Raw genomic sequence first — 72,089 nt, 5'->3', positions numbered from 1 at the left:
TTAAGGATGGTAGTTTCTGTTCACTTCAAAAGCCTGATTGAGGACGGATACTCTCACAGCATGCACGTCTTCTTGGTGAAAAGATGCCAAGGATTTCAGAGGAAGTTGTGGTTGTGTGATTCATATCGAATGGTTTTTTATATACAGAGATTCAAGGAGATCTTGATTGAGGATGGTGACATATGGTGGAAGAAAAGGCAAACTCACATGGCTTTGTCTTCCAATCTGTAAGACAGATCCAATATCTAATTCACCTATTAATGATAGGGCCACATATGTTTCAAGAAAACCCCAAAGCCCTTAGCCACAATTTCGTGTTTGCTAGGAGTCATTACCACATTCCTCTTAATATTACATGGGACCATGACACTTCTGCTGTTTTTCATACCCACGTTAATTCAGAATATATACTGGTGATACAAGTTATATTCTTTTTTAATTCTTTTTCTATACACAAGTACATGATTAATACATATTTTTGCCTGTGACTTTGTGGTTGTGCTATTCAAGATCATAATCTATAAAAGTTAGAAGACACAGCACATGATCTTGACTTCCTGTTGCAATATCCCCATCTGACATTTAAATTCCTTTTTCTTAATTATTTTACATTTCATTCTCGAATAAACCTTTATATATAGAATAAGATTGGCAAAGCACCGGCATAATTTCCTCTCAAACTCGTCCTGAAAATCTCTCGGAATATTCTTAAATTGTTTTGTTCCTCTGTGATAACCCTTCAGAAAAATGGTTATTCGAATACGTCGGATCTTTCAAGCTAGACAAATACTCCAACGGTCATTGTTAAATGGGATCCTCACAACAGCAGTGGATCTACCAAAAGGGTATTTTGCAGTTTATGTTGGAGAGCAAGAACAGAAGCGTTTTGTGATTCCAGTGTCATTGTTAAGCCACTATTCATTTCAGGACTTATTTCGTAGACAGGGGAAGAGTTTGGATATGACCATCCAATGGGCGGCCTAACAATTCCATGTAGTGAGCAGAAATTCATTGATCTTGCAAGTTGCCTGGGAGCATTTTGAAGTCATGTTACATCATTCTATTTGTTAACACATTTTTTTAAACCACGGATCCCAGACCGTTTTGCAACATGCGAGACCGAGTCACTTGTACCGATTGTATAAAATGAGAATTTTGACTTGTTTGGAATACCATGTATATTATTTGACCATACAAGCTTGTACTTATAGGAGATAGAGCTACCATCTTTGTTAACTATGTTTGCTTGATGCAGTTTTATAAAAAAGGCCAAGATATAACGTTAAATACAATAATCTCCATTACACTCCCAAAATAATTCAAATTTCTAAAACAGTCGACAATAAAATTTGTTTATCACTTTTACATTGAACACCTTACAGTGAAATACAAATTGTTCCTTGGTCCTATTTTATACAATTAAGAAAATTGTCGATATTTTTGGACTTAATTTCACACATACATTCTCTGATATTAACATTATAAAAAAATAAAAAAATAAAAAATAAAAAGAAAAGCTATGTAGATACACTGTGAGAGGGTAAAAGATCATCTAATGATGCTCAACAAAAAGAGATTGAAATATTTGCTACTTCATACCTAACATCTTATGTCTTTGTTTCTATTCTCTAATATTTAAGGAATTTTTAATTTTTGAGTATGTAATGATTTTGCTTGTTTACGTATTAGTCTGATAGTGTTTTAAGTAAGTTATTGAAATTTGAAGTTTTTATGTTGTTAATTACAAACAGCTTTAAATTCTTAAAACCGCATATTTAAAGAACCAAATCCACATGGCAAAAAACAACACAAAAAAAATAACATAAAGAAAAATGCACCAAATCCAGATAGTCAAATACCAAACTACAAACTGCATTAAAAAAAACCACATAACCACAATATTCGGTTCAAAAAATGAAATAATTGTTGTTGCGGTTTGCGATTTGGATAGGTCCATAATTGCACTGAACCGCACTGTCCTTACCCTTATCTGTAGGTGATACCTTTCTATCTACTAGTGGTAGGTTTGCTCATTTGTAAAACACATTTTTGTTAACTATATTTGTGTGGTTCTTTTTCGTATTCGTGTTTGTAGAGGCAAGCAACAAAGTAGAGTGTGTTTCTCTGTTGGAGGGGTATATTACTCATCGATTTCGTCGTAGCAGTATACGTGGATAATTTGAAGGAGTCCATAGAGGGGTTCCAATTAGCAAGCGTGGAAGTTGAATGGGCTCAGGATCTTGTGAGGTTTTCTAATGAGGATATGATGGATGGGATTCGAGAATTCGAGCTTTAATATGTCATCAAGGAGGAACACTTTACTGATGTAGTTTTAGATGATTAACATAGTCAAGTTTCATTATGTCGAGAAGAAGCAACTTTCTAATCATTTGGCTTCTATTGAAATGGATTTGGATTGGCTTTTTTATATTAGTTTCTAAACCATGTGCTAGATTTCCCTAGATTTTATCAGTTGCTCGACTATTTCCAGGCATCATGTGTTCAGCACAGTATTCGTTTATATAGAGATATTTTTCGTCTGAAGCATGAATTGCATCCCCGTATTGTCGTCGCAACATCTTGTTTGCAACATCAAAATGTGATGATTGTTGGGCTTGATGACCTAGCTTCTACGATATATGTCTTTCATTATGGAGCAATGGTCGTAGGCTTTCACAAGCTTAGGTTGTTGATGCGTGGTATTGTTGAAGAGATCGGGTAACATCCCAAATTTTATAATACACTTCAAGACCTAGCTTCTACGAATTATGTCTGTGAACATGGAGTGAATGCCATAGCTTACACTAACATGGAGTGAATGCCAAAGCTTACACTAACTAAGGTCGCGGACGGGTGGTATTTTTGAAGACACCGGGCAACATCCCAAATTTTATATCATACAACACGCAATCAAGTATATAAGAATTTTAAGGCGTATTGTTGGGCAAAACTAAAAATTAGTGACTCGAAGTTTATTAAATGGAAACTAATTGAAAAATGAAGTAAATTAATTGTTCATTAATTTAAAATGATATGTATGTTGAATAATAAGGTGATAATGTAGAAGGGTATTTTGAAATATTTCTATTTTAAAAATATAGGGAAATATATGTTACTTATTGTTTTTGGGTCATTTTGAAAATAAATACAAGATAAAGGGCTTAATGTAAACATAGGTTAAATGATGGGATCAAAAGTTGGAACTGGGGAGCACCTTATTTCCTTTTCTTGTGAGCGTCGATTGAATGTTAAGAAAAGAAAAGAAAATGTTGGATTCCTTGTATGTACGTGGTTATGTCTAAAATCTGGAAAGATGGGGAGACCTTCAAGATCTCTTTGTTTTCTGCTAAGTGTGAACCGAACCAGAAAAAGGAGAAGAAGAATCGGAGCACATAAATCACATAAGGGGTTCATGATTTTTCTCACATTCGGTAACCCAAAATTCCTATTGTCCTTCAATTTGACAGATTGTTGAGGTAATAACCAAACTGTAGTAAGTTGAACTTTCAAAATTATTGAAATAAATTTTGAATTTGTATTTGGACTCATGATTTTGGATTTGTGATAAGCATAGAAACATGATTGCATGGAAAAAAAAACTTTAATATCTTGAATGGGACAGATTTGAGCTTTCCTAAACTTTATTCAAATTGGAGGAGTTTGTTGGCTAACCTAGTAACAACATATGCTTACACATAAATGAAGAACCAAAATCAAATATCAATGTTTTTTTTCATAGTCCTGTATTCAAAATGCATAATCATGATTAAACATAATACTTCTTCAGATGTTCTATGGTTCTCAGTTAATGTTGTATGTGAGTCAATGTGAAAACTCGATGCCCGCAATGACACCAGTAACTCAATATATATAGGAAAGAATTACATTTACAACCCCTCAACTTAATAAATACTTATATAGTTTTCACAAAGTTTTACATAAGTCTAATATCCCCCCTCAAGCGAAACTGGTGGAGGTCCGAGACGGAGCATGTGGCGAAATTGCTCGAATTTGTGTCGAGGGAGACTCTTCGTGAAGATGTCCGCAACCTGAAGCTTGGTCGGCACAAACATGGTGAGGAGTTTTCCCGATGTAACGAGTTCGCGAACAAAATGATAATCCAGATCAATATGCTTGGCGCACTTATGAGAAACTGGGTTCTGAGTGAGAAACGGAGCACTCTGATTATCACACAGAATGGTTGGACGACCAGTTAGCATGGCATGAAGCTCACGTAGCAAATGAGTGATCCAAATTAGTTCAGCAGCAGTGTTGGCCATGGCTCGATATTCAGACTCACAGCTGGAGCGAGAGACCGTCGGTTGCTTTTTTGGCGCTCCAGGACACAAGATTACCCCCCAGGAAGATCGAGTACCCATACGTGGATCGACGAGTGTCGAGGCCCAATCAGCATCAGAATACCTCACCAGGTTTGTGAGCTTGGGCCTGGAAAACGTGAGTCCAAAGGACAGAGTGCCTTTGACGTATCGAATAAGACGTTTGACGGCCTGGTAGTGAAGAACCGTTGGAGCTTGCAAGAACTGACTGACTTGATTAACTGCATATGAGATATCCGGTCGAGTGATGGTCAAATATTGAAGCGCCCCAACAAGAGACCGGTAATGAGTAGGATCCGCATATAGCGCTCCAGAAGCAACAAATGAGGTGTTGGCCGCAAGGGGCGTTGAAACCGGCTTGGAATCAAGAAGTCCAGCACGGTCAACAATGGAGTGAGCATATTTGGATTGACTGAGAAAAAGCCCAGAGGAGAGATGCTTGGCCTCAAGACCGAGGAAGTAGTTGAGTTGCCCCAAATCCTTGATCTTGAATTCTGCGTGGAGCTTGTGAATAAACGAACGTATGAGCGATGAATCGGAGCCAGTGAGAATGAGATCATCAACGTAAACAAGCAGGTACATGACACAGGCACCCCGTTTGAAAATAAACAATGAGGGATCAGCGCGACCACAAACAAATCCATTCGTCACAAGAAAATAACTTAGCCGATGAAACCACGCCCGAGGGGCCTGTTTGAGACCATAGATGGCCTTATGGAGTTTGCAAACGTGGTCGGGGTAGCGAGGATCAATAAAACCAGGCGGTTGCTTCATATAAACAATGTCTGTAAGATTGCCATGTAGGAAAGCATTATTGACATCTAACTGATGTAGCTTCCATTGATTAATAACCGCAAGAGTCAAGACGACGCGAATGGTGGCCGCTTTCACCACCGGGCTAAATGTATGAGAACAATCCAGCCCGGGAACCTGACTGAATCCCTGAGCAACAAGCCGAGCTTTGTGTCGATCAATAGAGCCATCAGCAAGGTACTTGGTGCGAAATAGCCACCGACACCCAACAACATTAGTGTTGGGGGGACGTGGAACCAAAGACCAAGTGGCATTACGAGAAAGAGCATGCATTTCGGAGCGCATGGCGGCCACCCACTTAGGATCTCGAAGAGCATCATGATGAGTAGATGGATCAGTCGAGGCAAACAATGCAGAGTACAACCTGTGGTCCGATGTATGTGCCAAATCAGCCTGATGACGAGGCTTAAATATCCCTGCTTTTGCCCTAGTAATCATGGGGTGACCGGCGGGAGATGGATCAAGGGGCGTAGGGATCGAAACACTAGGTGCGGGGTTCGGTGATGCGGGTGGATCATCATCACTATCCGATCCAGCGGCCGAGCCAAGGGGCTCGGATGAGGCGTTGGAATCGGAGGGTATAGGGTCATCAGGTTCAGCAACCGGAGTGTCGGTTGCAGGAGTGGCCACCGGAGCGGGGCAAGGGCGGGGGTCAGCACAGACGCCACAGGAGAAGGGACGCGGTTGACAAGGAGATAAAGCAGGAGGCTTTGAACAGGCCCGGGAGACAGGCATAGGTTGTGAGGTATCTTCCAAAAATGAGTGTAAAGGCAAATCATCCAACGAGACCCGCGGAGCGGCACTGTCAAAGGGAAAACACATCTCGTCAAAACGAGCATGACGCGTAATGTAAACGCAAGCTGTGCATGGGTCAAGACAAAGATAGCCCTTGTATTGTGATAAGGAAATTGCATCGCTTTAGCAGCATGATTCATTTGCTTTAATTTACATTATCCTTGCCCGTATAAGTAATCAAAATAATAGTTAATCATTGCTATATAACTTTCTTCGTATATCTAACCATTATGTTTGTTTTTCATGCAATGGAATTGTTTTCAAGTGGGACCCAATTCATCTTATAATGCGTCAATGTTTTGCCAACTTTTATTTTACTTTGGTTAAAGAACAAAATCATGTGAGACTTAATGGTTGATATATAACCATCATATGGTCATGGACCCAAGTGCTACATATTGTTTATTAATTATATTTTGGATGATAGGTCATGAACAAAAGCAACTATCTTCGTTACCTCAATTTCACTCTCAAAATTCACATTTCCAAAATAATCAGCGGTGAAATTAGTTTCTCATTCATACAAACAAATTATAGTGAACTCAAAATTGCTCCTTGATCTGATTTCATACGAGTGGAAAAATTGTCTCGATTTAATTACAAATAATAATAATAAAAAAAACCTAGTGGTTAGTTGGTTGTAAGAATGTTGTATAGAAGTCATAACGCGCCTAACTGAGAAGCAATATCACTGAATGTATATTCACTGCATGGAATTGTGAGGCCGCCCATTTGATGAACATACCCAAATTCTTGCTCTGCCTGATCTAATAGTTCTTGAAATGCAGGTTGGCTTAACAACCATACAGGAACCACAAACCGCTTCTTCTCTTGCTCACCAACATAAATTGCTAAATAGCCTTTTGGGGTTTCCATAGATTTGGTTGTGCTGCTTCCGTTGGATAATGATCTTCTGAGAATTTGTTTTGCTTGAATGATCCGAGGAAAAAGGATGGCCATTTTTAAGGATGGTAGTTTCTGTTCACTTCAAAAGCCTGATTGAGGACGGATACTCTCACAGCATGCACGTCTTCTTGGTGAAAAGATGCCAAGGATTTCAGAGGAAGTTGTGGTTGTGTGATTCATATCGAATGGTTTTTTATATACAGAGATTCAAGGAGATCTTGATTGAGGATGGTGACATATGGTGGAAGAAAAGGCAAACTCACATGGCTTTGTCTTCCAATCTGTAAGACAGATCCAATATCTAATTCACCTATTAATGATAGGGCCACATATGTTTCAAGAAAACCCCAAAGCCCTTAGCCACAATTTCGTGTTTGCTAGGAGTCATTACCACATTCCTCTTAATATTACATGGGACCATGACACTTCTGCTGTTTTTCATACCCACGTTAATTCAGAATATATACTGGTGATACAAGTTATATTCTTTTTTAATTCTTTTTCTATACACAAGTACATGATTAATACATATTTTTGCCTGTGACTTTGTGGTTGTGCTATTCAAGATCATAATCTATAAAAGTTAGAAGACACAGCACATGATCTTGACTTCCTGTTGCAATATCCCCATCTGACATTTAAATTCCTTTTTCTTAATTATTTTACATTTCATTCTCGAATAAACCTTTATATATAGAATAAGATTGGCAAAGCACCGGCATAATTTCCTCTCAAACTCGTCCTGAAAATCTCTCGGAATATTCTTAAATTGTTTTGTTCCTCTGTGATAACCCTTCAGAAAAATGGTTATTCGAATACGTCGGATCTTTCAAGCTAGACAAATACTCCAACGGTCATTGTTAAATGGGATCCTCACAACAGCAGTGGATCTACCAAAAGGGTATTTTGCAGTTTATGTTGGAGAGCAAGAACAGAAGCGTTTTGTGATTCCAGTGTCATTGTTAAGCCACTATTCATTTCAGGACTTATTTCGTAGACAGGGGAAGAGTTTGGATATGACCATCCAATGGGCGGCCTAACAATTCCATGTAGTGAGCAGAAATTCATTGATCTTGCAAGTTGCCTGGGAGCATTTTGAAGTCATGTTACATCATTCTATTTGTTAACACATTTTTTTAAACCACGGATCCCAGACCGTTTTGCAACATGCGAGACCGAGTCACTTGTACCGATTGTATAAAATGAGAATTTTGACTTGTTTGGAATACCATGTATATTATTTGACCATACAAGCTTGTACTTATAGGAGATAGAGCTACCATCTTTGTTAACTATGTTTGCTTGATGCAGTTTTATAAAAAAGGCCAAGATATAACGTTAAATACAATAATCTCCATTACACTCCCAAAATAATTCAAATTTCTAAAACAGTCGACAATAAAATTTGTTTATCACTTTTACATTGAACACCTTACAGTGAAATACAAATTGTTCCTTGGTCCTATTTTATACAATTAAGAAAATTGTCGATATTTTTTGACTTAATTTCACACATACATTCTCTGATATTAACATTATAAAAAAATAAAAAAATAAAAAATAAAAAGAAAAGCTATGTAGATACACTGTGAGAGGGTAAAAGATCATCTAATGATGCTCAACAAAAAGAGATTGAAATATTTGCTACTTCATACCTAACATCTTATGTCTTTGTTTCTATTCTCTAATATTTAAGGAATTTTTAATTTTTGAGTATGTAATGATTTTGCTTGTTTACGTATTAGTCTGATAGTGTTTTAAGTAAGTTATTGAAATTTGAAGTTTTTATGTTGTTAATTACAAACAGCTTTAAATTCTTAAAACCGTATATTTAAAGAACCAAATCCACATGGCAAAAAACAACACAAAAAAAATAACATAAAGAAAAATGCACCAAATCCAGATAGTCAAATACCAAACTACAAACTGCATTAAAAAAAACCACATAACCACAATATTCGGTTCAAAAAATGAAATAATTGTTGTTGCGGTTTGCGATTTGGATAGGTCCATAATTGCACTGAACCGCACTGTCCTTACCCTTATCTGTAGGTGATACCTTTCTATCTACTAGTGGTAGGTTTGCTCATTTGTAAAACACATTTTTGTTAACTATATTTGTGTGGTTCTTTTTCGTATTCGTGTTTGTAGAGGCAAGCAACAAAGTAGAGTGTGTTTCTCTGTTGGAGGGGTATATTACTCATCGATTTCGTCGTAGCAGTATACGTGGATAATTTGAAGGAGTCCATAGAGGGGTTCCAATTAGCAAGCGTGGAAGTTGAATGGGCTCAGGATCTTGTGAGGTTTTCTAATGAGGATATGATGGATGGGATTCGAGAATTCGAGCTTTAATATGTCATCAAGGAGGAACACTTTACTGATGTAGTTTTAGATGATTAACATAGTCAAGTTTCATTATGTCGAGAAGAAGCAACTTTCTAATCATTTGGCTTCTATTGAAATGGATTTGGATTGGCTTTTTTATATTAGTTTCTAAACCATGTGCTAGATTTCCCTAGATTTTATCAGTTGCTCGACTATTTCCAGGCATCATGTGTTCAACACAGTATTCGTTTATATAGAGATATTTTTCGTCTGAAGCATGAATTGCATCCCCGTATTGTCGTCGCAACATCTTGTTTGCAACATCAAAATGTGATGATTGTTGGGCTTGATGACCTAGCTTCTACGATATATGTCTTTCATTATGGAGCAATGGTCGTAGGCTTTCACAAGCTTAGGTTGTTGATGCGTGGTATTGTTGAAGAGATCGGGTAACATCCCAAATTTTATAATACACTTCAAGACCTAGCTTCTACGAATTATGTCTGTGAACATGGAGTGAATGCCATAGCTTACACTAACATGGAGTGAATGCCAAAGCTTACACTAACTAAGGTCGCGGACGGGTGGTATTTTTGAAGACACCGGGCAACATCCCAAATTTTATATCATACAACACGCAATCAAGTATATAAGAATTTTAAGGCGTATTGTTGGGCAAAACTAAAAATTAGTGACTCGAAGTTTATTAAATGGAAACTAATTGAAAAATGAAGTAAATTAATTGTTCATTAATTTAAAATGATATGTATGTTGAATAATAAGGTGATAATGTAGAAGGGTATTTTGAAATATTTCTATTTTAAAAATATAGGGAAATATATGTTACTTATTGTTTTTGGGTCATTTTGAAAATAAATACAAGATAAAGGGCTTAATGTAAACATAGGTTAAATGATGGGATCAAAAGTTGGAACTGGGGAGCACCTTATTTCCTTTTCTTGTGAGCGTCGATTGAATGTTAAGAAAAGAAAAGAAAACGTTGGATTCCTTGTATGTACGTGGTTATGTCTAAAATCTGGAAAGATGGGGAGACCTTCAAGATCTCTTTGTTTTCTGCTAAGTGTGAACCGAACCAGAAAAAGGAGAAGAAGAATCGGAGCACATAAATCACATAAGGGGTTCATGATTTTTCTCACATTCGGTAACCCAAAATTCCTATTGTCCTTCAATTTGACAGATTGTTGAGGTAATAACCAAACTGTAGTAAGTTGAACTTTCAAAATTATTGAAATAAATTTTGAATTTGGATTTGGACTCATGATTTTGGATTTGTGATAAGCATAGAAACATGATTGCATGGAAAAAAAAAAACTTTAATATCTTGAATGGGACAGATTTGAGCTTTCCTAAACTTTATTCAAATTGGAGGAGTTTGTTGGCTAAGCTAGTAACAACATATGCTTACACATAAATGAAGAACCAAAATCAAATATCAATGTTTTTTTTCATAGTCCTGTATTCAAAATGCATAATCATGATTAAACATAATACTTCTTCAGATGTTCTATGGTTCTCAGTTAATGTTGTATGTGAGTCAATGTGAAAACTCGATGCCCGCAATGACACCAGTAACTCAATATATATAGGAAAGAATTACATTTACAACCCCTCAACTTAATAAATACTTATATAGTTTTCACAAAGTTTTACATAAGTCTAATATCCCCCCTCAAGCGAAACTGGTGGAGGTCCGAGACGGAGCATGTGGCGAAATTGCTCGAATTTGTGTCGAGGGAGACTCTTCGTGAAGATGTCCGCAACCTGAAGCTTGGTCGGCACAAACATGGTGAGGAGTTTTCCCGATGTAACGAGTTCGCGAACAAAATGATAATCCAGATCAATATGCTTGGCGCGCTTATGAGAAACTGGGTTCTGAGTGAGAAACGGAGCACTCTGATTATCACACAGAATGGTTGGACGACCAGTTAGCATGGCATGAAGCTCACGTAGCAAATGAGTGATCCAAATTAGTTCAGCAGCAGTGTTGGCCATGGCTCGATATTCAGACTCACAGCTGGAGCGAGAGACCGTCGGTTGCTTTTTTGGCGCTCCAGGACACAAGATTACCCCCCAGGAAGATCGAGTACCCATACGTGGATCGACGAGTGTCGAGGCCCAATCAGCATCAGAATACCTCACCAGGTTTGTGAGCTTGGGCCTGGAAAACGTGAGTCCAAAGGACAGAGTGCCTTTGACGTATCGAATAAGACGTTTGACGGCCTGGTAGTGAAGAACCGTTGGAGCTTGCAAGAACTGACTGACTTGATTAACTGCATATGAGATATCCGGTCGAGTGATGGTCAAATATTGAAGCGCCCCAACAAGAGACCGGTAATGAGTAGGATCCGCATATAGCGCTCCAGAAGCAACAAATGAGGTGTTGGCCGCAAGGGGCGTTGAAACCGGCTTGGAATCAAGAAGTCCAGCACGGTCAACAATGGAGTGAGCATATTTGGATTGACTGAGAAAAAGCCCAGAGGGGAGATGCTTGGCCTCAAGACCGAGGAAGTAGTTGAGTTGCCCCAAATCCTTGATCTTGAATTCTGCGTGGAGCTTGTGAATAAACGAACGTATGAGCGATGAATCGGAGCCAGTGAGAATGAGATCATCAACGTAAACAAGCAGGTACATGACACAGGCACCCCGTTTGAAAATAAACAATGAGGGATCAGCGCGACCACAAACAAATCCATTCGTCACAAGAAAATAACTTAGCCGATGAAACCACGCCCGAGGGGCCTGTTTGAGACCATAGATGGCCTTATGGAGTTTGCAAACGTGGTCGGGGTAGCGAGGATCAATAAAACCAGGCGGTTGCTTCATATAAACAATGTCTGTAAGATTGCCATGTAGGAAAGCATTATTGACATCTAACTGATGTAGCTTCCATTGATTAATAACCGCAAGAGTCAAGACGACGCGAATGGTGGCCGCTTTCACCACCGGGCTAAATGTATGAGAACAATCCAGCCCGGGAACCTGACTGAATCCCTGAGCAACAAGCCGAGCTTTGTGTCGATCAATAGAGCCATCAGCAAGGTACTTGGTGCGAAATAGCCACCGACACCCAACAACATTAGTGTTGGGGGGACGTGGAACCAAAGACCAAGTGGCATTACGAGAAAGAGCATGCATTTCGGAGCGCATGGCGGCCACCCACTTAGGATCTCGAAGAGCATCATGATGAGTAGATGGATCAGTCGAGGCAAACAATGCAGAGTACAACCTGTGGTCCGATGTATGTGCCAAATCAGCCTGATGACGAGGCTTAAATATCCCTGCTTTTGCCCTAGTAATCATGGGGTGACCGGCGGGAGATGGATCAAGGGGCGTAGGGATCGAAACACTAGGTGCGGGGTTCGGTGATGCGGGTGGATCATCATCACTATCCGATCCAGCGGCCGAGCCAAGGGGCTCGGATGAGGCGTTGGAATCGGAGGGTATAGGGTCATCAGGTTCAGCAACCGGAGTGTCGGTTGCAGGAGTGGCCACCGGAGCGGGGCAAGGGCGGGGGTCAGCACAGACGCCACAGGAGAAGGGACGCGGTTGACAAGGAGATAAAGCAGGAGGCTTTGAACAGGCCCGGGAGACAGGCATAGGTTGTGAGGTATCTTCCAAAAATGAGTGTAAAGGCAAATCATCCAACGAGACCCGCGGAGCGGCACTGTCAAAGGGAAAACACATCTCGTCAAAACGAGCATGACGCGTAATGTAAACGCAAGCTGTGCATGGGTCAAGACAAAGATAGCCCTTGTATTGTGATAAGGAAATTGCATCGCTTTAGCAGCATGATTCATTTGCTTTAATTTACATTATCCTTGCCCGTATAAGTAATCAAAATAATAGTTAATCATTGCTATATAACTTTCTTCGTATATCTAACCATTATGTTTGTTTTTCATGCAATGGAATTGTTTTCAAGTGGGACCCAATTCATCTTATAATGCGTCAATGTTTTGCCAACTTTTATTTTACTTTGGTTAAAGAACAAAATCATGTGAGACTTAATGGTTGATATATAACCATCATATGGTCATGGACCCAAGTGCTACATATTGTTTATTAATTATATTTTGGATGATAGGTCATGAACAAAAGCAACTATCTTCGTTACCTCAATTTCACTCTCAAAATTCACATTTCCAAAATAATCAGCGGTGAAATTAGTTTCTCATTCATACAAACAAATTATAGTGAACTCAAAATTGCTCCTTGATCTGATTTCATACGAGTGGAAAAATTGTCTCGATTTAATTACAAATAATAATAATAAAAAAAACCTAGTGGTTAGTTGGTTGTAAGAATGTTGTATAGAAGTCATAACGCGCCTAACTGAGAAGCAATATCACTGAATGTATATTCACTGCATGGAATTGTGAGGCCGCCCATTTGATGAACATACCCAAATTCTTGCTCTGCCTGATCTAATAGTTCTTGAAATGCAGGTTGGCTTAACAACCATACAGGAACCACAAACCGCTTCTTCTCTTGCTCACCAACATAAATTGCTAAATAGCCTTTTGGGGTTTCCATAGATTTGGTTGTGCTGCTTCCGTTGGATAATGATCTTCTGAGAATTTGTTTTGCTTGAATGATCCGAGGAAAAAGGATGGCCATTTTTAAGGATGGTAGTTTCTGTTCACTTCAAAAGCCTGATTGAGGACGGATACTCTCACAGCATGCACGTCTTCTTGGTGAAAAGATGCCAAGGATTTCAGAGGAAGTTGTGGTTGTGTGATTCATATCGAATGGTTTTTTATATACAGAGATTCAAGGAGATCTTGATTGAGGATGGTGACATATGGTGGAAGAAAAGGCAAACTCACATGGCTTTGTCTTCCAATCTGTAAGACAGATCCAATGTCTAATTCACCTATTAATGATAGGGCCACATATGTTTCAAGAAAACCCCAAAGCCCTTAGCCACAATTTCGTGTTTGCTAGGAGTCATTACCACATTCCTCTTAATATTACATGGGACCATGACACTTCTGCTGTTTTTCATACCCACGTTAATTCAGAATATATACTGGTGATACAAGTTATATTCTTTTTTAATTCTTTTTCTATACACAAGTACATGATTAATACATATTTTTGCCTGTGACTTTGTGGTTGTGCTATTCAAGATCATAATCTATAAAAGTTAGAAGACACAGCACATGATCTTGACTTCCTGTTGCAATATCCCCATCTGACATTTAAATTCCTTTTTCTTAATTATTTTACATTTCATTCTCGAATAAACCTTTATATATAGAATAAGATTGGCAAAGCACCGGCATAATTTCCTCTCAAACTCGTCCTGAAAATCTCTCGGAATATTCTTAAATTGTTTTGTTCCTCTGTGATAACCCTTCAGAAAAATGGTTATTCGAATACGTCGGATCTTTCAAGCTAGACAAATACTCCAACGGTCATTGTTAAATGGGATCCTCACAACAGCAGTGGATCTACCAAAAGGGTATTTTGCAGTTTATGTTGGAGAGCAAGAACAGAAGCGTTTTGTGATTCCAGTGTCATTGTTAAGCCACTATTCATTTCAGGACTTATTTCGTAGACGGGGGAAGAGTTTGGATATGACCATCCAATGGGCGGCCTAACAATTCCATGTAGTGAGCAGAAATTCATTGATCTTGCAAGTTGCCTGGGAGCATTTTGAAGTCATGTTACATCATTCTAGTTGTTCACACATTTTTTTAAACCACGGATCCCAGACCGTTTTGCAACATGCGAGACCGAGTCACTTGTACCGATTGTATAAAATGAGAATTTTGACTTGTTTGGAATACCATGTATATTATTTGACCATATAAGCTTGTACTTATAGGAGATAGAGCTACCATCTTTGTTAACTATGTTTGCTTGATGCAGTTTTATAAAAAAGGCCAAGATATAACGTTAAATACAATAATCTCCATTACACTCCCAAAATAATTCAAATTTCTAAAACAGTCGACAATAAAATTTGTTTATCACTTTTACATTGAACAACTTACAGTGAAATAAAAATTGTTCCTTGGTCCTATTTTATACAATTAAGAAAATTGTCGATATTTTTGGACTTAATTTCACACATACATTCTCTGATATTAACATTATAAAAAAATAAAAAAATAAAAAAGAAAAAGAAAAGCTATGTAGATACACTGTGAGAGGGTAAAAGATCATCTAATGATGCTCAACAAAAAGAGATTGAAATATTTGCTACTTCATACCTAACATCTTATGTCTTTGTTTCTATTCTCTAATATTTAAGGAATTTTTAATTTTTGAGTATGTAATGATTTTGCTTGTTTACGTATTAGTCTGATAGTGTTTTAAGTAAGTTATTGAAATTTGAAGTTTTTATGTTGTTAATTACAAACAGCTTTAAATTCTTAAAACCGCATATTTAAAGAACCAAATCCACATGGCAAAAAACAACACAAAAAAAATAACATAAAGAAAAATGCACCAAATCCAGATAGTCAAATACCAAACTACAAACTGCATTAAAAAAACCACATAACCACAATATTCGGTTCAAAAAATGAAATAATTGTTGTTGCGGTTTGCGATTTGGATAGGTCCATAATTGCACTGAACCGCACTGTCCTTACCCTTATCTGTAGGTGATACCTTTCTATCTACTAGTGGTAGGTTTGCTCATTTGTAAAACACATTTTTGTTAACTATATTTGTGTGGTTCTTTTTCGTATTCGTGTTTGTAGAGGCAAGCAACAAAGTAGAGTGTGTTTCTCTGTTGGAGGGGTATATTACTCATCGATTTCGTCGTAGCAGTATACGTGGATAATTTGAAGGAGTCCATAGAGGGGTTCCAATTAGCAAGCGTGGAAGTTGAATGGGCTCAGGATCTTGTGAGGTTTTCTAATGAGGATATCATGGATGGGATTCGAGAATTCGAGCTTTAATATGTCATCAAGGAGGAACACTTTACTGATGTAGTTTTAGATGATTAACATAGTCAAGTTTCATTATGTCGAGAAGAAGCAACTTTCTAATCATTTGGCTTCTATTGAAATGGATTTGGATTGGCTTTTTTATATTAGTTTCTAAACCATGTGCTAGATTTCCCTAGATTTTATCAGTTGCTCGACTATTTCCAGGCATCATGTGTTCAGCACAGTATTCGTTTATATAGAGATATTTTTCGTCTGAAGCATGAATTGCATCCCCGTATTGTCGTCGCAACATCTTGTTTGCAACATCAAAATGTGATGATTGTTGGGCTTGATGACCTAGCTTCTACGATATATGTCTTTCATTATGGAGCAATGGTCGTAGGCTTTCACAAGCTTAGGTTGTTGATGCGTGGTATTGTTGAAGAGATCGGGTAACATCCCAAATTTTATAATACACTTCAAGACCTAGCTTCTACGAATTATGTCTGTGAACATGGAGTGAATGCCATAGCTTACACTAACATGGAGTGAATGCCAAAGCTTACACTAACTAAGGTCGCGGACGGGTGGTATTTTTGAAGACACCGGGCAACATCCCAAATTTTATATCATACAACACGCAATCAAGTATATAAGAATTTTAAGGCGTATTGTTGGGCAAAACTAAAAATTAGTGACTCGAAGTTTATTAAATGGAAACTAATTGAAAAATGAAGTAAATTAATTGTTCATTAATTTAAAATGATATGTATGTTGAATAATAAGGTGATAATGTAGAAGGGTATTTTGAAATATTTCTATTTTAAAAATATAGGGAAATATATGTTACTTATTGTTTTTGGGTCATTTTGAAAATAAATACAAGATAAAGGGCTTAATGTAAACATAGGTTAAATGATGGGATCAAAAGTTGGAACTGGGGAGCACCTTATTTCCTTTTCTTGTGAGCGTCGATTGAATGTTAAGAAAAGAAAAGAAAACGTTGGATTCCTTGTATGTACGTGGTTATGTCTAAAATCTGGAAAGATGGGGAGACCTTCAAGATCTCTTTGTTTTCTGCTAAGTGTGAACCGAACCAGAAAAAGGAGAAGAAGAATCGGAGCACATAAATCACATAAGGGGTTCATGATTTTTCTCACATTCGGTAACCCAAAATTCCTATTGTCCTTCAATTTGACAGATTGTTGAGGTAATAACCAAACTGTAGTAAGTTGAACTTTCAAAATTATTGAAATAAATTTTGAATTTGGATTTGGACTCATGATTTTGGATTTGTGATAAGCATAGAAACATGATTGCATGGAAAAAAAAAAACTTTAATATCTTGAATGGGACAGATTTGAGCTTTCCTAAACTTTATTCAAATTGGAGGAGTTTGTTGGCTAAGCTAGTAACAACATATGCTTACACATAAATGAAGAACCAAAATCAAATATCAATGTTTTTTTTCATAGTCCTGTATTCAAAATGCATAATCATGATTAAACATAATACTTCTTCAGATGTTCTATGGTTCTCAGTTAATGTTGTATGTGAGTCAATGTGAAAACTCGATGCCCGCAATGACACCAGTAACTCAATATATATAGGAAAGAATTACATTTACAACCCCTCAACTTAATAAATACTTATATAGTTTTCACAAAGTTTTACATAAGTCTAATATCCCCCCTCAAGCGAAACTGGTGGAGGTCCGAGACGGAGCATGTGGCGAAATTGCTCGAATTTGTGTCGAGGGAGACTCTTCGTGAAGATGTCCGCAACCTGAAGCTTGGTCGGCACAAACATGGTGAGGAGTTTTCCCGATGTAACGAGTTCGCGAACAAAATGATAATCCAGATCAATATGCTTGGCGCGCTTATGAGAAACTGGGTTCTGAGTGAGAAACGGAGCACTCTGATTATCACACAGAATGGTTGGACGACCAGTTAGCATGGCATGAAGCTCACGTAGCAAATGAGTGATCCAAATTAGTTCAGCAGCAGTGTTGGCCATGGCTCGATATTCAGACTCACAGCTGGAGCGAGAGACCGTCGGTTGCTTTTTTGGCGCTCCAGGACACAAGATTACCCCCCAGGAAGATCGAGTACCCATACGTGGATCGACGAGTGTCGAGGCCCAACCAGCATCAGAATACCTCACCAGGTTTGTGAGCTTGGGCCTGGAAAACGTGAGTCCAAAGGACAGAGTGCCTTTGACGTATCGAATAAGACGTTTGACGGCCTGGTAGTGAAGAACCGTTGGAGCTTGCAAGAACTGACTGACTTGATTAACTGCATATGAGATATCCGGTCGAGTGATGGTCAAATATTGAAGCGCCCCAACAAGAGACCGGTAATGAGTAGGATCCGCATATAGCGCTCCAGAAGCAACAAATGAGGTGTTGGCCGCAAGGGGCGTTGAAACCGGCTTGGAATCAAGAAGTCCAGCACGGTCAACAATGGAGTGAGCATATTTGGATTGACTGAGAAAAAGCCCAGAGGGGAGATGCTTGGCCTCAAGACCGAGGAAGTAGTTGAGTTGCCCCAAATCCTTGATCTTGAATTCTGCGTGGAGCTTGTGAATAAACGAACGTATGAGCGATGAATCGGAGCCAGTGAGAATGAGATCATCAACGTAAACAAGCAGGTACATGACACAGGCACCCCGTTTGAAAATAAACAATGAGGGATCAGCGCGACCACAAACAAATCCATTCGTCACAAGAAAATAACTTAGCCGATGAAACCACGCCCGAGGGGCCTGTTTGAGACCATAGATGGCCTTATGGAGTTTGCAAACGTGGTCGGGGTAGCGAGGATCAATAAAACCAGGCGGTTGCTTCATATAAACAATGTCTGTAAGATTGCCATGTAGGAAAGCATTATTGACATCTAACTGATGTAGCTTCCATTGATTAATAACCGCAAGAGTCAAGACGACGCGAATGGTGGCCGCTTTCACCACCGGGCTAAATGTATGAGAACAATCCAGCCCGGGAACCTGACTGAATCCCTGAGCAACAAGCCGAGCTTTGTGTCGATCAATAGAGCCATCAGCAAGGTACTTGGTGCGAAATAGCCACCGACACCCAACAACATTAGTGTTGGGGGGACGTGGAACCAAAGACCAAGTGGCATTACGAGAAAGAGCATGCATTTCGGAGCGCATGGCGGCCACCCACTTAGGATCTCGAAGAGCATCATGATGAGTAGATGGATCAGTCGAGGCAAACAATGCAGAGTACAACCTGTGGTCCGATGTATGTGCCAAATCAGCCTGATGACGAGGCTTAAATATCCCTGCTTTTGCCCTAGTAATCATGGGGTGACCGGCGGGAGATGGATCAAGGGGCGTAGGGATCGAAACACTAGGTGCGGGGTTCGGTGATGCGGGTGGATCATCATCACTATCCGATCCAGCGGCCGAGCCAAGGGGCTCGGATGAGGCGTTGGAATCGGAGGGTATAGGGTCATCAGGTTCAGCAACCGGAGTGTCGGTTGCAGGAGTGGCCACCGGAGCGGGGCAAGGGCGGGGGTCAGCACAGACGCCACAGGAGAAGGGACGCGGTTGACAAGGAGATAAAGCAGGAGGCTTTGAACAGGCCCGGGAGACAGGCATAGGTTGTGAGGTATCTTCCAAAAATGAGTGTAAAGGCAAATCATCCAACGAGACCCGCGGAGCGGCACTGTCAAAGGGAAAACACATCTCGTCAAAACGAGCATGACGCGTAATGTAAACGCGAGCTGTGCATGGGTCAAGACAAAGATAGCCCTTGTATTGTGATAAGGAAATTGCATCGCTTTAGCAGCATGATTCATTTGCTTTAATTTACATTATCCTTGCCCGTATAAGTAATCAAAATAATAGTTAATCATTGCTATATAACTTTCTTCGTATATCTAACCATTATGTTTGTTTTTCATGCAATGGAATTGTTTTCAAGTGGGACCCAATTCATCTTATAATGCGTCAATGTTTTGCCAACTTTTATTTTACTTTGGTTAAAGAACAAAATCATGTGAGACTTAATGGTTGATATATAACCATCATATGGTCATGGACCCAAGTGCTACATATTGTTTATTAATTATATTTTGGATGATAGGTCATGAACAAAAGCAACTATCTTCGTTACCTCAATTTCACTCTCAAAATTCACATTTCCAAAATAATCAGCGGTGAAATTAGTTTCTCATTCATACAAACAAATTATAGTGAACTCAAAATTGCTCCTTGATCTGATTTCATACGAGTGGAAAAATTGTCTCGATTTAATTACAAATAATAATAATAAAAAAAACCTAGTGGTTAGTTGGTTGTAAGAATGTTGTATAGAAGTCATAACGCGCCTAACTGAGAAGCAATATCACTGAATGTATATTCACTGCATGGAATTGTGAGGCCGCCCATTTGATGAACATACCCAAATTCTTGCTCTGCCTGATCTAATAGTTCTTGAAATGCAGGTTGGCTTAACAACCATACAGGAACCACAAACCGCTTCTTCTCTTGCTCACCAACATAAATTGCTAAATAGCCTTTTGGGGTTTCCATAGATTTGGTTGTGCTGCTTCCGTTGGATAATGATCTTCTGAGAATTTGTTTTGCTTGAATGATCCGAGGAAAAAGGATGGCCATTTTTAAGGATGGTAGTTTCTGTTCACTTCAAAAGCCTGATTGAGGACGGATACTCTCACAGCATGCACGTCTTCTTGGTGAAAAGATGCCAAGGATTTCAGAGGAAGTTGTGGTTGTGTGATTCATATCGAATGGTTTTTTATATACAGAGATTCAAGGAGATCTTGATTGAGGATGGTGACATATGGTGGAAGAAAAGGCAAACTCACATGGCTTTGTCTTCCAATCTGTAAGACAGATCCAATATCTAATTCACCTATTAATGATAGGGCCACATATGTTTCAAGAAAACCCCAAAGCCCTTAGCCACAATTTCGTGTTTGCTAGGAGTCATTACCACATTCCTCTTAATATTACATGGGACCATGACACTTCTGCTGTTTTTCATACCCACGTTAATTCAGAATATATACTGGTGATACAAGTTATATTCTTTTTTAATTCTTTTTCTATACACAAGTACATGATTAATACATATTTTTGCCTGTGACTTTGTGGTTGTGCTATTCAAGATCATAATCTATAAAAGTTAAAAGACACAGCACATGATCTTGACTTCCTGTTGCAATATCCCCATCTGACATTTAAATTCCTTTTTGTTAATTATTTTACATTTCATTCTGGAATAAACCTTTATATATAGAATATGATTGGCAAAGCACCGGCATAATTTCCTCTCAAACTCGTCGTGAAAATCTCTCGGAATATTCTTAAATTGTTTTGTTCCTCTGTGATAACCCTTCAGAAAAATGGTTATTCGAATACGTCGGATCTTTCAAGCTAGACAAATACTCCAACGGTCATTGCTAAATGGGATCCTCACAACAGCAGTGGATCTACCAAAAGGGTATTTTGCAGTTTATGTTGGAGAGCAAGAACAGAAGCGTTTTGTGATTCCAGTGTCATTGTTAAGCCACTATTCATTTCAGGACTTATTTCGTAGACAGGGGAAGAGTTTGGATATGACCATCCAATGGGCGGCCTAACAATTCCATGTAGTGAGCAGAAATTCATTGATCTTGCAAGTTGCCTGGGAGCATTTTGAAGTCATGTTACATCATTCTATTTGTTAACACATTTTTTTAAACCACGGATCCCAGACCGTTTTGCAACATGCGAGACCGAGTCACTTGTACCGATTGTATAAAATGAGAATTTTGACTTGTTTGGAATACCATGTATATTATTTGACCATATAAGCTTGTACTTATAGGAGATAGAGCTACCATCTTTGTTAACTATGTTTGCTTGATGCAGTTTTATAAAAAAGGCCAAGATATAACGTTAAATACAATAATCTCCATTACACTCCCAAAATAATTCAAATTTCTAAAACAGTCGACAATAAAATTTGTTTATCACTTTTACATTGAACAACTTACAGTGAAATAAAAATTGTTCCTTGGTCCTATTTTATACAATTAAGAAAATTGTCGATATTTTTGGACTTAATTTCACACATACATTCTCTGATATTAACATTATAAAAAAATAAAAAAATAAAAAATAAAAAGAAAAGCTATGTAGATACACTGTGAGAGGGTAAAAGATCATCTAATGATGCTCAACAAAAAGAGATTGAAATATTTGCTACTTCATACCTAACATCTTATGTCTTTGTTTCTATTCTCTAATATTTAAGGAATTTTTAATTTTTGAGTATGTAATGATTTTGCTTGTTTACGTATTAGTCTGATAGTGTTTTAAGTAAGTTATTGAAATTTGAAGTTTTTATGTTGTTAATTACAAACAGCTTTAAATTCTTAAAACCGCATATTTAAAGAACCAAATCCACATGGCAAAAAACAACACAAAAAAAATAACATAAAGAAAAATGCACCAAATCCAGATAGTCAAATACCAAACTACAAACTGCATTAAAAAAAACCACATAACCACAATATTCGGTTCAAAAAATGAAATAATTGTTGTTGCGGTTTGCGATTTGGATAGGTCCATAATTGCACTGAACCGCACTGTCCTTACCCTTATCTGTAGGTGATACCTTTCTATCTACTAGTGGTAGGTTTGCTCATTTGTAAAACACATTTTTGTTAACTATATTTGTGTGGTTCTTTTTCGTATTCGTGTTTGTAGAGGCAAGCAACAAAGTAGAGTGTGTTTCTCTGTTGGAGGGGTATATTACTCATCGATTTCGTCGTAGCAGTATACGTGGATAATTTGAAGGAGTCCATAGAGGGGTTCCAATTAGCAAGCGTGGAAGTTGAATGGGCTCAGGATCTTGTGAGGTTTTCTAATGAGGATATCATGGATGGGATTCGAGAATTCGAGCTTTAATATGTCATCAAGGAGGAACACTTTACTGATGTAGTTTTAGATGATTAACATAGTCAAGTTTCATTATGTCGAGAAGAAGCAACTTTCTAATCATTTGGCTTCTATTGAAATGGATTTGGATTGGCTTTTTTATATTAGTTTCTAAACCATGTGCTAGATTTCCCTAGATTTTATCAGTTGCTCGACTATTTCCAGGCATCATGTGTTCAGCACAGTATTCGTTTATATAGAGATATTTTTCGTCTGAAGCATGAATTGCATCCCCGTATTGTCGTCGCAACATCTTGTTTGCAACATCAAAATGTGATGATTGTTGGGCTTGATGACCTAGCTTCTACGATATATGTCTTTCATTATGGAGCAATGGTCGTAGGCTTTCACAAGCTTAGGTTGTTGATGCGTGGTATTGTTGAAGAGATCGGGTAACATCCCAAATTTTATAATACACTTCAAGACCTAGCTTCTACGAATTATGTCTGTGAACATGGAGTGAATGCCATAGCTTACACTAACATGGAGTGAATGCCAAAGCTTACACTAACTAAGGTCGCGGACGGGTGGTATTTTTGAAGACACCGGGCAACATCCCAAATTTTATATCATACAACACGCAATCAAGTATATAAGAATTTTAAGGCGTATTGTTGGGCAAAACTAAAAATTAGTGACTCGAAGTTTATTAAATGGAAACTAATTGAAAAATGAAGTAAATTAATTGTTCATTAATTTAAAATGATATGTATGTTGAATAATAAGGTGATAATGTAGAAGGGTATTTTGAAATATTTCTATTTTAAAAATATAGGGAAATATATGTTACTTATTGTTTTTGGGTCATTTTGAAAATAAATACAAGATAAAGGGCTTAATGTAAACATAGGTTAAATGATGGGATCAAAAGTTGGAACTGGGGAGCACCTTATTTCCTTTTCTTGTGAGCGTCGATTGAATGTTAAGAAAAGAAAAGAAAACGTTGGATTCCTTGTATGTACGTGGTTATGTCTAAAATCTGGAAAGATGGGGAGACCTTCAAGATCTCTTTGTTTTCTGCTAAGTGTGAACCGAACCAGAAAAAGGAGAAGAAGAATCGGAGCACATAAATCACATAAGGGGTTCATGATTTTTCTCACATTCGGTAACCCAAAATTCCTATTGTCCTTCAATTTGACAGATTGTTGAGCTAATAACCAAACTGTAGTAAGTTGAACTTTCAAAATTATTGAAATAAATTTTGAATTTGGATTTGGACTCATGATTTTGGATTTGTGATAAGCATAGAAACATGATTGCATGGAAAAAAAAAACTTTAATATCTTGAATGGGACAGATTTGAGCTTTCCTAAACTTTATTCAAATTGGAGGAGTTTGTTGGCTAAGCTAGTAACAACATATGCTTACACATAAATGAAGAACCAAAATCAAATATCAATGTTTTTTTTTCATAGTCCTGTATTCAAAATGCATAATCATGATTAAACATAATACTTCTTCAGATGTTCTATGGTTCTCAGTTAATGTTGTATGTGAGTCAATGTGAAAACTCGATGCCCACAATGACACCAGTAACTCAATATATATAGGAAAGAATTACATTTACAACCCCTTAACTTAATAAATACTTATATAGTTTTCACAAAGTTTTACATAAGTCTAATATCCCCCCTCAAGCGAAACTGGTGGAGGTCCGAGACGGAGCATGTGGCGAAATTGCTCGAATTTGTGTCGAGGGAGACTCTTCGTGAAGATGTCCGCAACCTGAAGCTTGGTCGGCACAAACATGGTGAGGAGTTTTCCCGATGTAACGAGTTCGCGAACAAAATGATAATCCAGATCAATATGCTTGGCGCGCTTATGAGAAACTGGGTTCTGAGTGAGAAACGGAGCACTCTGATTATCACACAGAATGGTTGGACGACCAGTTAGCATGGCATGAAGCTCACGTAGCAAATGAGTGATCCAAATTAGTTCAGCAGCAGTGTTGGCCATGGCTCGATATTCAGACTCACAGCTGGAGCGAGAGACCGTCGGTTGCTTTTTTGGCGCTCCAGGACACAAGATTACCCCCCAGGAAGATCGAGTACCCATACGTGGATCGACGAGTGTCGAGGCCCAATCAGCATCAGAATACCTCACCAGGTTTGTGAGCTTGGGCCTGGAAAACGTGAGTCCAAAGGACAGAGTGCCTTTGACGTATCGAATAAGACGTTTGACGGCCTGGTAGTGAAGAACCGTTGGAGCTTGCAAGAACTGACTGACTTGATTAACTGCATATGAGATATCCGGTCGAGTGATGGTCAAATATTGAAGCGCCCCAACAAGAGACCGGTAATGAGTAGGATCCGCATATAGCGCTCCAGAAGCAACAAATGAGGTGTTGGCCGCAAGGGGCGTTGAAACCGGCTTGGAATCAAGAAGTCCAGCACGGTCAACAATGGAGTGAGCATATTTGGATTGACTGAGAAAAAGCCCAGAGGGGAGATGCTTGGCCTCAAGACCGAGGAAGTAGTTGAGTTGCCCCAAATCCTTGATCTTGAATTCTGCGTGGAGCTTGTGAATAAACGAACGTATGAGCGATGAATCGGAGCCAGTGAGAATGAGATCATCAACGTAAACAAGCAGGTACATGACACAGGCACCCCGTTTGAAAATAAACAATGAGGGATCAGCGCGACCACAAACAAATCCATTCGTCACAAGAAAATAACTTAGCCGATGAAACCACGCCCGAGGGGCCTGTTTGAGACCATAGATGGCCTTATGGAGTTTGCAAACGTGGTCGGGGTAGCGAGGATCAATAAAACCAGGCGGTTGCTTCATATAAACAATGTCTGTAAGATTGCCATGTAGGAAAGCATTATTGACATCTAACTGATGTAGCTTCCATTGATTAATAACCGCAAGAGTCAAGACGACGCGAATGGTGGCCGCTTTCACCACCGGGCTAAATGTATGAGAACAATCCAGCCCGGGAACCTGACTGAATCCCTGAGCAACAAGCCGATCTTTGTGTCGATCAATAGAGCCATCAGCAAGGTACTTGGTGCGAAATAGCCACCGACACCCAACAACATTAGTGTTGGGGGGACGTGGAACCAAAGACCAAGTGGCATTACGAGAAAGAGCATGCATTTCGAAGCGCATGGCGGCCACCCACTTAGGATCTCGAAGAGCATCATGATGAGTAGATGGATCAGTCGAGGCAAACAATGCAGAGTACAACCTGTGGTCCGATGTATGTGCCAAATCAGCCTGATGACGAGGCTTAAATATCCCTGCTTTTGCCCTAGTAATCATGGGGTGACCGGCGGGAGATGGATCAAGGGGCGTAGGGATCGAAACACTAGGTGCGGGGTTCGGTGATGCGGGTGGATCATCATCACTATCCGATCCAGCGGCCGAGCCAAGGGGCTCGGATGAGGCGTTGGAATCGGAGGGTATAGGGTCATCAGGTTCAGCAACCGGAGTGTCGGTTGCAGGAGTGGCCACCGGAGCGGGGCAAGGGCGGGGGTCAGCACAGACGCCACAGGAGAAGGGACGCGGTTGACAAGGAGATAAAGCAGGAGGCTTTGAACAGGCCCGGGAGACAGGCATAGGTTGTGAGGTATCTTCCAAAAATGAGTGTAAAGGCAAATCATCCAACGAGACCCGCGGAGCGGCACTGTCAAAGGGAAAACACATCTCGTCAAAACGAGCATGACGCGTAATGTAAACGCGAGCTGTGCATGGGTCAAGACAAAGATAGCCCTTGTATTGTGATAAGGAAATTGCATCGCTTTAGCAGCATGATTCATTTGCTTTAATTTACATTATCCTTGCCCGTATAAGTAATCAAAATAATAGTTAATCATTGCTATATAACTTTCTTCGTATATCTAACCATTATGTTTGTTTTTCATGCAATGGAATTGTTTTCAAGTGGGACCCAATTCATCTTATAATGCGTCAATGTTTTGCCAACTTTTATTTTACTTTGGTTAAAGAACAAAATCATGTGAGACTTAATGGTTGATATATAACCATCATATGGTCATGGACCCAAGTGCTACATATTGTTTATTAATTATATTTTGGATGATAGGTCATGAACAAAAGCAACTATCTTCGTTACCTCAATTTCACTCTCAAAATTCACATTTCCAAAATAATCAGCGGTGAAATTAGTTTCTCATTCATACAAACAAATTATAGTGAACTCAAAATTGCTCCTTGATCTGATTTCATACGAGTGGAAAAATTGTCTCGATTTAATTACAAATAATAATAATAAAAAAAACCTAGTGGTTAGTTGGTTGTAAGAATGTTGTATAGAAGTCATAACGCGCCTAACTGAGAAGCAATATCACTGAATGTATATTCACTGCATGGAATTGTGAGGCCGCCCATTTGATGAACATACCCAAATTCTTGCTCTGCCTGATCTAATAGTTCTTGAAATGCAGGTTGGCTTAACAACCATACAGGAACCACAAACCGCTTCTTCTCTTGCTCACCAACATAAATTGCTAAATAGCCTTTTGGGGTTTCCATAGATTTGGTTGTGCTGCTTCCGTTGGATAATGATCTTCTGAGAATTTGTTTTGCTTGAATGATCCGAGGAAAAAGGATGGCCATTTTTAAGGATGGTAGTTTCTGTTCACTTCAAAAGCCTGATTGAGGACGGATACTCTCACAGCATGCACGTCTTCTTGGTGAAAAGATGCCAAGGATTTCAGAGGAAGTTGTGGTTGTGTGATTCATATCGAATGGTTTTTTATATACAGAGATTCAAGGAGATCTTGATTGAGGATGGTGACATATGGTGGAAGAAAAGGCAAACTCACATGGCTTTGTCTTCCAATCTGTAAGACAGATCCAATATCTAATTCACCTATTAATGATAGGGCCACATATGTTTCAAGAAAACCCCAAAGCCCTTAGCCACAATTTCGTGTTTGCTAGGAGTCATTACCACATTCCTCTTAATATTACATGGGACCATGACACTTCTGCTGTTTTTCATACCCACGTTAATTCAGAATATATACTGGTGATACAAGTTATATTCTTTTTTAATTCTTTTTCTATACACAAGTACATGATTAATACATATTTTTGCCTGTGACTTTGTGGTTGTGCTATTCAAGATCATAATCTATAAAAGTTAAAAGACACAGCACATGATCTTGACTTCCTGTTGCAATATCCCCATCTGACATTTAAATTCCTTTTTGTTAATTATTTTACATTTCATTCTGGAATAAACCTTTATATATAGAATATGATTGGCAAAGCACCGGCATAATTTCCTCTCAAACTCGTCGTGAAAATCTCTCGGAATATTCTTAAATTGTTTTGTTCCTCTGTGATAACCCTTCAGAAAAATGGTTATTCGAATACGTCGGATCTTTCAAGCTAGACAAATACTCCAACGGTCATTGCTAAATGGGATCCTCACAACAGCAGTGGATCTACCAAAAGGGTATTTTGCAGTTTATGTTGGAGAGCAAGAACAGAAGCGTTTTGTGATTCCAGTGTCATTGTTAAGCCACTATTCATTTCAGGACTTATTTCGTAGACAGGGGAAGAGTTTGGATATGACCATCCAATGGGCGGCCTAACAATTCCATGTAGTGAGCAGAAATTCATTGATCTTGCAAGTTGCCTGGGAGCATTTTGAAGTCATGTTACATCATTCTATTTGTTAACACATTTTTTTAAACCACGGATCCCAGACCGTTTTGCAACATGCGAGACCGAGTCACTTGTACCGATTGTATAAAATGAGAATTTTGACTTGTTTGGAATACCATGTATATTATTTGACCATATAAGCTTGTACTTATAGGAGATAGAGCTACCATCTTTGTTAACTATGTTTGCTTGATGCAGTTTTATAAAAAAGGCCAAGATATAACGTTAAATACAATAATCTCCATTACACTCCCAAAATAATTCAAATTTCTAAAACAGTCGACAATAAAATTTGTTTATCACTTTTACATTGAACAACTTACAGTGAAATAAAAATTGTTCCTTGGTCCTATTTTATACAATTAAGAAAATTGTCGATATTTTTGGACTTAATTTCACACATACATTCTCTGATATTAACATTATAAAAAAATAAAAAAATAAAAAATAAAAAGAAAAGCTATGTAGATACACTGTGAGAGGGTAAAAGATCATCTAATGATGCTCAACAAAAAGAGATTGAAATATTTGCTACTTCATACCTAACATCTTATGTCTTTGTTTCTATTCTCTAATATTTAAGGAATTTTTAATTTTTGAGTATGTAATGATTTTGCTTGTTTACGTATTAGTCTGATAGTGTTTTAAGTAAGTTATTGAAATTTGAAGTTTTTATGTTGTTAATTACAAACAGCTTTAAATTCTTAAAACCGCATATTTAAAGAACCAAATCCACATGGCAAAAAACAACACAAAAAAAATAACATAAAGAAAAATGCACCAAATCCAGATAGTCAAATACCAAACTACAAACTGCATTAAAAAAAACCACATAACCACAATATTCGGTTCAAAAAATGAAATAATTGTTGTTGCGGTTTGCGATTTGGATAGGTCCATAATTGCACTGAACCGCACTGTCCTTACCCTTATCTGTAGGTGATACCTTTCTATCTACTAGTGGTAGGTTTGCTCATTTGTAAAACACATTTTTGTTAACTATATTTGTGTGGTTCTTTTTCGTATTCGTGTTTGTAGAGGCAAGCAACAAAGTAGAGTGTGTTTCTCTGTTGGAGGGGTATATTACTCATCGATTTCGTCGTAGCAGTATACGTGGATAATTTGAAGGAGTCCATAGAGGGGTTCCAATTAGCAAGCGTGGAAGTTGAATGGGCTCAGGATCTTGTGAGGTTTTCTAATGAGGATATCATGGATGGGATTCGAGAATTCGAGCTTTAATATGTCATCAAGGAGGAACACTTTACTGATGTAGTTTTAGATGATTAACATAGTCAAGTTTCATTATGTCGAGAAGAAGCAACTTTCTAATCATTTGGCTTCTATTGAAATGGATTTGGATTGGCTTTTTTATATTAGTTTCTAAACCATGTGCTAGATTTCCCTAGATTTTATCAGTTGCTCGACTATTTCCAGGCATCATGTGTTCAGCACAGTATTCGTTTATATAGAGATATTTTTCGTCTGAAGCATGAATTGCATCCCCGTATTGTCGTCGCAACATCTTGTTTGCAACATCAAAATGTGATGATTGTTGGGCTTGATGACCTAGCTTCTACGATATATGTCTTTCATTATGGAGCAATGGTCGTAGGCTTTCACAAGCTTAGGTTGTTGATGCGTGGTATTGTTGAAGAGATCGGGTAACATCCCAAATTTTATAATACACTTCAAGACCTAGCTTCTACGAATTATGTCTGTGAACATGGAGTGAATGCCATAGCTTACACTAACATGGAGTGAATGCCAAAGCTTACACTAACTAAGGTCGCGGACGGGTGGTATTTTTGAAGACACCGGGCAACATCCCAAATTTTATATCATACAACACGCAATCAAGTATATAAGAATTTTAAGGCGTATTGTTGGGCAAAACTAAAAATTAGTGACTCGAAGTTTATTAAATGGAAACTAATTGAAAAATGAAGTAAATTAATTGTTCATTAATTTAAAATGATATGTATGTTGAATAATAAGGTGATAATGTAGAAGGGTATTTTGAAATATTTCTATTTTAAAAATATAGGGAAATATATGTTACTTATTGTTTTTGGGTCATTTTGAAAATAAATACAAGATAAAGGGCTTAATGTAAACATAGGTTAAATGATGGGATCAAAAGTTGGAACTGGGGAGCACCTTATTTCCTTTTCTTGTGAGCGTCGATTGAATGTTAAGAAAAGAAAAGAAAACGTTGGATTCCTTGTATGTACGTGGTTATGTCTAAAATCTGGAAAGATGGGGAGACCTTCAAGATCTCTTTGTTTTCTGCTAAGTGTGAACCGAACCAGAAAAAGGAGAAGAAGAATCGGAGCACATAAATCACATAAGGGGTTCATGATTTTTCTCACATTCGGTAACCCAAAATTCCTATTGTCCTTCAATTTGACAGATTGTTGAGCTAATAACCAAACTGTAGTAAGTTGAACTTTCAAAATTATTGAAATAAATTTTGAATTTGGATTTGGACTCATGATTTTGGATTTGTGATAAGCATAGAAACATGATTGCATGGAAAAAAAAAACTTTAATATCTTGAATGGGACAGATTTGAGCTTTCCTAAACTTTATTCAAATTGGAGGAGTTTGTTGGCTAAGCTAGTAACAACATATGCTTACACATAAATGAAGAACCAAAATCAAATATCAATGTTTTTTTTTCATAGTCCTGTATTCAAAATGCATAATCATGATTAAACATAATACTTCTTCAGATGTTCTATGGTTCTCAGTTAATGTTGTATGTGAGTCAATGTGAAAACTCGATGCCCACAATGACACCAGTAACTCAATATATATAGGAAAGAATTACATTTACAACCCCTTAACTTAATAAATACTTATATAGTTTTCACAAAGTTTTACATAAGTCTAATATCCCCCCTCAAGCGAAACTGGTGGAGGTCCGAGACGGAGCATGTGGCGAAATTGCTCGAATTTGTGTCGAGGGAGACTCTTCGTGAAGATGTCCGCAACCTGAAGCTTGGTCGGCACAAACATGGTGAGGAGTTTTCCCGATGTAACGAGTTCGCGAACAAAATGATAATCCAGATCAATATGCTTGGCGCGCTTATGAGAAACTGGGTTCTGAGTGAGAAACGGAGCACTCTGATTATCACACAGAATGGTTGGACGACCAGTTAGCATGGCATGAAGCTCACGTAGCAAATGAGTGATCCAAATTAGTTCAGCAGCAGTGTTGGCCATGGCTCGATATTCAGACTCACAGCTGGAGCGAGAGACCGTCGGTTGCTTTTTTGGCGCTCCAGGACACAAGATTACCCCCCAGGAAGATCGAGTACCCATACGTGGATCGACGAGTGTCGAGGCCCAATCAGCATCAGAATACCTCACCAGGTTTGTGAGCTTGGGCCTGGAAAACGTGAGTCCAAAGGACAGAGTGCCTTTGACGTATCGAATAAGACGTTTGACGGCCTGGTAGTGAAGAACCGTTGGAGCTTGCAAGAACTGACTGACTTGATTAACTGCATATGAGATATCCGGTCGAGTGATGGTCAAATATTGAAGCGCCCCAACAAGAGACCGGTAATGAGTAGGATCCGCATATAGCGCTCCAGAAGCAACAAATGAGGTGTTGGCCGCAAGGGGCGTTGAAACCGGCTTGGAATCAAGAAGTCCAGCACGGTCAACAATGGAGTGAGCATATTTGGATTGACTGAGAAAAAGCCCAGAGGGGAGATGCTTGGCCTCAAGACCGAGGAAGTAGTTGAGTTGCCCCAAATCCTTGATCTTGAATTCTGCGTGGAGCTTGTGAATAAACGAACGTATGAGCGATGAATCGGAGCCAGTGAGAATGAGATCATCAACGTAAACAAGCAGGTACATGACACAGGCACCCCGTTTGAAAATAAACAATGAGGGATCAGCGCGACCACAAACAAATCCATTCGTCACAAGAAAATAACTTAGCCGATGAAACCACGCCCGAGGGGCCTGTTTGAGACCATAGATGGCCTTATGGAGTTTGCAAACGTGGTCGGGGTAGCGAGGATCAATAAAACCAGGCGGTTGCTTCATATAAACAATGTCTGTAAGATTGCCATGTAGGAAAGCATTATTGACATCTAACTGATGTAGCTTCCATTGATTAATAACCGCAAGAGTCAAGACGACGCGAATGGTGGCCGCTTTCACCACCGGGCTAAATGTATGAGAACAATCCAGCCCGGGAACCTGACTGAATCCCTGAGCAACAAGCCGAGCTTTGTGTCGATCAATAGAGCCATCAGCAAGGTACTTGGTGCGAAATAGCCACCGACACCCAACAACATTAGTGTTGGGGGGACGTGGAACCAAAGACCAAGTGGCATTACGAGAAAGAGCATGCATTTCGGAGCGCATGGCGGCCACCCACTTAGGATCTCGAAGAGCATCATGATGAGTAGATGGATCAGTCGAGGCAAACAATGCAGAGTACAACCTGTGGTCCGATGTATGTGCCAAATCAGCCTGATGACGAGGCTTAAATATCCCTGCTTTTGCCCTAGTAATCATGGGGTGACCGGCGGGAGATGGATCAAGGGGCGTAGGGATCGAAACACTAGGTGCGGGGTTCGGTGATGCGGGTGGATCATCATCACTATCCGATCCAGCGGCCGAGCCAAGGGGCTCGGATGAGGCGTTGGAATCGGAGGGTATAGGGTCATCAGGTTCAGCAACCGGAGTGTCGGTTGCAGGAGTGGCCACCGGAGCGGGGCAAGGGCGGGGGTCAGCACAGACGCCACAGGAGAAGGGACGCGGTTGACAAGGAGATAAAGCAGGAGGCTTTGAACAGGCCCGGGAGACAGGCATAGGTTGTGAGGTATCTTCCAAAAATGAGTGTAAAGGCAAATCATCCAACGAGACCCGCGGAGCGGCACTGTCAAAGGGAAAACACATCTCGTCAAAACGAGCATGACGCGTAATGTAAACGCGAGCTGTGCATGGGTCAAGACAAAGATAGCCCTTGTATTGTGATAAGGAAATTGCATCGCTTTAGCAGCATGATTCATTTGCTTTAATTTACATTATCCTTGCCCGTATAAGTAATCAAAATAATAGTTAATCATTGCTATATAACTTTCTTCGTATATCTAACCATTATGTTTGTTTTTCATGCAATGGAATTGTTTTCAAGTGGGACCCAATTCATCTTATAATGCGTCAATGTTTTGCCAACTTTTATTTTACTTTGGTTAAAGAACAAAATCATGTGAGACTTAATGGTTGATATATAACCATCATATGGTCATGGACCCAAGTGCTACATATTGTTTATTAATTATATTTTGGATGATAGGTCATGAACAAAAGCAACTATCTTCGTTACCTCAATTTCACTCTCAAAATTCACATTTCCAAAATAATCAGCGGTGAAATTAGTTTCTCATTCATACAAACAAATTATAGTGAACTCAAAATTGCTCCTTGATCTGATTTCATACGAGTGGAAAAATTGTCTCGATTTAATTACAAATAATAATAATAAAAAAAACCTAGTGGTTAGTTGGTTGTAAGAATGTTGTATAGAAGTCATAACGCGCCTAACTGAGAAGCAATATCACTGAATGTATATTCACTGCATGGAATTGTGAGGCCGCCCATTTGATGAACATACCCAAATTCTTGCTCTGCCTGATCTAATAGTTCTTGAAATGCAGGTTGGCTTAACAACCATACAGGAACCACAAACCGCTTCTTCTCTTGCTCACCAACATAAATTGCTAAATAGCCTTTTGGGGTTTCCATAGATTTGGTTGTGCTGCTTCCGTTGGATAATGATCTTCTGAGAATTTGTTTTGCTTGAATGATCCGAGGAAAAAGGATGGCCATTTTTAAGGATGGTAGTTTCTGTTCACTTCAAAAGCCTGATTGAGGACGGATACTCTCACAGCATGCACGTCTTCTTGGTGAAAAGATGCCAAGGATTTCAGAGGAAGTTGTGGTTGTGTGATTCATATCGAATGGTTTTTTATATACAGAGATTCAAGGAGATCTTGATTGAGGATGGTGACATATGGTGGAAGAAAAGGCAAACTCACATGGCTTTGTCTTCCAATCTGTAAGACAGATCCAATATCTAATTCACCTATTAATGATAGGGCCACATATGTTTCAAGAAAACCCCAAAGCCCTTAGCCACAATTTCGTGTTTGCTAGGAGTCATTACCACATTCCTCTTAATATTACATGGGACCATGACACTTCTGCTGTTTTTCATACCCACGTTAATTCAGAATATATACTGGTGATACAAGTTATATTCTTTTTTAATTCTTTTTCTATACACAAGTACATGATTAATACATATTTTTGCCTGTGACTTTGTGGTTGTGCTATTCAAGATCATAATCTATAAAAGTTAAAAGACACAGCACATGATCTTGACTTCCTGTTGCAATATCCCCATCTGACATTTAAATTCCTTTTTGTTAATTATTTTACATTTCATTCTGGAATAAACCTTTATATATAGAATATGATTGGCAAAGCACCGGCATAATTTCCTCTCAAACTCGTCGTGAAAATCTCTCGGAATATTCTTAAATTGTTTTGTTCCTCTGTGATAACCCTTCAGAAAAATGGTTATTCGAATACGTCGGATCTTTCAAGCTAGACAAATACTCCAACGGTCATTGCTAAATGGGATCCTCACAACAGCAGTGGATCTACCAAAAGGGTATTTTGCAGTTTATGTTGGAGAGCAAGAACAGAAGCGTTTTGTGATTCCAGTGTCATTGTTAAGCCACTATTCATTTCAGGACTTATTTCGTAGACAGGGGAAGAGTTTGGATATGACCATCCAATGGGCGGCCTAACAATTCCATGTAGTGAGCAGAAATTCATTGATCTTGCAAGTTGCCTGGGAGCATTTTGAAGTCATGTTACATCATTCTATTTGTTAACACATTTTTTTAAACCACGGATCCCAGACCGTTTTGCAACATGCGAGACCGAGTCACTTGTACCGATTGTATAAAATGAGAATTTTGACTTGTTTGGAATACCATGTATATTATTTGACCATATAAGCTTGTACTTATAGGAGATAGAGCTACCATCTTTGTTAACTATGTTTGCTTGATGCAGTTTTATAAAAAAGGCCAAGATATAACGTTAAATACAATAATCTCCATTACACTCCCAAAATAATTCAAATTTCTAAAACAGTCGACAATAAAATTTGTTTATCACTTTTACATTGAACAACTTACAGTGAAATAAAAATTGTTCCTTGGTCCTATTTTATACAATTAAGAAAATTGTCGATATTTTTGGACTTAATTTCACACATACATTCTCTGATATTAACATTATAAAAAAATAAAAAAATAAAAAATAAAAAGAAAAGCTATGTAGATACACTGTGAGAGGGTAAAAGATCATCTAATGATGCTCAACAAAAAGAGATTGAAATATTTGCTACTTCATACCTAACATCTTATGTCTTTGTTTCTATTCTCTAATATTTAAGGAATTTTTAATTTTTGAGTATGTAATGATTTTGCTTGTTTACGTATTAGTCTGATAGTGTTTTAAGTAAGTTATTGAAATTTGAAGTTTTTATGTTGTTAATTACAAACAGCTTTAAATTCTTAAAACCGCATATTTAAAGAACCAAATCCACATGGCAAAAAACAACACAAAAAAAATAACATAAAGAAAAATGCACCAAATCCAGATAGTCAAATACCAAACTACAAACTGCATTAAAAAAAACCACATAACCACAATATTCGGTTCAAAAAATGAAATAATTGTTGTTGCGGTTTGCGATTTGGATAGGTCCATAATTGCACTGAACCGCACTGTCCTTACCCTTATCTGTAGGTGATACCTTTCTATCTACTAGTGGTAGGTTTGCTCATTTGTAAAACACATTTTTGTTAACTATATTTGTGTGGTTCTTTTTCGTATTCGTGTTTGTAGAGGCAAGCAACAAAGTAGAGTGTGTTTCTCTGTTGGAGGGGTATATTACTCATCGATTTCGTCGTAGCAGTATACGTGGATAATTTGAAGGAGTCCATAGAGGGGTTCCAATTAGCAAGCGTGGAAGTTGAATGGGCTCAGGATCTTGTGAGGTTTTCTAATGAGGATATCATGGATGGGATTCGAGAATTCGAGCTTTAATATGTCATCAAGGAGGAACACTTTACTGATGTAGTTTTAGATGATTAACATAGTCAAGTTTCATTATGTCGAGAAGAAGCAACTTTCTAATCATTTGGCTTCTATTGAAATGGATTTGGATTGGCTTTTTTATATTAGTTTCTAAACCATGTGCTAGATTTCCCTAGATTTTATCAGTTGCTCGACTATTTCCAGGCATCATGTGTTCAGCACAGTATTCGTTTATATAGAGATATTTTTCGTCTGAAGCATGAATTGCATCCCCGTATTGTCGTCGCAACATCTTGTTTGCAACATCAAAATGTGATGATTGTTGGGCTTGATGACCTAGCTTCTACGATATATGTCTTTCATTATGGAGCAATGGTCGTAGGCTTTCACAAGCTTAGGTTGTTGATGCGTGGTATTGTTGAAGAGATCGGGTAACATCCCAAATTTTATAATACACTTCAAGACCTAGCTTCTACGAATTATGTCTGTGAACATGGAGTGAATGCCATAGCTTACACTAACATGGAGTGAATGCCAAAGCTTACACTAACTAAGGTCGCGGACGGGTGGTATTTTTGAAGACACCGGGCAACATCCCAAATTTTATATCATACAACACGCAATCAAGTATATAAGAATTTTAAGGCGTATTGTTGGGCAAAACTAAAAATTAGTGACTCGAAGTTTATTAAATGGAAACTAATTGAAAAATGAAGTAAATTAATTGTTCATTAATTTAAAATGATATGTATGTTGAATAATAAGGTGATAATGTAGAAGGGTATTTTGAAATATTTCTATTTTAAAAATATAGGGAAATATATGTTACTTATTGTTTTTGGGTCATTTTGAAAATAAATACAAGATAAAGGGCTTAATGTAAACATAGGTTAAATGATGGGATCAAAAGTTGGAACTGGGGAGCACCTTATTTCCTTTTCTTGTGAGCGTCGATTGAATGTTAAGAAAAGAAAAGAAAACGTTGGATTCCTTGTATGTACGTGGTTATGTCTAAAATCTGGAAAGATGGGGAGACCTTCAAGATCTCTTTGTTTTCTGCTAAGTGTGAACCGAACCAGAAAAAGGAGAAGAAGAATCGGAGCACATAAATCACATAAGGGGTTCATGATTTTTCTCACATTCGGTAACCCAAAATTCCTATTGTCCTTCAATTTGACAGATTGTTGAGCTAATAACCAAACTGTAGTAAGTTGAACTTTCAAAATTATTGAAATAAATTTTGAATTTGGATTTGGACTCATGATTTTGGATTTGTGATAAGCATAGAAACATGATTGCATGGAAAAAAAAAACTTTAATATCTTGAATGGGACAGATTTGAGCTTTCCTAAACTTTATTCAAATTGGAGGAGTTTGTTGGCTAAGCTAGTAACAACATATGCTTACACATAAATGAAGAACCAAAATCAAATATCAATGTTTTTTTTTCATAGTCCTGTATTCAAAATGCATAATCATGATTAAACATAATACTTCTTCAGATGTTCTATGGTTCTCAGTTAATGTTGTATGTGAGTCAATGTGAAAACTCGATGCCCACAATGACACCAGTAACTCAATATATATAGGAAAGAATTACATTTACAACCCCTTAACTTAATAAATACTTATATAGTTTTCACAAAGTTTTACATAAGTCTAATATCCCCCCTCAAGCGAAACTGGTGGAGGTCCGAGACGGAGCATGTGGCGAAATTGCTCGAATTTGTGTCGAGGGAGACTCTTCGTGAAGATGTCCGCAACCTGAAGCTTGGTCGGCACAAACATGGTGAGGAGTTTTCCCGATGTAACGAGTTCGCGAACAAAATGATAATCCAGATCAATATGCTTGGCGCGCTTATGAGAAACTGGGTTCTGAGTGAGAAACGGAGCACTCTGATTATCACACAGAATGGTTGGACGACCAGTTAGCATGGCATGAAGCTCACGTAGCAAATGAGTGATCCAAATTAGTTCAGCAGCAGTGTTGGCCATGGCTCGATATTCAGACTCACAGCTGGAGCGAGAGACCGTCGGTTGCTTTTTTGGCGCTCCAGGACACAAGATTACCCCCCAGGAAGATCGAGTACCCATACGTGGATCGACGAGTGTCGAGGCCCAACCAGCATCAGAATACCTCACCAGGTTTGTGAGCTTGGGCCTGGAAAACGTGAGTCCAAAGGACAGAGTGCCTTTGACGTATCGAATAAGACGTTTGACGGCCTGGTAGTGAAGAACCGTTGGAGCTTGCAAGAACTGACTGACTTGATTAACTGCATATGAGATATCCGGTCGAGTGATGGTCAAATATTGAAGCGCCCCAACAAGAGACCGGTAATGAGTAGGATCCGCATATAGCGCTCCAGAAGCAACAAATGAGGTGTTGGCCGCAAGGGGCGTTGAAACCGGCTTGGAATCAAGAAGTCCAGCACGGTCAACAATGGAGTGAGCATATTTGGATTGACTGAGAAAAAGCCCAGAGGGGAGATGCTTGGCCTCAAGACCGAGGAAGTAGTTGAGTTGCCCCAAATCCTTGATCTTGAATTCTGCGTGGAGCTTGTGAATAAACGAACGTATGAGCGATGAATCGGAGCCAGTGAGAATGAGATCATCAACGTAAACAAGCAGGTACATGACACAGGCACCCCGTTTGAAAATAAACAATGAGGGATCAGCGCGACCACAAACAAATCCATTCGTCACAAGAAAATAACTTAGCCGATGAAACCACGCCCGAGGGGCCTGTTTGAGACCATAGATGGCCTTATGGAGTTTGCAAACGTGGTCGGGGTAGCGAGGATCAATAAAACCAGGCGGTTGCTTCATATAAACAATGTCTGTAAGATTGCCATGTAGGAAAGCATTATTGACATCTAACTGATGTAGCTTCCATTGATTAATAACCGCAAGAGTCAAGACGACGCGAATGGTGGCCGCTTTCACCACCGGGCTAAATGTATGAGAACAATCCAGCCCGGGAACCTGACTGAATCCCTGAGCAACAAGCCGAGCTTTGTGTCGATCAATAGAGCCATCAGCAAGGTACTTGGTGCGAAATAGCCACCGACACCCAACAACATTAGTGTTGGGGGGACGTGGAACCAAAGACCAAGTGGCATTACGAGAAAGAGCATGCATTTCGGAGCGCATGGCGGCCACCCACTTAGGATCTCGAAGAGCATCATGATGAGTAGATGGATCAGTCGAGGCAAACAATGCAGAGTACAACCTGTGGTCCGATGTATGTGCCAAATCAGCCTGATGACGAGGCTTAAATATCCCTGCTTTTGCCCTAGTAATCATGGGGTGACCGGCGGGAGATGGATCAAGGGGCGTAGGGATCGAAACACTAGGTGCGGGGTTCGGTGATGCGGGTGGATCATCATCACTATCCGATCCAGCGGCCGAGCCAAGGGGCTCGGATGAGGCGTTGGAATCGGAGGGTATAGGGTCATCAGGTTCAGCAACCGGAGTGTCGGTTGCAGGAGTGGCCACCGGAGCGGGGCAAGGGCGGGGGTCAGCACAGACGCCACAGGAGAAGGGACGCGGTTGACAAGGAGATAAAGCAGGAGGCTTTGAACAGGCCCGGGAGACAGGCATAGGTTGTGAGGTATCTTCCAAAAATGAGTGTAAAGGCAAATCATCCAACGAGACCCGCGGAGCGGCACTGTCAAAGGGAAAACACATCTCGTCAAAACGAGCATGACGCGTAATGTAAACGCGAGCTGTGCATGGGTCAAGACAAAGATAGCCCTTGTATTGTGATAAGGAAATTGCATCGCTTTAGCAGCATGATTCATTTGCTTTAATTTACATTATCCTTGCCCGTATAAGTAATCAAAATAATAGTTAATCATTGCTATATAACTTTCTTCGTATATCTAACCATTATGTTTGTTTTTCATGCAATGGAATTGTTTTCAAGTGGGACCCAATTCATCTTATAATGCGTCAATGTTTTGCCAACTTTTATTTTACTTTGGTTAAAGAACAAAATCATGTGAGACTTAATGGTTGATATATAACCATCATATGGTCATGGACCCAAGTGCTACATATTGTTTATTAATTATATTTTGGATGATAGGTCATGAACAAAAGCAACTATCTTCGTTACCTCAATTTCACTCTCAAAATTCACATTTCCAAAATAATCAGCGGTGAAATTAGTTTCTCATTCATACAAACAAATTATAGTGAACTCAAAATTGCTCCTTGATCTGATTTCATACGAGTGGAAAAATTGTCTCGATTTAATTACAAATAATAATAATAAAAAAAACCTAGTGGTTAGTTGGTTGTAAGAATGTTGTATAGAAGTCATAACGCGCCTAACTGAGAAGCAATATCACTGAATGTATATTCACTGCATGGAATTGTGAGGCCGCCCATTTGATGAACATACCCAAATTCTTGCTCTGCCTGATCTAATAGTTCTTGAAATGCAGGTTGGCTTAACAACCATACAGGAACCACAAACCGCTTCTTCTCTTGCTCACCAACATAAATTGCTAAATAGCCTTTTGGGGTTTCCATAGATTTGGTTGTGCTGCTTCCGTTGGATAATGATCTTCTGAGAATTTGTTTTGCTTGAATGATCCGAGGAAAAAGGATGGCCATTTTTAAGGATGGTAGTTTCTGTTCACTTCAAAAGCCTGATTGAGGACGGATACTCTCACAGCATGCACGTCTTCTTGGTGAAAAGATGCCAAGGATTTCAGAGGAAGTTGTGGTTGTGTGATTCATATCGAATGGTTTTTTATATACAGAGATTCAAGGAGATCTTGATTGAGGATGGTGACATATGGTGGAAGAAAAGGCAAACTCACATGGCTTTGTCTTCCAATCTGTAAGACAGATCCAATATCTAATTCACCTATTAATGATAGGGCCACATATGTTTCAAGAAAACCCCAAAGCCCTTAGCCACAATTTCGTGTTTGCTAGGAGTCATTACCACATTCCTCTTAATATTACATGGGACCATGACACTTCTGCTGTTTTTCATACCCACGTTAATTCAGAATATATACTGGTGATACAAGTTATATTCTTTTTTAATTCTTTTTCTATACACAAGTACATGATTAATACATATTTTTGCCTGTGACTTTGTGGTTGTGCTATTCAAGATCATAATCTATAAAAGTTAAAAGACACAGCACATGATCTTGACTTCCTGTTGCAATATCCCCATCTGACATTTAAATTCCTTTTTGTTAATTATTTTACATTTCATTCTGGAATAAACCTTTATATATAGAATATGATTGGCAAAGCACCGGCATAATTTCCTCACAAACTCGTCATGAAAATCTCTCGGAATATTCTTAAATTGTTTTGTTCCTCTGTGATAACCCTTCAGAAAAATGGTTATTCGAATACGTCGGATCTTTCAAGCTAGACAAATACTCCAACGGTCATTGCTAAATGGGATCCTCACAACAGCAGTGGATCTACCAAAAGGGTATTTTGCAGTTTATGTTGGAGAGCAAGAACAGAAGCGTTTTGTGATTCCAGTGTCATTGTTAAGCCACTATTCATTTCAGGACTTATTTCGTAGACAGGGGAAGAGTTTGGATATGACCATCCAATGGGCGGCCTAACAATTCCATGTAGTGAGCAGAAATTCATTGATCTTGCAAGTTTCCTGGGAGCATTTTGAAGTCATGTTACATCATTCTATTTGTTAACACATTTTTTTAAACCACGGATCCCAGACCGTTTTGCAACATGCGAGACCGAGTCACTTGTACCGATTGTATAAAATGAGAATTTTGACTTGTTTGGAATACCATGTAGATTATTTGACCATATAAGCTTGTACTTATAGGAGATAGAGCTACCATCTTTGTTAACTATGTTTGCTTGATGCAGTTTTATAAAAAAGGCCAAGATATAACGTTAAATACAATAATCTCCATTACACTCCCAAAATAATTCAAATTTCTAAAACAGTCGACAATAAAATTTGTTTATCACTTTTACATTGAACACCTTACAGTGAAATAAAAATTGTTCCTTGGTCCTATTTTATACAATTAAGAAAATTGTCGATATTTTTGGACTTAATTTCACACATACATTCTCTGATATTAACATTATAAAAAAAATAAAAAATAAAAAGAAAAGCTATGTAGATACACTATGAGAGGGTAAAAGATCATCTAATGATGCTCAACAAAAAGAGATTGAAATATTTGCTACTTCATACCTAACATCTTATGTCTTTGTTTCTATTCTCTAATATTTAAGGAATTTTTAATTTTTGAGTATGTAATGATTTTGCTTGTTTACGTATTAGTCTGATAGTGTTTTAAGTAAGTTATTGAAATTTGAAGTTTTTATGTTGTTAATTACAAACAGCTTTAAATTCTTAAAACCGCATATTTAAAGAACCAAATCCACATGGCAAAAAACAACACAAAAAAATAACATAAAGAAAATCGCACCAAATCCAGATAGTCAAATACCAAACTACAAACTGCATTAAAAAAACCACATAACCACAATATTAGGTTCAAAAAATGAAATAATTGTAGTTGCGGTTTGCGATTTGGATAGGTCCATAATTGCACTGAACCGCACTGTCCTTACCCTTATCTGTAGGTGATACCTTTTTATCTACTTGTGGTAGGTTTGCTCATTTGTAAAACACATTTTTGTTAACTATATTTGTGTGGTTCTTTTTCGTATTCGTGTTTGTAGAGGCGAGCAACAAAGTAGAGTGTGTTTCTCTGTTGGAGGGGTATATTACTCATCGATTTCGTCGTAGCAGTATACGTGGATAATTTGAAGGAGTCCATAGAGGGGTTCCAATTAGCAAGCGTGGAAGTTGAATGGGCTCAGGATCTTGTGAGGTTTTGTAATGAGGATATCATGGATGGGATTCGAGAATTCGAGCTTTAATATGTCATCAAGGAGGAACACTTTACTGATGTAGTTTTAGATGATTAACATAGTCAAGTTTCATTATGTCGAGAAGAAGCAACTTTCTAATCATTTGGCTTCTATTGAAATGGATTTGGATTGGCTTTTTTATATTAGTTTCTAAACCATGTGCTAGAGCTCCCTAGATTTTAGCAGTTGCTCGACTATTTCCAGGCATCATGTGTTCAGCACAGTATTCGTTTATATAGAGATATTTTTCGTCTGAAGCATGAATTGCATCCCTGTATTGTCGTCGCAACATCTTGTTTGCAACATCAAAATGTGATGATTGTTGGGCTTGATGACCTAGCTTCTACGATATATGTCTTTCATTATGGAGCAATGGTCGTAGGCTTTCACAAACTTAGGTTGTTGATGCGTGGTATTGTTGAAGAGATCGGGTAACATCCCAAATTTTATAATACACTTCAAGACCTAGCTTCTACGAATTATGTCTGTGAACATGGAGTGAATGCCATAGCTTACACTAACATGGAGTGAATGCCAAAGCTTACACTAACTAAGGTCGCAGACGGGTGGTATTTTTGAAGACACCGGGCAACATCCCAAATTTTATATCATACAACACGCAATCAAGTATATAAGAATTTTAAGGCGTATTTGGGCAAAACTAAAAATTAGTGACTCGAAGTTTATTAAATGGAAACTAATTGAAAAATGAAGTAAATTAATTGTTCATTAATTTAAAATGATATGTATGTTGAATAATAAGGTGATAATTTAGAAGGGTATTTTGAAATATTTCTATTTTAAAAATATAGGGAAAAATCTGTTACTTATTGTTTTTGGGTCATTTTGAAAATAAATACAAGATAAAGGGCTTAATGTAAACATACGTTAAATGATGGGATCAAAAGTTGGAACTGAGGAGCACCTTATTTCCTTTTCTTGTGAGCGTCGATTGAATGTTAAGAAAAGAAAAGAAAACGTTGGTTTCCTTGTGTGTACGTGGTTATGTCTAAAATCTGGAAAGATGGGGAGACCTTCAAGATCTCTTTGTTTTCTGCTGAGTGTGAACCGAACCAGAAAAAGGAGAAGAAGAATCGGAGCACATAAATCATATATGGGGTTCATGATTTTTCTCACATTCGGTAACCCAAAATTCCTATTGTCCTTCAATTTGACAGATTGTTGAGGTAATAACCAAACTGTAGTAAGTTGAACTTTCAAAATTATTGAAATAAATTTTGAATTTGTATTTGGACTCATGATTTTGGATTTGTGATAAGCATAGAAACATGATTGCATGGAAAAAAAAAACTTTAATATCTTGAATGGGACAGATTTGAGCTTTCCTAAACTTTATTCAAATTGGAGGAGTTTGTTGGCTAAGCTAGTAACAACATATGCTTACACATAAATGAAGAACCAAAACCAAATATCAATGTTTTTTTTCATAGTCCTGTATTCAAAATGCATAATCATGATTAAACATAATACTTCTTCAGATGTTCTATGGTTCTCAGTTAATGTTTTATGCAACAATTTCACATATTAATTGGTTGTGATAAGGAAATTGCATGGCTTTAGCAGCATGATTCATTTGCTTTAATTTACATTATCCTTGCCTGTATAAGTAATCAAAATAATAGTTAATCATTGCTATATAACTTTCTTCGTATATCTAACCATTATGTTTGTTTTTCATGCAATGGAATTGTTTTAAAGTGGGACCCAATTCATCTTATAATGCGTCAATTTTTGCCAACTTTTATTTTACTTTGGTTAAAGAACAAAATCATGTGAGACTTAATGGTTGATATATCACCATCATATGGTCATGGACCCAAGTGCTACATATTGTTTATTAATTATATTTTGGATGATAGGTCATGAACAAAAGCAACTATCTTCGTTACCTCAATTTCACTCTCAAAATTCACATTTCCAAAATAATCAATGGTGAAATTAGTTTCTCATTCATACAAACAAATTATAGTGAACTCAAAATTGCTCCTTGATCTGATTTCATACAAGTGGGAAAATTGTCTCGATTTAATTACAAATAATAATAAAAAAAAACCTAGTGGTTAGTTGGTTGTAAGAATGTTGTATAGAAGTCATAATCCGCCCAAGTGAGAAGCAATATCACTGAATGTATATTCACTGCATGGAATTGTGAGGCCGCCCATTTGATGAACATACCCAAATTCTTGATCTGCCTGATCTAATAGTTCTTGAAATGCAGGTTGGCTTAACAACCATACAGGAACCACAAACCGCTTCTTCTCTTGCTCACCAACATAAATTGCTAAATAGCCTTTTGGGGTTTCCATAGATTTGGTTGTGCTGCTTCCGTTGGATAATGATCTTCTGAGAATTTGTTTTGCTTGAATGATCCGAGGAAAAAGGATGGCCATTTTTAAGGATGGTAGTTTCTGTTCACTTCAAAAGCCTGATTGAGGATGGATACTCTCACAGCATGCACGTCTTCTTGGTGAAAAGATGCCAAGGATTTCAGAGGAAGTTGTGGTTGTGTGATTCATATCAAATGGTTTTTTATATACAGAGATTCAAGGAGATCTTGATTGAGGATGGTGACATATGGTGGAAGAAAAGGCAAACTCACATGGCGGTTTATGGTGAGGGAACTCGTAGTGGGTCAACATTATGTTCGGCTGCCAGAGCGAGGCAGAGTTTGCAGCAGGGCTGCAAGGGATTCGTAGCTTATGTGGTGGATGCGTGGGAGGCCACTCGGAGTCCAAGTTTAGTTGATGATTTCCCGATAGTGCGTGAGTTCCCGGATGTATTTCCCGAGGAGTTGTCGGGTGTGCCTCCCGAGAGGCAGGTGGAGTTTCGCATCGATTTGATTCTCGGGGCCGCGCCTATCGCTAAGGCGCCTTATCGCCTAGCACCAACAGAGATGCAGGAGTTATTCTCACAGCTACAGGAGCTGCTAGGGAAGGGGTTCATTCGTCCGAGCAGCTCGCCTTGGGGAGCGCCGATTCTCTTCGTTAAAAAGAAGGATGGTTCACACCAGATGTGTATCGATTACCGGGAGTTGAACAAGTTAACGGTTAAGAACCGTTATCCGTTACCAAGGATTGATGATTTGTTTGATCAGCTGCAGGGGGCATCTTGGTTCTCCAAGATTGATTTGAGGTCTGGATATCATCAAATGAGGGTGCGTGATGAGGATATCCAGAAGACAGCATTCAGGACGCGTTATGGACACTATGAGTTTGTGGTGATGCCTTTTGGGCTCACGAATGCGCCAGCAGCGTTCATGTATCTCATGAACAGAGTATGTAGGCCGATGTTGGATCGATCGGTGATTGTGTTCATTGATGATATCCTGGTATATTCTAGATCTCGAGAGCAACATGAGGAACACTTGAGAGAGGTTCTTGAGGTGTTGAGATCCGAGAGGCTTTATGCCAAATTCTCCAAGTGTGATTTATGGTTACGGGAGGTCCAGTTCCTAGGGCATCTCGTTAACCAGAATGGGATTTTGGTCGATCCGGCTAAGATTGAGGCGGTGATGAGCTGGGAGTTACCGATGTCTGCCTCCGAGATCAGGAGTTTTCTGGGGTCGGCCGGTTATTATCGGAGATTCATTCAGGATTTCTCAAAAATTGCAGTGCCACTCACTAGGTTGACTCGGAAGGGTGTTGCTTTTTCATGGGGTCCAAAGCAGCAGACCTCATTTGAGACTCTTCGCCAAAAGCTATGCGAAGCATCGGTGTTATCCCTTCTAGAGGGAGTTAATGATTTTGTGGTTTATTGCGATGCATCTATATCAGGGTTAGGTGCGGTGCTTATGCAGAGGGGACATGTGATAGCGTATGCATCGAGGCAGCTGAAGCCTCATGAGGTGAGGTATCCCAATCATGATCTGGAGCTGGGGGCGGTAGTGTTCTCCCTCAAGATCTGGCGCCACTATCCATATGGGGTTCGGTGTACCATACACACAGACCACAAGAGTTTGAATTATTTGATGGATCAGCTCAATCTGAACATGTGGCAGAGGAGATGGTTAGATGTAGTAAAGGATTATGATTGTGAGATCCTGTACCATCCGAGCAAGGCTAATGTTATAGCCGATGCCTTGAGTCGTAGGGCGGAAAGCGCCCCGATGCAAGACGTTTGTATGAGATTGAGAGTGATGACTCCTGTGTTGGATACTATTCGAGGGGCCCAGGCGGAGGCCGTGAGACCAGAGAACCGCAAAAGGGAGCGGGTGATCGGACAGGTATCGGAGTTCGTTACTGATAGTCGAGGACTTATGACATTTCAGGGTCGTATATGGGTACCGTTTGTGGGAGGGACGCGTACCATTTTGATGGAAGAGGCTCATCGATCGAAGTTCTCGATCCATCCCGGGGCCACTAAGATGTATTTGGACCTAAAAAGGGAGTATTGTTGTCCCTATATGAAGAGGGATGTCGCATGGTTTATAGAGAGAAGCCTGACCTGTCGCAGGGTTAAGGCCGAGCACCAATGTCCACATGGTAAGTTGCAGCCGTTAGAGATTCCCGAGTGGAAATGGGAACAGATTACCATGGATTTCATCACCAAATTTTCGAGGACTGCGAGAGGTGTCGATGCAATTTGGGTGATTGTGGACAGGTTGATGAAGAGTGCTCATTTCCTTGCTATTAGTGAGAGCTCTTCCGCGGAGAGGTTGGCAGAGATATACGTGAGGGAGGTGGTATTGCGGCATGGGGTACCGATCTCGATTGTCTCAAATCGAGATGTGCGTTTCACTTCCATATTCTGGAAGAAGTTTCATGAGGAAATGGGTACGAGGTTGTATTTTAGTACCGCATACCACCCACAGACTGATGGGCAGAGTGAGCGGACGATTCAGACGCTTGAGGACTTGCTCCGAGCATGTGTGTTGGATTTCGGCAGGAGTTGGGACACGTACTTGCCCTTGGCAGAGTTTTCCTCCAACAACAGCCATCATTCGAGCATTGGTATGCCACCCTTTGAGTTATTGTATGGGAGGAGGTGTCGGACCCCCATTTGTTGGGGAGAGGTAGGGCAGCGTGTGATGAGTATTACAGAGATCGTGCTTCAGACGACCAAGCAGATTCAGCAGGTCAGGCAGAGGTTATTGACAGCCCAGAGCCGTCAAAAAAGTTATGCGGATAGACGACGGTCAGAGCTTGAGTTCCAGGTGGGTGACTTTGTTCTCCTGAAAGTCTCACCTTGGAAAGGTGTGATTCGGTTCAGGAAAAGGGGCAAGTTGGGGCCTCGGTATATTGGTCCCTTCCGGGTGATCGCTAGGGTGGGCAGGGTAGCGTATCGTTTGGAGCTACCTGCGGAGTTTAGTCAGATTCATGATACCTTCCACGTATCTCAATTGAGGAAGTGTATCGCCGATGAATCGGTAGTGGTTACTTTGGAGGATATTCAGGTGGATGCGAGCCTGAACTACGTTGAGATACCGATCGCGATTCGGGACAGGAGGATCAAAATTTTGAGGAACAAGGAGGTATCATTGGTTCAAGTCCAGTGGCAATATCGGAAGGGGTCCGAGCTAACTTGGGAACCGGAGTTAGAAATGCGTGAGCAGTACCCCGAGTTATTTGTCGAGCGAGACTTCGAGGGTGAAGTCTGATTCTAGTGGGGGAGAATTGTAACACCCGGTTTCCCAGGTATATTAATAATATTGTAATTTCTTCATTTTTCTAGGCGACTCGACAAGTTGGTGCTTAGACTCGTCGAGTCTGGTCGCGATTGGATGATGTGTTTAATGAGGGGACTCGACGAGTCCGGGGGAGTGACTCGCCGAGTCCGAGCTGGCGAAAGAAACCCTAATTTTTTGGGTTTGGGACCTATTTAAAGGCCCTTATGGCCTCCATTTGTGGCTACCTGTTCCCAGAGAGAAACCCTAGAGTGTTTGAGCGATTTAAGAGAGAAAGGAAGCCATTATTGACTTTTGTGGTGTTGTTTAGCAAGAAGAAGGAGATACGAGTCATAGGGAAACAAAGGAGTTTGCTATTCTGTGGATTTGAAGCTTAGATCATCATATTTGAGGTAGTAATTCGACTCTCCCTCTATTCTTATGATGATCATATGGATTTAGGGTTTCTTTGACCCTTTGTTGGTTAGATTTGATGACCAAATAGTCCCTCTTGGTGATGAGGCTTTGGATCTGGATCCATAGAGGTCTAGAGAGCCTTACTCATTAAGCTTTATGAAGAGCAATGGAGGTTATGACCTTGGGTTATGGTATTTGGGGCTAAATCATCATATATGACCAAATAGATGTTAAATGTGCATCAAGATAGAAACTTTACGTGGTTATTGGGTTTAGGAATGATAGATCTATAGGTTAGAGGACAGGATCTGACCTCAGGAAGTCGTTTGAGGATGTGCATCGAATGAACTCGCCAAGTCCAGGATCAGACTCAACGAGTCGGGGCAGGTTGTCCCGTGTCTCAGACTAGTTGATGACCCTCCGAGTTGGGTGAGTGACTCGGTGATTCAGAAGGGATTCAGAGGAAATGAATTCACGTATGGAGTCGACGAGTCTGTGCAAGACTCGACACGTCTGATCAAGGTTGAATGTTGATCGTTGACCAGGGTTGACTAGTGTTGACTTGTTAGTGTTAGAGAAAATAAGTCTGGAAAAGTAATAATTTGAGATGCACTTATGATATAGGAGGACGAGAGGTCGGGAGATCGAGCACGAGTGATTATCCGACATCAGTAAGGTGAGTTTTCTCACTATGTCGTACCCGATTGGGTAATTATATGTAACCGGAAGGTCTTATGTTTATGATGTATATGTGATGCATGTTATATGTGATATGTTACGATATGAGAATGATGATGTGGACCGGAAGGTCAAGATGATATGGACCAGAAGGTCAACAAAGTTACGGGATGGAATCCCCTGAGAAACTTTGATCGGAAGATCCTAAGGCCTGGAAGGGCATATGTGCTATACGTGGTATATTGGGGAACTCACTAAGCATTTATGCTTACCATTTGTGTGATGTGTGTTTCAGGTACTAGTGATGACCGCGGGAAGGCGCCAGCTTGATCAGTACACACTTGCAGATGATTTTTTTTTTTTGATCCTGGGATATGGATTTTGTTATGTATTTTGAGAGGATATTGGATATTTGATTTTTGAATGATTTGAAAGTAAAATGTTTTAGTAAAATAAATTGAGAAAAATTGTTTGAAATTTTAACGGTGTTACAAATTGGTATCAGAGCATTGGTTTGAGGGATTCGGATTCACCTTCGGGTGTATTTGAACTCAAACTGAGGATTTGAGAAAAAATTTCAATAAATAAATAATTGTTTTCTAAAAAGAGTAAAGGAATTTGAAAGATACATGAGAAAGCAGTGTGTACGATCAGCCAGCACCCAAACGGTGATTTCCCAAAATACCCTTACATTTGGTGTTATGAGATATGTTGAAATGTGTTATGCATGATAGAATAGGCTAGGTATTCATATTAGGACAAGAGTGGCCTGATTTGTGATGCCTTAGCCTAAGAAGATTTATGTTGCCATGAGATGCTTTAGAGTGAGTAGGTAGCAGTGAGGTGCGATGAGAGCCTACCGAAGGGTAGTTTACGTGTGGAAAGAGATAGAGTACTTGGGACTTGGAATCCTTGGAGGATGACTTGAGATGAATACTGATATGGTGTGGAAGGTAGTATTGGGCCTGTACTACTGGAAACACCAGATCAGTGTGCAGCCCAAGTAGGAATCCTTCGGGTTCTAGGAATCGAGTATGGTTGGGTTATCGAGTTTGAGTACACTCGAGCGAGTCTTTGATATTTTTATGTTGTATTTCAGAGACATCATGGTTGGGACACACTATAGACCAGAGACCCGAGAGGGAGGTGTGAGTGACGAGGAGCTCCGCTAGATGATTCATGATGAGGTGGCTGCTGCCATCCGAGCTGAGATTCCAGAGATGTTCGGGTCTATCAATACCACCCTGATTGAGACATTTGATGATAGATATGCTGCTCTTACTGATGCTGCTGTTGCTGCAGCCACTGCGGTCGTTGCCGCTTCCAGGCCGCAAGGGGGTGACTCGTTATTGTATCAGGAGTTTAGCAACACGAAGCCACCAGAGTTTGATGGGACTCATGATCCGGTACCCGCGATGAGGTGGATCTCAGACATCGAGGGGTGCTTTTACACAAGTTCATGTCCAGAGCATCTGAGAGTTCGGTTCGCACTGAATCAGCTTTGCATGGGGGCGAAGGATTGGTGGAAGTTCGTGACAGCGCATTTTTCTCCAGCAGAGCTTGCTGCGGTGACCTGGGAGAGGTTCACCACTATGTTTCGTGATGAGTACGTTCCCCCGGTGGAACGGGAGCGTTTGGCTTAGGAGTTCTTGACCCTCAAGCAGGGTAGCGAGTCAGTTACTGTGATTACCCGGATGTTTCATGATAGGGCGATGTTCTGCCCTGAGCACGTATCGACCGAGCATGCATGTATGAGCCGATATATGAGTATATTGAGGAGTGACATTCGTGAGTTCGTGGCGAACTCATCGTATCGTACATTTGCTGAGCTCCAGGCAAATTCCCGGAAGAGGGAGATTGAGTTGGAGACTCAAGCCAGGGAGGAGGCCGAGTCTCAGAGCAGGGATCGCCGACCGGCACAGTCTCAGCCGGCGGCCAAGCGGGGAAAACCCGTTGATTCGAGATCTGGGGGCCAAAAGGGCCGCACTTGCGGGAAGTGGGGCAAGGGTCATGATGGAGTTTGTAGATCGGGAGCTTGCTACAAGTGTGGCAAGGAGGGGCATATCGCCAAGGATTGCCCCAAGGGATTCATGGTTTGCTTTCCTTGCAACCAGACTTGACACCGGAAGGCGGAGTGTCCACAGTTGCAGGGAGCCTCTTAGGGATCTGCCCATGCTACTGCGAGAGCCATTGAGGGTCGTTCAGTGAAGGTCGAGGCGCCGAAGGCGCGAGGGAGAGTGTTCAAGCTGACAGCGGAGGAGGTTCGTGCAGCACCCGACGTCATGACTGGTATGTATTATGTTCATGTTTATTTATGTTGTTACGAGACTTTGTGTTTATATTATGTTATGCGTAGGTACTTTTTTATGAATTTTGTACCTACTTTGGTGTTATTTGACTCGGGTGCGAGTCGGTCATTTGTGTCATTAGCATTCTATAGACACAATAGTACCCAGCGAGAGGTGATGAGTCGACCTCTACGTGTTTCTATAGCTGAAAAACGAGCAGTGTATGCCACAGATGTGATTCGGGGGTGTGTGCTAGAGATCTTCGGTGTTGGGTGTCTGATAGATCTGGTTACGATTGCGATGGGGGATGTGTGCGTTATCGTGGGCATGGATTGGATGAGCCGTGTTGGGGCAATGATAGATTGCAAGGAGCAGTTGGTGACTATCCGAAATCCTAGTGGGGGAGTGTTGGTGGTTTATGGTGAGGGAACTCGTAATGGGTCAACATTCTGTTCGGCTGCCAGAGCGAGGCTGAGTTTGCAGCAGAGCTGCAAGGGATTCGTAGCTTATGTGGTTGATGCGCGGGAGATCACTGGGAGGCCAAGTTTAGTTGATGATGTCTCTATAGTGCGTGAGTTCCCGGATGTAATTCCCGAGGAGTTGCCGGGTGTGCCTCCCGAGAGGTAGGTGGAGTTTCGCATCGATTTGATTCCCGGGGCCGCGCCTATCGCTAAGGCGCCTTATCGCCTAGCACCGCCATAGATGCAGGAGTTATTCTCATAGCTGCAGGAGCTGTTAGGGAAGGGGTTCATTCGTCCGAGCAGCTCGCCTTAGGGACCATCGATTCTCTTCGTTAAGAAGAAGGATGGTTCACACTGGATGTGTATCGATTACCGGGAGTTGAACAAGTTAATGGTTAAGAACCGTTATTCATTACGAAGGATTGATGATTTGTTTGATCAGTTGCAGAGGGAATCTTGGTTCTCCAAGATTGATTTGAGGTCTGGATATCATCAGATGAGGGTGCGCGATGAGGATATCCAGAAGACGACATTCAGGACGCGTTATGGACACTATGAGTTTGTGGTGATGCCTTTTGGGCTCACCAATGCGCCAGTAGCGTTCATGTATCTCATGAACAGATTATGTAGGCTGATGTTGGATTAATCGGTGTTTGTGTTCATTGATGATATCCTTGTATATTCCAGATCTCGGGAGCAGCATGAGGAACACTTGAGAGAGGTTCTTGAGGTGTTGAGATCGGAGAGGCTTTATGCCAAATTCTCCAAGTGTGATTTATGGTTACGGGAGGTCCAGTTCCTAGGGCATCTCGTTAACCAGAATGGGATTTTGGTCGATCCGGCTAAGATTGAGGCGGTGATGAGCTGGGAGTTACCGATGTCTGCCTCCGAGATCAGGAGTTTTCTGGGGTCGGCCGGTTATTATCGGAGATTCATTCAGGATTTCTCAAAAATTGCAGTGCCACTCACTAGGTTGACTCGGAAGGGTGTTGCTTTTTCATGGGGTCCAAAGCAGCAGACCTCATTTGAGACTCTTCGCCAAAAGCTATGCGAAGCATCGGTGTTATCCCTTCTAGAGGGAGTTAATGATTTTGTGGTTTATTGCGATGCATCTATATCAGGGTTAGGTGCGGTGCTTATGCAGAGGGGACATGTGATAGCGTATGCATCGAGGCAGCTGAAGCCTCATGAGGTGAGGTATCCCAATCATGATCTGGAGCTGGGGGCGGTAGTGTTCTCCCTCAAGATCTGGCGCCACTATCCATATGGGGTTCGGTGTACCATACACACGGACCACAAGAGTTTGAATTATTTGATGGATCAGCTCAATCTGAACATGTGGCAGAGGAGATGGTTAGATGTAGTAAAGGATTATGATTGTGAGATCCTGTACCATCCGAGCAAGGCTAATGTTATAGCCGATGCCTTGAGTCGTAGGGCGGAAAGCGCCCCGATGCAAGACGTTTGTATGAGATTGAGAGTGATGACTCCTGTGTTGGATACTATTCGAGGGGCCCAGGCGGAGGCCGTGAGACCAGAGAACCGCAAAAGGGAGCGGGTGATCGGACAGGTATCGGAGTTCGTTACTGATAGTCGAGGACTTATGACATTTCAGGGTCGTATATGGGTACCGTTTGTGGGAGGGACGCGTACCATTTTGATGGAAGAGGCTCATCGATCGAAGTTCTCGATCCATCCCGGGGCCACTAAGATGTATTTGGACCTAAAAAGGGAGTATTGTTGTCCCTATATGAAGAGGGATGTCGCATGGTTTATAGAGAGAAGCCTGACCTGTCGCAGGGTTAAGGCCGAGCACCAGTGTCCACATGGTAAGTTGCAGCCGTTAGAGATTCCCGAGTGGAAATGGGAACAGATTACCATGGATTTCATCACCAAATTTTCGAGGACTGCGAGAGGCGTCGATGCAATTTGGGTGATTGTGGACAGGTTGACGAAGAGCGCTCATTTCCTTGCTATTAGTGAGAGCTCTTCCGCGGAGAGGTAGGCAGAGATATACATGAGGGAGGTAGTATTGCGGCATGGGGTTCCGATCTCGATTGTCTCAGATCGAGATGTGCGTTTCACTTCCAGATTCTGGAAGAAATTTCATTAGGAATTGGGTATGAGGCTGTATTTTAGTACCGCATACCACCCACAGACTGATGGGCAGAGTGAGCGGACGATTCAGACGCTCGAGGACATACTCCGAGCATGTGTGTTGGATTTCGGCGGGAGTTGGGACACGTACTTGCCCTTGGCAGAGTTTTGCTACAACAACAGCCATTATTCGAGCATTGGTATGCCACCCTTTGAGCTGTTGTATGGGAGGAGGTGTCGAACCCCCATTTGCTGGGGAGAGGTAGGGCAGCGTGTGATGAGTAGTACAGAGATCGTTATTCAGACGACCGAGCAGATTCAGCAGGTCAGGCAGAGGTTATTGACAGCCCAGAGCCGTTAAAAAAGTTATGCGGATCGACGACGGTCAGATCTCGAGTTCCAGGTGGGTGACTTTGTTCTCCTAAAAGTCTCACCTTGGAAAGGTGTAATTCGGTTCAGGAAAAGGGTCAAGTTGGGGCCTCGGTATATTGGTCCCTTCCGGGTGACCGCTAGGGTGGGCAGGGTAGCGTATTGTTTGGAGCTACCTGCGGAGTTTAGTCAGATTCATGATACCTTCCACGTATCTCAGTTGAGGAAGTGTATCGCCGATGAATCGGTCGTGGTTCCTTTGGAGGATATTCAGGTGGATGCGAGCCTGAACTACGTTGAGAGACCGATCGTGATTCGGTACAGGAGGATCAAAATTTTGAGGAACAAGGAGGTATCATTGGTTCAGGTCCAGTGGCAACATCGGAAGGGGTCCGACCTGACTTGGGAACCGGAGTTAGAAATGCGTGAGCAGTACCCCGAGTTATTTGTCGAGCGAGACTTCGAGGGCGAAGTCTAATTCTAGTGGGGGAGAATTGTAACACCCGGTTTCCCAGGTATATTAATTATATTGTAATTTCTTTATTTTTCTAGGCGACTCGACGAGTTGGTGCTTAGACTCGTCAAGTCCGGTCACGATTGGATGATGCGTTTAATAAGGGGACTCGACGAGTCAGGGGGAGTGGCTCGCCGAGTCTAAGCTGGCGAAAGAAACCCTATTTTCTTGGGTTTGGGACCTATTTAAAGGCCCTTATGGCCTCCATTTGTGGCTACCTGTTCCCAGAGAGAAACCCTAGAGTGTTTGAGCGATTTAAGAGAGAAAGGAAGCCATTATTGACTTTTGTGGTGTTGTTTAGCAAGAAGAAGGAGATCCGAGTCATAGGGAAACAAAGGAGTTTGCTATTTTGTGGATTTGAAGCTTAGATCATCATATTTGAGGTAGTAATTCGACTCTCCTTCTGTTCTTATGATGATCATATGGATTTAGGGTTTCTTTGACCCTTTGTTGGTTAGATTTGATGACCAAATAGTCCCTCTTGGTGATGAGGCTTTGGATCTAGATCCATAGAGGTCTAGAGAGCCTTACTCGTTAAGCTTTATGAAGAGCAATGGAGGTTATGACCTTGGGTTATGGTATTTGGGGCTAAATCATCATATATGACCAAATAGATGTTATATGTGCATCAAGATAGAAACTTCACGTGGTTATTGGGTTTGGGAATGATAGATCTATAGGTTAGAGGACTGGATCTGACCTTAGGAAGTCGTTTGAGGATGTGCATGGAATGAACTCGTCGAGTCCAAGATCAGACTCAACGAGTCAGGGCGGGTTCTCCCGCGTCTCAGACTAGTTGATGACCCTCCGAGTTGGGTGAGTGACTCGGTGAGTCAGAAGGGATTCAGAGGAAATGAATTCACGTATGGACTCGACGAGTCCGTGCAAGACTCGACGAGTCGGGTCAAGGTTGATCATTGACCGTTGACCAGGGTTGACTAGTGTTGACTTGTTAGTGTTAGACAAAATAAGTCAGGAAAAGTATTAATTAGAGATGCACTTATGATATAGGAGGACGAGAGGTCGGGAGATCGAGCACGAGTGATTATCCGACATCAGTAAGGTGAGTTTTCTCACTATGTCGTACCCGATTGGGTAATTATATGTGACCAGAAGGTCTTATGTTTCTGATGTATATGTGATGCATGTTATATGTGATATGTTATGATATGAGAATGACGATGTGGACTGGAACGTCAAGATGATATGGACCGGAAGGTCAACAAAGTTACAGGATGGAAATCCCGTGAGACACTTGGATCGGAAGATCCTAAGGCCTGGAAGGGCGTATGTGCTATACGTGCTATTTTGGGGAACACCCTAAGCATTTATGTTTACCGTTTGTGTGATGTGTGTTTCAGGTACCAGTGATAACCGCGGGAAGACGCCAGCTTGATCAGTACCCACTTGCAGGTGATAATTTTTTTTTGATCCTGGGATATGGATTTTGTTATGTATTTTGAGAGGATATTGGATATTTGATTTTTGAATGATTTGGAAGTGAACAATTTTATTAAAATAAATTGAGAAAAATTGTTTGAAATTTTAATGGTGTTACAACATCATTCTATTTGTTAACACATTTTTTTAAACCACGGACCCCAGACGGTTTTGCAACATGCGAGACTGAGTCACTTGTACCAATTGTATAAAATGAGAATTTTGACTTGTTTGGAATACCATGTATATTATTTGACCATATAAGCTTGTACTTATAGGAGATAGAGCTACCATCTTTGTTAACTATGTTTGCTTGATGTAGTTTTACAAAAACAAAAAAAAAAAAAAAAAAAAAAAAAAAAAAAAAAAAGAAAAGCCAAGATATAACGTTAAATACAATAATCTCCATTACACTCCCAAAACAATTCAAATTTCTAAAATAGTCGACAATAAAATTTGTTTATCATTTTTACATTGAACAAATTACAGTGAAATAAAAATGGTTCCTTGGTCCTATTTTATACAATTAAGAAAATTGTCGATATTTTTGGACTTAATTTCACACATACATACTCTGATATTAACATTATAAAAAAAAAAAAAAAAAAACAAAAGCTATGTAGATACACTGTGAGAGGGTAAAAGATCATCTAATGATGCTCAACAAAAAGAGATTGAAATATTTGCTACTTCAAACCTAACATCTTATGTCTTTGTTTCTATTCTCTAATATTTAATGAATTTTTAATTTTTTAGTATGTAATGATTTTGCTTGTTTACGTATTAGTCTGATAGTGTTTTAAGTAAGTTACTGAAATTTGAAGTTTTTATGTTGTTAATTACAAACAGCTTTAAATTCTTAAAACCGCATATTAAAAGAACCAAATCCACATGGAAAAAAATAACATAAAGAAAATCGCACCACATCTAGATAGTCAAATACCAAACTACAAACTTCATTAAAAAAAACCACATAACCACAATAATCGGTTCAAAAAATGAAATAATTGTAGTTGCTGTTTGCGATTTAGTTAGGTCCATAATTCTTAAAACCGCACTGTCCTCGCCCTTATCTGTAGGTGATACCTTTTTATCTACTAGTGGTAGGTTTGCTAATTTGTAAAACACATTTTTCTTAACTACATTTGTGTGGTTCTTTTCCGTATTCGTGTTTGTAGAAGCGAGCAACAAAGTAGAGTGTGTTTCTCTGTTGGAGGGGTATATTACTCATCGATTTTGTCGTGGCAGTATAAGTGGATAATTTGAAGGAGTCCATAGAGGGGTTCCAATTAGCAATCGTGGAAGTTGAATGGGCTCAGGATCTTGTGAGGTTTTGTAATGAGGGTATCATGGATGGGATTCGAGAATTCGAGCTTTAATATGTCATCAAGGAGCAACACTTTACTGATGTAGTTTTAGATGATTAACATAGTCAAGTTTCATTATCTCGAGAAGAAGCAACTTTCTGATCATTTGGCTTCTATTGAAATGGATTTGGATTGGCTTTTTTATATTAGTTTCTAAACCATGTGCTAGAGTTCCCTAGATTTTATCAATTGCTCGACTCTATCCAGGCATCATGTGTTGAGCACAGTATTCATTTATATAGAGATATTTTTCGTCTGAAGCATGATTTGCATCCCCGTATTGTCGTCGCAACATCTTGTTCGCAACATCAAAATGTGATGATTGTTGGGCTTGATGACCTAGCTTCTACGATATATGTCTTTCATTATGGAGCAATGGTCGTAGGCTTTCACAAGCTTAGGTTGTTGATGCGTGGTATTGTTGAAGAGATCGGGTAACATCCCAAATTTTATAATACACTTCAAGACCTAGCTTCTACGAATTATCTCTGTGAACATGGAGTGAATGTCATAGCTTACACTAACATAGAGTGAATGCCAAAGCTTACACTAACTCAGGTCGCGGATGGGTGGTATTTTTGAAGACACCGGGCAACATCCCAAATTTTATATCATACAACACCCAATCAAGTATATAAGAATGTTAAGGCGTATTGTTTGGCAAAACTAAAAATTAGTAACTCGAAGTTTATTAAATGGAAACTAATTGAAAAATGAAGTAAATTAATTGTTCATTAATTTAAAATGATATGTATGTTGAATAATTAGGTGATAATGTAGAAGGGTATTTTGAAATATTTCAATTTTAAAAATATAGGGAAAAATCTGTTACTTATTGTTTTTGGGTCATTTTGAAAATAAATAGAAGATAAAGGGCTTAATGTATTCATAGGTTAAATGATGGGATCAAACGTAGGTTTCCATGTGTGTACGTAGTTAAGTCTAAAATCTGGAAAGAATGGGAGACCTTCAAGATCTGTTTGTTTTCTGTTGAGTGTTGAATTTGGATTTGGACACATGATTTTGGATTTGTGATAAGCATAGAAACATGATTGCATGGAAAAAAAACTTTAATATCTTGAATGGGACAGATTTGAGCTTTCCTAAAGTTTATTCAAATTGGAGGAGTTTGTTGGCTAAGCTAGTAACAACATATGCTTACACATAAATGAAGAACCAAAATCAAATATCAATTTTTTTTCATAGTCCTGTATTCAAAATGCATAATCATGATTAAACATAATACTTCTATGTTCTATGGTTCTCAGTTAATGTTGTATGCAACAATTTCACATATTAATTGGTTGTGATAAGGAAATTACATGGCTTTAGCAGCATGATTCTTTTTCTTTAATTTACATTATCCTTGCCTGTATAAGTAATCAAAATAATAGTTAATCATTCCTATAACTTTCTTCGTATATCCAACCATTATGTTTGTTTTTCATGCAATGGAATTGTTTTCAAGTGGGACCCAATTCATCTTGTAATGCGTCAATGTTTTGCCAACTATTATTTTATTTTGGTTAAAGAACAAAATCATGTGAGACTTAATGGTTGATATATCACCATCATATGGTCATGGACCCAAGTTCTACATATTGTTTACCAATTATATTTTGGATGATAGGTCATGAACAAAAGCAACTATCTTCATTACCTCAATTTCACTCCCAAAATTCACATTTCCAAAATAATCAACGGTGAAATTAGTTTCTCATACATACAAACAAATTATAGTGAACTCAAAATTGCTCCTTGATCTGATTTCATACAAGTGGAAAAATTGTCTCGATTTAATTACAAATAATAAAAAAAACTAGTGATTAGTTGGTTGTAAGAATGTTGTATAGAAGTCATAATGCGCCCAACTGAGAAGCAATATCACTAAATGTAAATTCACTGCATGGAATTGTGAGGCCGCCCATTTGATGAACATACCCAAATTCTTGCTCTGCCTGATCTAATAGTTCTTGAAATGCAGGTTGGCTTAACAACCATACAGGAACCACAAACCGCTTCTTCTCTTGCTCACCAACATAAATTGCTAAATAGCCTTTTGGGGTTTCCATAGATTTGGTTGTGCTGCTTCCGTTGGATAATGATCTTCTGAGAATTTGTTTTGCTTGAATGATCCGAGGAAAAAGGATGGCCATTTTTAAGGATGGTAGTTTCTGTTCACTTCAAAAGCCTGATTGAGGATGGATACTCTCAAAGCATGCACGTCTTCTTGCTGAAAAGTAGCCAAGGATTTCAGAGGAAGTTGTGGTTGTGTGATTCATATAGAATGGTTTTTATATACAGAGATTCAAGGATATCTTGATTGAGGATGGTGACATATGGTGGAAGAAAAGGCAAACGCACATGGCTTTGCCTTCCAATCTGTAAGACAGATCCAATGTCTAATTCACCTATTAATGATAGGGCCACATATGTTTCAAGAAAACCCCAGAGCCCTTAGCCACAATTTCGTGTTTGTTAGGAGGCATTACCACATTCCTCTTAATATTACATGGGACCATGATGCTTCTACTGTTTTTCATAACCACCTTAATTTAGAATTCTGGTGATACAAGTTATCTTCTTTTTAAATTTTTTTCTACACACAAGTACATGATTAAGCCATATTATTGCTTGTTACTTAGTGTTTGTGCTATTCAACATCATACTTTTATACAAGTTAGAAGACACAGCACATGATCTTGCTTTCCTGTTGCAATGCCCCCATCTGACATTTAATTTTCTCTTTCTCACTTATTTTACATTTCATTCTCCAATAAACCATTATATATATATACAATATGATAGGCAAAAGCACCGGCATAATTTCCTCTCAAACTCCTACTGAACATCTTTCAAAATACTTTCAAATTGGTTTGTTCCTCTGTGATAACCCTTATGAAAAATGGTTATTCGTATACGTTGGATCTTTCAAGCTAGACAAATACTCCAACGGTCTTTGTCAAATGGGACCCGCACAACAGCAGTGGATCTACCAAAAGGGTATTTTGCAGTTTATGTTGGAGAGCAAGAAAAGAAGCGTTTTGTGATTCCAATATCATTGTAAAGCCATTATTCATTCCAGGACTTATTATGTTAGACAGAGGAAGAGTTTGGATATGACCATCCAATGGGCAGCCTAATAATTCCATGTAGTGAGCAGAAATTGTTTGATCTTGCAAGTTGCCTGGGAGCATTTTAAAGTCAAGTTACATCATTCTATTTGTTAACACATTTTTGTAAACCACGAATCACAGACCATTTTGCAACATGCAAGACTGAGCCACTTTTCCCAGTTGTATAAAGTGTGAATTTTGGCTTGTTTGGAATACCATGTGTGACAACCCGAAACTTTTATCTTGTACACTTAGCCTGTTCAATCAATGTTAAACTTGTTCTGTTGACTTCTCGTGTGGATTAAGAGTTCATTTGAGAGTTCTAAGCTTAAGTAAGACCAAGGTTGAGTTTAGGAATCAGTCAGCAAGCCATAGGGTGACAAAAACGGGCCGTACACACCCTTAGGGGGAGTGTACAGCCGCACACTCCCTTCTAGGCTGCACACCCTCCCCTATATAAAGAGTAGCCCCCTTTCCTTTCATTCCTTTGACACCTTGGCAGCACACAACACTTTTTCTCTCAAGCTTCTTCAACCACAAACCCTCCAAAGCTTCAAGAACGTGAGTAATTCATCCCCTAACTTGATATTCATGCAAGACCACTCTATCTAAGCCTTAAGTGTGCAATATTCGTCATGTTCTTCGTGTTTGGAAGTGGGTGCGGCCGCACACCCCTTTTAGGTGGCCGCATATTCTTAAAGCACCCTCCAAAGTGAGAGTTTGACTTCCATACTCGAGATAGACATGACCCTAGCCTTATTGCACCTTGGAATTGACATTTGGACATCTTCATGTGGGGTGTACGACCACACACACCTGTGTACGGCCGCACACACCCTTGTGTGGAAGCACACTCCTTGTGTGTGGCAGTATACTCCCGTGTGCGACCACATACTCATCCTAGGGCCGCAAACCCACTTCTAGAACCCTTAACTTGCACTACAATTGAGTATATACCTAGAACACTTCGTGGATACAAGTATGGAGCTTGAGAACACTTCAAAGGCACCATCTTTCATGAGTGTACAGCCACACACCCATGGCCGCACACACACTCAAGGTGGCCATACACTCCCTTCATGCAACCCTACAAGGTCCTATCACTTAGTGCAAGTAGTTCCAAGTCTCTAGAGTGGTTTTCCATCACATATAGTGGTGAAATACCTTCATTTGACTCTTTTATGTGTCATTACGTGTTAATTAGGATCAAATCATGTTCAAGGCCTCACTTGAACACCCAGCTTTCCGTATCCATCCTTCAATCAAACCACTTACCCGAGGTGAGTTCATATCCCTACATTTTCCGTGTTTTTAATGTTTTCAGGGGGGAATACAAGTCAAACTCAAAGTATATTATTAAGTTTTAAACTAATTAATACAGTCCAACAATTTCCACGTTTAATAACATATTCGGATACTTTATCCCTTTTTGTAATATGTTGAGCATAAGGGAAACTTTTAATTTGGAAATCTAACTTCATAGCTTCCAGAAAGGTTTTTACAAAGCATTTTCCATATCAACTCTAATAAACTATAATGGGTATAGTTTGGGATAACCCTCTAGGCAGTTTCTACCAAATCATATTTCATGGATGAATATGTATAAACTAGGGCAGATTTAGTTTATGTTATATATTTTCTCAGGAGTATAAAGTACATTTATTCAAAGATAATTATTGTTTTATACTGTCTCTAGCTTGTAAACTAGATTATACAGAATTGTGAGGCTCTACTTCAATATTGTACCCGTAAGTGTACAGGGATAAATCATTTTAGTATAACCAGAGTCTCCTGGAGGGAGAGTATGAGATTTGTGAATAGAGAAGCGAGACTTATGAGCCTCCTCCAGAACAATCTGTCTGACCCTACCAGACATCGGTACCTAGACCCAACTGCAACGGGTCAACAATCCCCCGCTATTCTTCACAAACTGGGTGTTGTCACCCCTAATCCTCTCAAGCTTCCAATTCTCCTGTCGCATACCCTAAGCCTAAGCTTCCCTAATCAAGCTCACATGTGGAGAATCCATTGATATCCTCATACATGTTGCTGGAGTAGAAGATCCAGCTAACTTGTGGCACAGAGCATCCGCAACCACGTTCGCCTTACCAGGATGGTTAAAGATCTCGCATTCATAATCATTGACTACGTCAAGCCACCTGCATTGTCTCATGTTCAGGTTCGGTTGATCCATGATGTATCTCAGACTCTTGTGGTCGTGTAAATGGTACAGCAGACCTCATAGAGATAATGCCTCCAAATCTTGAGAGCGAATACCACCGCTCCCAACTCCAAATTGTGTGTGGGGTATCTTATCCTATGCGGCTTCATCTGTCGCGATGCATAGGCTATAACCCGTCCCCTCTGCATGAGGAACGCTCCCAGTCCTGTGATGGATGCATAACAGAACACTACAAAGTCCTCAACTCCCTCCGGGAGAGTCAAGACTGGAGCCTTGCAAAGTCGCTATCTGAGGGTCTCAAATGCCCTCTGTTGCTCAGGGCCCACCGGAAATCCACCCCCTTCCTCTTCAGACAAGTGAAGGGTACTGCAATCTTGGAGAAATCTTGTATGAATCTCCGGTAGTACCCTACCAATCCCAAGAAGCTCCTGATATTCGAGGGAGATTTCGGAACTGCCTACTGCATAACCGCCTCGATCTTGGCCGGATCGACCAAAATCCCCTCTAGGTTAACGAGATGTCCAAGGAACTGAACCTCTCGTAACCAAAACTCGCACTTCGAGAACTTGGCATAAAGTCGTTCTCGCCTCAAAAGTCCCAATATCTTATGGAGGTGCTCCTCATGCTACTCTCTGGTCTTGGAGTACACCAAGATATTATCTATGAACACGATGACCGAGCGATCGCGCATGGGTCTACAGACCCGATTCATTAGGTCCATAAATAATGTCGACGTGTTGGTGAGCCCAAACGGCATCACCACAAACTCGTAATGTCCCTAACGAGTCCGGAATGCAGTCTTCTCCACGTCCTCCTCCCTAACCTTGACCTGATGGTACCCGGACCTTAGGTCTATCTTGGAGAACGAAGATGCTCCATGTAAATGATCGAAAAGATCATATATCCTCGTAAGTGGATAATGGTTCTTCACCGTCAACTTGTTCAACTCTTGGTAGTCGATGTACATCCAGTGTGAGCCATCTTTCTTTCTGATGAACAGAATCAGCGCTCCCCACGGAGAACTGCTCGAGCGAATGAACTGCTTGCCCTGCAGTTCCTGTAGTTGTGATGACAGCTCCTGCATCTCTGGCGGTGCCAATCGGTACAGCGCCTTGGCGATAGGGGCCGCACCTGGCACTAGTTCGATCCTAAACTCGACCTGCCTCTCCAGAGGCACTCTGGGCAACTCCTCTGGGAACACGTCAACGAACTCCATGACTACTGGAACCTCTGAAATCGAGGTCTGATCCCTGACCCGCGTATCCACCACATACGCTTGATAACCCGCACACCCATACTGAATATACTGTCGAGCCCTGGCGGCTGAGCAGAACCATGAACCCAACCTGGTACCCTCACCGAAGATAACTAATTCTCCCCCACTTGGGTTTCGAACTACCACCTGTTGACTCTCGTAGTCGATCATGCCACTGAAGCAACTAAGCCATTCCATACCCATAATCACACACACATCACCCATGGGAATCAAAATCAAGTTTATCGAGAAAGATACCCCGAAGATCTCCAACACGCAACCCTGATAGACCGAAGAAGCGTAAATCCCGTGTTCGTTGGCGATAGAGACTCGCAACAGACACTCTAGTTCTCCCACTGGCAAACCGAACTCCCTACTGAATGACTGAGAGACAAATGACTGACTCGCCCCCGAGTTAAATAATACCAAAGCAGGTAACGAGTTCACAAAGAATGTACCTAACATGGTACAGCACATATAAGCATAAAACAGATATAATCAATGAGATAAAGGATAGAAACATAACAGCAACCACATCCGGTGCTGCCCTGGCATCATCAGCTGTAAGATGGAAGGCACGTCCTTGAGCCCTTGAGGCCCTGCTCTACCCTGACTCTCATCAATAATCTTCAGTGTAGTTGGCGTGGGAGTCTGCGCCGGCTTGGCGGCTAGTAGGGGACACTGGACCTTCATATGGCCCACCTGCTCACAATGGTAACAAAGTCTAACCCCAGAAGCTGGATTTTACTGCCTAAAATCCCTAGCAATGTGGCCCTACTTGCCATACTTGTGGCACCTGCTACCAGATTGGCAAACCCCTAAATGAGCCTTCCCGCACTTACCGCAAGTGCGGTCGGGCTGACCTCCAAACCGAGAATCAACGGTCTTGGACCGCTTTGGTGTCGGCTATGACTGCGTCGGGGCCTACCTCTGCTCCTGTAACTCGATCTCAAGCTCACGCCGCCTAGCAGCCTCATGTAACTCCAACATTGTATCATAACCATGGGTAGCAACAAACTGACAGTATCGGTCTTGAGCGTGCTCATGTCATCTGAGCCTACTTAGAATCAAACTTCGGGCAAAACATCGCCCTCTCAGTGAACATGCGGGTGATCTCCGTCACCGTCTCTGTACCCTAACTCAGATTCAAAAACTCTTGTGACAGTTGCTCGCGCTCGACCCATGGAATGTAGTGTGTAACACCTGCGTTTCCTACTTGGTGTAATTATAAAATATGTATTTATGCCGATCGACGATTGTAACCTTTTATAAATACGTTAAAGAGTGAACTCAAGTAGTGAAACGGTATTTTGTGTTAACCCGTTTTACGACATTAATTATTAATATTCAAATTAAAAATTGGTTGTAAAATATTATCGTGTATGTAATTGAAATATTTCGTATTTAGTTATTATACTGATACGGAATTTATAAACTTATATTTTATAAGTTATAACTTATGGCGTTGGTAAGTTATAAGAATGCAATATATTAAATAAAATATATGTTTAATATTGATTATATTAATCAAACAGTACATGTAAAGTTTTAGTTTAAATTAATGAATACATTATAGATATGTATTTAAAGAAAACGTATATATAAATTTGATTTATAAAGTAACCATATATTCAAAAAAAAAAAAGTTACATATATGGATTTATAAGGTGACTCTATTGCCACATGAGACCAACGTATCCATAGGTGTGCAATATGTATGCATAACAAGGATAATAATTAAAAATACAAATGTGTTTATTTTTTTTATTGGGTTAAATATGACATGAATCAATTTGCATAACACGTATTATATGAAGATATATCCACTTTTGTTTGGCCACTAAGCCATGCATTTTTATTTTGACACGTAGCTTGCAAGGAGGCCTATAAATACATCGGTTCTTTTTACAGTTTTATAATAAAAATAAGGACTCTCCAAATTATCTCTAAGTTATAGTCTGAAGATATATTCTCCGGAATACTCATATTATAAAAGATTTTGAGGTAATTTTTTTATATATTAGTTTGGTTATTGATATTTATATTTTTATAATCACAAATTTAAGATGTTAGAATCTAAAGGTATTACATAATTAAAACATTACTAGTTATATTATAACTTATGTTTATCCGATTGATAACTATTTTTATAAAATAATTAACGAGAAGTTATTATATAACTAAAATATTATTATTAGTTATATTGTAGCCTATATTTATTTTGATTGGTAATTTTAGACACAATTTTTAACTGTTTAGATTGAGGAAAAACACTCGAAACTACTCATAAATTGAGAGATACATCTTCTGTATCAAGTGAGTGTATAGTCACTTTCATCTTACACATAAATATGAAGTATTTTTTATAAAATACGTGCTATGTGTATATATATTGTTTGTTTATTTGAGATAGATGTTTTATACAAGTTTTAAACTATATATATATATATATATATATATATATATATATATATATATATATATATTATCTACAAAGTTGGGTAAAACATGGGTAGATGAAATAGTTGATGTGTGTTAAAATGATGAGAGGCCTCGATGTTGTTGTTGTTCCAGTCATCTAGCGGAGTATGGATGACAACCACAAACTTTTCTAGATAGTCCTGTGGAACACTAGCAGGCTCGCAACTTGTAGGTGTTGTAGACTTGATGTTCACTGGTGTACTCCATCCCCCTCATGGTTGCCTTACGGACATATATGGTTGAGGAATCCCCTTAGCAGTAAAGTCCATCCTGATGATAAAATCCTTAGACTAGGTCCCTTGTATAGGTGTTTAGGGATGTAAAATGAGGATAACGAGAATGGGTAATCAGGGTTATCGTTGGTTGATGAAATTAATAAATTTATTGTTGGTCGATGAAATTAATAAATTTATTATTATTTGTGGGTTGAAAACCCTATATGCTCACCATGCTCCCAAACCTGATCCACTCCCGTTTCATATATTACAGATAGTGGCGCTCGAGCATAGATGTGATGTTTTGGATGAGGGATTACGGATATAGGCCTGTAGAAATGAAATAATGTAGTAAGGCTTATATTGTACTGTTTATGCTTTTGATCTGTATCGAACATGACATCTCGAGTCTTTTAATGAAATACATTACTTTGGAAATGCTTTTGATCTATATTTATCATATTTTTTTTAGGACAAATTCCGCAACACTTTTATTTAAAATGTTACTCTGATTTTCAAACAAGCATAAACAAAATCGGTCTTTTCTGGCTGTAAAAATGGGGATGTCACATAGCATGCGCGAACATCTCCCTGAGCTGCTCCCAAGTAACCGCATCTCTATGATCATCAGTATATAACCCAGTCATCAACCTACATTAGTCTTTTTCCCCAGACCTCAGCAAGTTTAGGGCGTATCTGACCTTCTGGTCAGCAAGACATGAGAATGTGAAGAAACATCCGTCCACGTCAGACAGCCACCTTATGGCTATGATCAGATCCTGACTCTCATCAAAGGTCGGGGGCTTCGTGTTACCGAATTCCCGGTACTGAAAAGCTTTCCCCGTCCCCATACTCGCAGCCAACACGGCTGTAGAGGCTGCAGCAGTCGTAGTCTCAGCAATGGCTACGTATCTGTCATCAAAATACTCCATCGTGGCGATCTTGATAGACCCTAACATCTCTGAAATCTGACCCCGGACAATCTCGACCACCTCCTCATAGATGATATCCCTGACACCATCCTCTGTCAATGTTGGCCTATCCTGGCTGCCAGCTCTTGATCCTGACCAGGATCCAGTCCCAAATTGCCTCGTAACCACCATACTAAAAATACACTAGGAAGATATCAGATGGTCTGCATAAATAACAGGGAACCAACTCCCAACTAAACCCTATGGGTTGTGACTCCCTTGCTACGCGTATGGGTTATGTGCTTTCAGTAGTACGGGCCCATACTACCTTCCACGCCTACCCATATTTGTCTCAAGTATCATCACAACACCCTAACAATATACATAAGCATGGCGAGCGCTCAATCCTCACTCCTAGAGGAAGGCTCAATATCTCATAACTGGCTGACTGACCCCGCACAACTCACCCATGAAACTAATGGGTTTTGAGCATTCTAACACTCCTATGGTGTACATGCAACCCTAGAAACCTTGGATCTATGTTTTCTCTAAAATACATGCAAATAAGGATTTTCCAAGGTGCTCAGCCTAACTAGCATGTTATGGGGTACTTATAATATAAAACTTTAGTAGAATAACATACCTTTTCTTATGGTTGATTGCTTGGAGTCTTGAGAGCCTAGCACCAATAGTGTGGATGCCTCAAGTGGAATCACAAATCACCAAAACACCTTGGAAGACTTGAGAGAATAGTTAGCACCAAGTAGAAATCGGCCCACTCTTTTGTATTCACACACACTAGTGTCATTTCATGTGCCAAGGACCCCTTTATATAGTGTGGTGGATTAGGGTTATATCCATGTAAACCCTAATACCCATGACCTTTCATTTCCATAAGATCCATGGGTTAAACCTCCATGGACTATCCATGGACTTTCCATGCAAGCCTAGCCCATTCTAAATAAGCATTGGCCCACTCTATATAAATATAAGAGTCCATATTTAATTAGTTACCTTTTGATCACTAAATTAATTCCAAATTAATTCTAGATCAATATTAATTAAATAATATGATTTCATATTAATATATTATAACTTATAATATATTAACAAATCATAACTTATACTATTCTCAAAAGATTATCCATATAAATTGTTTCAGTGAAGTGCAACCCAAATGGACCATGTCGGGTCGAGTCAAGTACATCCCAAGTATAGTTATGGACTTAGACACCTTATCCAATAGTCTCCCACTTGGATAAGTTTAATAACTATAGTTGCAAGCATGACTTCAGGAACCGACCAGTAATCGTAGCTCTTAAAACTCTGTTGAACTATGAAGCGCCATTTTAGATAAGTCGTCATATAATCCTCTATTACAGATATCAGCCGGAAAAATACATGTAACAAAGTCATACTTATTGTCCAACAGTTTGTTTCCCAATTTCCGATTTGTTTGACATAGAACTAAACTGAACACATCAATTTGGTTCTGACCGGTCCCGGTACATAGGTCAAAACAAAATCATCGAGGGGCCCAGATATCGCTTCTAATCCTCCAAGGACTAGAAGGAACAGATAAACTTTGACTCATATGCTTGTTCTACTACTTGTTGAATCATATACAAAGGCACGTTTTATAACATCAAGTTACTCAGGCGTTTTCGTGCAATCAATGCACAGCCAACTCATAGGCAACAACTCATATCTCTAGGTTTGAAGTCATATATGATATTACCGTCTCATGATCACTCGAGATAAATTCCATGAAGTGATACAAGTGAGTGTGGGTTTAATCCAATACTCAGAACTTATGAGCACTCATGAATGTTGTAGCAACTCTTGCTATGTCCAACACTTTAGACATCTACAAGCCAACTTCATGACAATCTTGATTCATACCTACTTCCAACATATGACGGACTGTGGAGAATTCGAATAAGGTAATTATTTTGGAAGTCAAAACATGCAAAATTGAAACAATAGCAAACAATTGACACAAGATAGCAACACTTTACTTATAAATAGACAACAACTTGTATTCAATCATCAAATGTCAATTACATTTTACAAGTTTCAGAGCTATCTAATCCATAAAACTAATATCGTCCTTCAGCCTGATGCGCCTCGTATGCTGCAAATGCCTAACCCTAGTCAGTCCCTTCGTGAGGGGATCTGTTGGGTTCTCTTCTGACGATATCCTCTTTGCCACGAGGATTCCTTCTTCTATCCTATGTCTTATGAAGTGATATTTTCTGTCAATGTGTCTGGATCTGCTATGATCACTTTGTTCCTTAGCTAAGGCAACCATACTATTGCTATCACAGAAAATCTCCATAGGCTCCTTTATAGCTGGTACAACTCCAAGGTCTCCAATGAAGTTCCTCAGCCATATCGCCTCCTTTATCGCCTCACTCGATGCTATATACTCTGACTCACATGTCGAATCAAATACTGTGTCTTTTTTGGAGCTTTTCCAAGTAATTGCTCCTCCATTCATGGTAAAGACCCAGCCAGACTGAGAGCGGAAATTATCCCTATTAGTCTGAAAGCTAGCGTCACTATACCCCACTATTCTCAAGTCATCACTCCCACCAAGGGTAAGGACCTAGTCCTTAATCCTCCGCGGGTACTTGAGAATGTTCTTCACCGCAGTCTAGTGAGCCTTGCCAGGGTTCCCCTAATATTTGTTGACCATGCTCAAAGCAAAGGCCACATCGGGGTGAGTACAAGTCATAGCATACATGATCAAGCCAACAGCAGAAGCATATGGTAATCAACTCATCTCAGCTATCTCAGCCTCTGTACTCAGGCTCTGAGCCTTGCTCAGTTTGGCATTATGTTGGATCAGTAAGTCACCTTTCTTGGAAATCTGCATTTTGAACCTTTTCAACACTTTATCCACATAGATGCTTTAACTAAGTCCAATTAGTCTTTTACTCCTTT

General features: G+C 39.7%; 4 pseudogenes; all 4 read left to right on the top strand.

Annotated features, from left to right (window-relative positions):
* Positions 1-21,471: 21,471 nt before the first annotated feature.
* LOC145049869 (auxin-induced protein X15-like) lies at positions 21,472-21,767 on the top strand (annotated as a pseudogene).
* Positions 21,768-28,380: 6,613 nt separating this feature from the next.
* LOC145049867 (auxin-induced protein X15-like) lies at positions 28,381-28,676 on the top strand (annotated as a pseudogene).
* Positions 28,677-35,289: 6,613 nt separating this feature from the next.
* Positions 35,290-35,585, top strand: LOC145049866 (auxin-induced protein X15-like; annotated as a pseudogene).
* A 6,613-nt stretch (positions 35,586-42,198) lies between these two features.
* Positions 42,199-42,494, top strand: LOC145049865 (auxin-responsive protein SAUR21-like; annotated as a pseudogene).
* The last annotated feature ends 29,595 nt before the right edge of the window (positions 42,495-72,089 follow it).

Source organism: Lactuca serriola, chromosome 5 (assembly GCF_051521515.1).
Source record: "Lactuca serriola cultivar US96UC23 chromosome 5, Lser_US96UC23_V15, whole genome shotgun sequence".
Classification (NCBI taxonomy): Eukaryota; Viridiplantae; Streptophyta; class Magnoliopsida; order Asterales; family Asteraceae; genus Lactuca; species Lactuca serriola.
This window is presented reverse-complemented; position numbering and strand designations above follow the sequence as displayed.